The sequence below is a fragment of the Solanum pennellii genome, chromosome 11 (assembly GCF_001406875.1).
Source record: "Solanum pennellii chromosome 11, SPENNV200".
Lineage (NCBI taxonomy): Eukaryota > Viridiplantae > Streptophyta > Magnoliopsida > Solanales > Solanaceae > Solanum > Solanum pennellii.
This window is the reverse complement of record NC_028647.1, coordinates 14,071,815-14,139,017: the sequence shown is the minus strand read 5'-3', so window position 1 is coordinate 14,139,017 and position 67,203 is coordinate 14,071,815. Positions and strand designations below refer to the sequence as shown.

Below are 67,203 nucleotides of genomic sequence, written 5' to 3'. Positions count from 1 at the left end.
ACTTCCAGGTTTTGGGAATAAATAGTATTGAGTTTTTATAAGTTATTTAATCGATTTTCATTAATGAGTTTTAAGTCTTCCGCATTATATTTTGTTATTTATGGTTGAAATGTTGGGGATTAGATTGGTTGGTTCGCTCACATAGTAGGATAAGTGTGGGTGCCAGTCGCGGCCCGTTTTGGGTCGTGACACTTCTGGTGTATGTGAGTTGCTTAAGTGGCGGTAGAGAGAAGGAATGTGAAAATAATGAGAAGAAAGCGTGAAAGAATCCTTTTTATTTTTGGTAAACCAAGTAAGAATCCTAAACAAAATTGTATAATTAATTTAGAATCCAAGTTATATATAATATTCTTTTTTAACAATATGTGCACATATTAATAGGAAAAAATAAATATTTCTAAAAATGAGGTGACCGTGTAATTTTCGTGGGTGGATAATAATTAAGCTCTTATGAAATTGGAATCTTTTTTATGAACTTTAAGATCCACAAATACTTATGTGAATATTTAATGAAAAAAATCACACCAAAATAATAATTAAGAATCTATATTACATTAAATTATTTTAATTTTTATTTTTATGGAGCATAATTATATTATAGAAAAACATAACATATTTAGGTAGATTTTGGCTGAAATGTTAATCAAAAAAATGCAAAAAAATTTTTAAAAATCCACAAAAAACTAATTCATTGTAACTATCTGAACCATCGTTGTTGGAGAATAGAAAATTTGCAAAAAATCAGGTCACTGTCCCGCTACAGCGAGACATATGTCGTTGGTGCGGCGCCGCCGCACCGGGATTGGCGAGGCAGAATCCGAGTTTACGAGAAATTCTTATTTTTCCATCATTCTAAAATACCCTAATAAGTCGTAAATTATCATATAGACCCCTATAAAATTATTTCAAGTTGTGAAAATAACGAGAGGGAACTTTCTAGCATGGGGATAACTGAAGCTCGCGAAATCTTGGCCAAATTGACCGTAGCGAATCTGGAAAAGTTGGAAACGAAATCAAAACTCCGTAAAAATTGCTTGGCGCCCACGTAGGTTAGGTTTTTATGTTGAGTATTTAAAATTCATGCTTGCCATGTAATATTTTAATTTAACAGTATGAGGTATGTTTAGACCTTCGTACACCGAGCAAATTCCGTGGAAAGTTACTATAATTCAATGCTTATGGGGTTAGTGTTGTGTTGAGATAGTAATTGATCGAGGTTCTTATTTGTGTTCATGGCTATGGTATAATTGTATAAAAAGTTGTTTTCAGGGTTAAGAAAACTAGTAACGGAACCATGTGATGAAGAATTAGTATTTGGACTTGTGTAATTCCATAAGGAGAAATCGAGAGAACCCATATATATGTAATTAAGTATGTGACTAGGTGATGTCTTTGATTCTGTGATGGTGTTATATACAAGTTCTTACTTTGTTGTGATACTTGTATATGTATGCATGTTGCAACAATGGTCTTAAAGGTTAAAAAGAGATATGTGGATGTCGATATGGTGAAATCATGACTTAATTGTGTGATCTTGATGTGCTATTGTGATGTGTGATTCGGATTGCCTGCCATGTTCTGGCACTCTAACTTGAATTGGATTGCCACATTCCATCATATTAATTTGGATCAGTTGCCACGTTCCGACACTCTAACTTTGATCGATTGCCACATTCCGTCTTGAAAATTAGATCAGACTGCCACGTTTCGGCATGCTAACAGTTTGACTTTGGGTCCCATGAAAGAGCAAACTACTTCTGATAAAATATTTATGGTTAAATATGTTATGCTCAATTTTGTGATGTGTGTATATGTAGTGTAAATGTGGTTAGTTTATTTAAGATATGATCTATGTGGAACCTTAAGTGTGGTAGTGTTACTTGTAGTATACTGTCACGATCTCAATCTAGACCCCAGACAAGACCGCCGTCGTTGACCTCTTAGAGGTCACAAACAAGCCTACATGCATCATACTTACTTCATCTAGGTTAATTTTAGCGGATAATTTGAAACTTTTTGTTTCATAACATACATTTATACATACTACTTAACATCATAGGCGTTGACAAATCAACCATCTAATAAAGAGATAATCAAATGAAAGAATCAGATCATAAATTTATTAAACGTATTTTTGCCAAAACGGCATCAATACAAAGTTTGAACAAAAGTGGAAGAAACACTAGTGGAAGATGCTCCACTAGCTATTGCCTACATCTAAGCTAGATAATAATGGTAGACATCCTCGAAAGCATGAAGGCCTACCAAATCCGGATGAAAGCTCCACGTCCGGATAGCTGCAACGTCAACCTGTAAGCTCTAGCGCCCACCTGTGCCTGCACCTAAAATTGTAGAATTGTATGGGATTAATAAACACTTGTACTAAGTGTGGGTATATTCAAGCACACACCAAGGACATGCATGAGTAAGAAAAACTCTTTCCTAACAACATGATTATGGAAAGTCAAGTTAATGGACTTGCCAAAATGGGATCAGGAAAGTTAGTGAGCTTTCCAAATTTGGATTATGAAAGTCATGCCATGAGAGTAACATGCATCATCATACTTATCATACTACACACAGCACATAACATCTTACACATAGCACATATCGTTTTGCATATAACACATAACATCTTTCACTTCATTCATTCATATGCCATGAGACCTTGGAATCATGGATTTGACATTAAGACTTACGAAAGTAAGGGCTTTACATATGGCACCTGAACTAGGGAGCCTTCTTTAGAAAATAATTGAGTCTGCTTCGTTCATTCATACATACTTCACTTCATTTCGTTCATAGGCTAGTGTGAACACCAACTATACCTAGGGTGTAGTTTAAGTCTTTCATCATGTTCGCTGTGCAATGATCAAAAATGACCTAGTGTCATTACTTAGGTCTAGATCACCTCTTGATTATCCTATTCTAACAGCTTAGGTATTATTCGTTTCATTATGTGCATCATTTGAGGCTGGCCTCATTCATTAATTGGGAACTTTAACTTTAACCAACATAGATCATGTGAGCATCATGAAATCTAGTGTCTCCCCCATACCTAAAAGAGGTGGAATCACCGGCCAAAGTTACCCAAAATATGCTAGCGTACATGGGAATTGAACCCCGTCATATCCATATATAAGCAGTATAGGTTAGAAGACTAGGAGATATAAGGAGACCCATACCCGGCATGCCGGAAAGTCTCATATCATAAGAGTTGCGTGAACCTTCGCCCTTCCCGAAAGAAGACATTACCGCTCATAGCTAGCCTATTGATGCTCAGTATAAAGTTCCATTTCATTCATTTCATACGCCATTGGAAGTTGGCTTCTACTATGAGGACATCATAGCTCAATATATGATTTCTCATCTCATCATTAGTATTAAGTACACATTATTATAAATACTTTCATTAGAGTGTTCATAAAGACAAGTCTCTTCATTAACTTTACATTCTCATAGGTGAGTACGCTTTGGTAACATTTACTTAGGCTCATTTGAGATTGCTCTCATCTTTCACATTAGTCTCTTATCATGTTGTCACCACATCATTAACATTAGCACGTTTGCTCTTCATAATTACTCACCCCTTTTTACGTGAATATTAATTTCATCATATGCCAATGCACTTGGCCATTTGTGTGTTTCACACTCTTACTTAACCCTTCTAGGGTTTAATCATTTCATTACATAATATTCATTTCATCGTATGCCAATTCACTTGGCCATTAAGTGTGTTTTACACTCGTACTTAATCCTTCTAGGGTTACATCATTTCATTATATACATCTTAGGTCACTTATTTTTAAACGTATGCTAGACTTATGGGTCTATACATACAAACCATGAGGCTTCATTCATAGTTCGTTTAAGTGATTCATATCTTCCTAAGATTATATGGTACAAGACTTATGCATCTTGTATGTATGCCAAGATCTCAATTTCAATCTAAGTAGGCAGCATTGTTATTGAACATTTAATTCTCATATGACTTATGTATCAATACCAAATTTGGGCAAGGACACCTGGTTTCGAATCCCTTGGACAACACATTCATTTTTCATTTATTTCATTTTGGTCCACACGGCTTGGGGACCCAAGATCAAGCCCCAACGCCTTCATTTCCTTTTAATTTCTAAATTTTCTCTTTCTTGGCCGAGGGGTTGTGGGATCGAACCCCCACAACCCCTTTTATTTTAATATCTTTTTCCTTGACTTTTATGATTTTACCATGAGGGTGTTGGTTCGAATCTCCGCAGTCTCACTTTATTTTTCTCTTTAATCCCTAAATCAGCCTAGAAGTCGTGGATTCGATTCCCACACGCCTCAACATATATTTTCTTTTAATTTCCTTAGGTCTGTCTGAGAGATTGTGGGTTTGAATCTTAGTCCTCTCATTTCTTATTTTCATGATTTCATTTTCCAGCGTAGACCACTGTTCGATAGCCCTCACCATAATTTTTTTAACTCACTTATTTTCATGATCTTTAACATGGTGAGGTCATGGATTCGACCCTCAATAACCTCACTTATTTTTCTTCATTTTTCATAACATTTTAAAACATTTTAAATTACCGAAATTCATCAACTTATGGCTTAAAATTTTGTAATTTTTCAGCATCTTTTTCATCAAGTTACACATTAGTTCTTAGGGAAATTTCATGGTTCATTTATAACGTTTTAGGTTCATTTTAAAGGATTCGCTTAGACAAGAGTTTCTCACTCAATTCATCCACGTTACACTTCATATGAACATCACAATTTACATAAACATTTGTACATAAAACACAAAGAACTAACATGTCATTTCAAGTCCTAATCTGTGACCAATAGTCACGACAATACACCCAAACGCACGTAAGTCATATATTCAAAAAACATAAATTGTAATTCATACGAATCCAAACACACATTAACGAACGTATTCATCACAAAAACACATTACATGCCTAATATATACCAATACACATACCGAACCTACGAATTAACGGGAGCTAGTGACATGGACATGCAACGGGGAACAATCCTAGTTTCCGAATAGAATATACTGAACCTTAAGGGGTCTGTTGGGAAAGGGACCAAGAGAGAAGAGAAACCATACCTTTTATGACTTTCAAACCTTGAAGTTGCTTCCCAAACCTTCTCCAACACTCACATCCAAAACCAAGTTTCAACACCAAACTTTCGACGGAAAACCCTCTCTTTGCCTAACGTACTTTGCTTAGCGTTTAATTTTATTTTTCGTTGTGAGTTCTTCAAGTGTAAAGAACTTTAGTAAATTTTCTGTTCTTGTATGTTATTTTGGTAGAGAGAACGTGAAAGAGAATGATAGAGACGTGAGAGAGAGATTAGCGTGAGAGATGAGGGTTTTCTTAGGCTTTAAAATCTTGTTTGGGACTTAGTCAAATAAGTTTTTATTAAATGGTAAAAATATGATTTCCCTTTTATTTTAAATCAGCCAATAATTAATAAATATTAATTAATTACATTAATTTACCAACTAAAATAAAAAAATTATTTACATCATTGCTTCCACCTAGGTTCAAACCCGGGTGGAGTAAGACTTCACTCTAAGAGCCAATTTTTGTCTCTCTCCCCCCAAAATACCCCTCCACCTTATTAATTAAATAATTAATTACATATTTAGGGTAATTACGATACTACCCTTAGCCTGAAAAAAAGACCATTTTACCCCTAGACCCTCCAAACTTAAGATTTCCCCTTTTTAAATCAAGTAAAGACTCATTCGGGTAAATCTTCATATTCGGGATCCCTACATGGCTGTACCAACCTTTCCTAGCTCAACTAACTCCCCAAGTTAGTTAGCTGGCTATCACAAAGGTTGAGAGGTCTGAATCTACGCGCATCAATTCGTGTGGACCCGGTCTAATCGTAGGCATTCTAGACAGATTAAGCTTTATTTAGCATAGCCGTTTTTAGGGTTGTTACATTATCCCCCCCCCCTTAGGAACATTCGTCCCAAAATGACACTACTACCTATCTAGTGTAATGCCAGTCATATCATAACATAATTACTATTTACAAACAAGCAATAGCAACAAAGAGTGGAGAGATCAGGAAACTTAGACTTAAGAGTATGAAGTCTAACCTCAAGAGCTAAAAAGATGAGGGTAGCGGGATCACATATCGTCCTCGGCCTCCCACGTAGCACCCTCAACAAGGTGATTCCTCCACAATACCTTCACTATGCTAATCTCCTTGTTCCTCGGCCACTTGACCTGTCTGTCTAAAATCTCAACAGGTACCTCCTCATATGACAAATTTTCATCAACCCACAAACCTTCAATAGGTAAAATCGATGCTAGATTACCTAGGCACTTCTTTAACATAGAGACATGAAAGACTGGATTAACAGAAGCTAGCTCCGCAGGAAGTGACAACTTATAGGCCACCTCATCCACACGCTGTAGGATCTCATATGGCCTAACATGCCTCGGACTCAACTTCCCTTTCCTGCCAAACCTCATCACCCCCTTCATAGGTGATATCTTCAAATAGACCTCGTCACCAACATCAAACTCTAAGGGCCATTTTCTGTTGTCTGTATAAGAATTATGCGGACTGTAAGCAGTAGCCAACCTTTCCCTAATAACCTTGACCTTCTCTAAGGCCTCATGAATAATCTCTGGATCCACGATGGATGACTCTCCAACCACGAACCACCCAATTGGAGACCTAGAGGTTCTACCATACAGCGCCTCAAACGGTACCATGTCAATGATGGAGTCATAGCTATTATAATACGAGAACTCTATAAAAGTAGATGGTCATCCTAACTACACCTGAAGTCAATCACACACGCCCTCAACATATCCTCCAATGTCTGAATGGTGTGCTCTGCCTGCCCATCAGTCTGAGGATGAAAGGTAGTACTAAGCTTCACCTGTGTACCTAAGCACTTCTGGAAGGATCTCCACAAATGTGAAAGGAACTGAGCTCCTCTATCTGAAATGATAGACAAAGGAATCCCATGCCATCTCACAATCTTTTCAATGTTGAGTCTCGCATAATCCTCGGCTCTGTAAATAGACTTCATAGGGATAAACTGGGCAGACTTAGTCATCCTGTCCACAATAACCCATATAGAGTCATGCTGTCTCCTAGTCTTCGGAAGACGAACCACGAAGTCCATATCACTAGTCTCCCACTTCCACGTCGGAACCTCAATCATCTGAGTAAGACCGTCAGGCTTAAGATATTCTGCCTTAACCTTTAGACAATTAGGACATTTGGCAACGTATTCTTCAATGTCCTTCTTCATGCCTTCCCACCAATAGATCTTCTTAAGATCGTGATACATCTTTGTGAAACCTGGATGTATGAAATGTCTGGAACCATGGGCCTCTGTAAGGATCCTTAGTCCGCAAATCATCCACATCTGGTACACATACCCTATCCTGGTACCTAAGTATGTCGTCATCTCCCAAAGTAAAAGACTCATTCATCTTAACCAACACTAAGTCCTTCATCTACATTAACACAGGATCGAGATGCTGACCCTCCTTGACTTCAACTACTAAGGATGATTCAGAATTAGGATGAATTGAAACACCCCCACTAGTAGAGTCAACTAACCATACACCTAGTCTGGCCAGTCTATGTATATCTTTCACCAACTTTTCCTTCTCACTCTTAACATGGGTTGTACTTCCCATGATCATCCTACTCAAAGCATCAGCTACAACATTAGCCTTACCTGGATGGTAGTGGACATTCATGTCATAGTCCTTCAACAGCTCCAACCATCTCCACTGACGTAGATTCAACTCTCTCTATGTGAACATGTACTGGAGACTCTTTTTGTCTATGAACACATCCACATGCACCCCATACAAGTAGTGTCTCCACAGCTTCAGTGCAAACACCACGGCTTCCAACTCTAGGTCATAAGTGGGATAATTCTTTTCATGGACCTTGAGTTGTCTAGACGCATAAGCTATCACCTTACCACCCTGCATAAGAACACAACCCAACCAACCCTAGATGCATCACACTACACAGTGTAATTCTTTCCACACTTAGGCAAAGTAAGCACCGAGGCTGAAGTGAGTCTATTTTTGAGAACCTGGAAACTCTTCTCATAAGCTTTCATCCATTCAAGCTTGGCCTTCTTCTTAGTCAAAGCTGTCAGTGAGGAAGCAATGGAAGAAAACCCTTCATGAGCCTACGATAATAACCAGCCAATCCCAAAAAACTACGAATATCTGTGGGAGTAAGAGGTTTTGGCCAGTTCTTAACAGCTTCAGTCTTCCTGCGATCTACCTCTACACCTTTGTCGGACACAACATGATATAAGCCAGAATTCACACTTGCTGAATTTTGGATACAACAGGTGTTGTCTAAGTACCTGCAGGGTTAGTCTCAAATGTTGTTCATGCTCTTCCTTGGTCTTAGAGTAGATGAGAATGTCATCAATGAATACTATGACGAAGGAGTCAAGGTATTCATGGATGACCCTATTCAAGAGATCCATAAATGTAGCAGGTGCATTCGTGAGACCAAATGACACAACTAGGAACTCATAATTACCATAACGGGTAAGAAAAGTTGTCTTTGGGATATCTCCATCCCTAACCCTGAGTTGATTGTACCCCGAACGAACATCAATCTTCGAGAAGAAACTAGACCCTTGGAGTTGATCGAACAAGTCATCTATTCTGGGAAGTGGATACTTATTCTTGATAGTGACTTTGTGAGATGCCAATAATTGATACACATTCTAAGGGTCCCATCTTTCTTCTTAACAAACAACATTGGAGCGCCCCAAGGGGATATGCTCGGCTGAATGAAACCCTTATCAGTGAAATCTTTTAACTGTAGTGTCACGACTGGAATCTAGACCCCAGATGAGACCGGGATCGTTGACCTGTCAGAGATTGCAGACAAGCCTACATACGTCATTCTTACTTTATCTAGGTTAATTTTTGCAGAAAATTTGAAACTTCTTGTTTCCTAATATGGTTACTAAACATTCTATTATATATATAATTGTTCACCATCAACCATCTCACATTAAAATTATCAAATGAAAGGAGCAGTTTATTATAACGATAAGGATATACTTGCCAAAATGACACCAAATACAATGTCTGAACAAAAATGGGAAAGAAACGCTAGTGGAACATACTCCACTAGCTCAATCCTACAACTAAGATAGAATGTAAATGGGCAAGCATTTTAGAAAGCATGAGGTCCTACCAAGTCCGGATGAATGCTCGACGTCCGGATAGCTGCAGCGTTGATCCTGTAGCTCTAGCATCCACCTGTGCCTGCACCTAAATGTTTAGAGTTGTATAGGATTAGTACACACTTGTAATAAGTATGTGTTTATGTAAGCACAAAACAAGGACATGCATGAGTAAGAATAGCTCTTTCCAAGCTACATGATTATAGCAGGTCAAGTCAGTGGGCTTGCCAAACTTAGATTAGGAAAGTGAGTGAACTTTCCAATTTTGGATTAGGAAAGTTTATGAGCTTTCAAAATTTGGATTTGGAAAGTTATGCCATGAGAGTAACATGCATCATCATACTTAATATTTTGCACACAGCACACAACAGCGTAAACATAGCACATATCATAATTCATAAAACACATAACGTTGTTCATATCATTCATTCGTATGCCATGATACATTAGAATCATGGACTTGACATTAAGACTTCACAAAAATGAGTTCTCCACATATGGGACCTCAACTAGGGATTCTGCTTCAGCAAACACAAAGTCTGCTTCTTTCATTCATACGTACTTCATTTCATTTAATTCATGGGCCAGTATAAACACTAACTACACCTAGTATGTAGTTTAAGACTTTCATCGGGTTCTTTGTGCAATGACCAAGAATGACCTAATGTCATTACTTGAGTCTAACTCACGTCTTGATTATCCTATCCTAACACCTATTGTATCATTCGTTTCATTATGTGCATCATTTGAGACTGGCCTCATTCATTCATTGGGAACTTTAACTTTATCCAACATAGATCATGTGAGCATCATGAAATCCAGTGTCATAAAACCCCACACCAAAAAGAGGTGGAATCACCTACCAAAGTGACCCAAAACATGCTAGCGTACATGGGAATTGAACCCCGCCAAATCCCTATATTGGCAGTATAGGTTTGAAGATTAGGAGATATAAGGAGACCCATACCCGGTATGCCGGACAGTCTCATCTCATGAGAGTTACGTGAACCTCCTCCCTTCCTGAAAGAAGGCATCATCGTTCATAGCTAGTCTATCAGTGCTCAGCATAAAGTTCCATTACATTCAACTCATACGTCATGGAAGCTGCCTTCTAGTATGAGGACATCATAGCTCAATAGATAATTTCTCATCTCATCATTAGTATTAAGTGTGTTAATCTCAATACTTTCATTCGAGTGTTCATAGAAACTGGTCTCTTCATTAACTTTACACTCTCATAAAGTACATTTTTGTAACATTTCCTTAGGGTCATTTGAGATTGCTCTCATTTTTTATATTAGTCTCATATCATGTTGTCACCACATTCATCAACATTAGCACATTTGCACTTCATATTTACTCACCCCTTTTTACGTGAATGTTCATTTCATCATATGCCAATGCACTTGGCCATTTGTGTGTTTCACACTCTTACTTAACCCTTCTAGGGTTTCATCATTTCATTACATAATAATCATTTCATCGTATGCCAATTCGCTAGGATATTTAATGTGTTTTACACTCGTACTTTACCCTTCTAGGGTAATATTATTTCATCACATACACCTTAGGTTCACTTATTTTTTAAATGTATGCTAGACTTATGCATCTATAAATATAAGCCGTGAGACTTCATTCATAGTTCCTTAGTGATTCATATCTTCTTAAGATTATGTATTACAAGACTTATGCGTCTTGTTTGTATGCCGCGATCTCGATTTCGATCTAAGTAGGTGGCACTATTCTTGAACATTTAATTCACGTATGACTTATGTATCAATACGGAATTTGGGCAAGGGAACCCCATTTTGAATTCCTTGAACAACACTTAAATTCTTTTATTCATTTTGGTTTGGTCCATACGGCTTGGGGACCCATGTTCGAGCCCCAATGCCTTCATTTTATTTTTCCCTTAATTTCTCTCTTCATTTTTTGCTTAATGAAACTAAAAGGATATGGGATTGAACCCCCACAACCTCATTTACCTTTTATTTTCATTGCCTTCAAATTTCTCTCCTTTGGCCAAGGGGTTGTGGGTTCGAACCCCCACAGCCCCTCTTAAATTTCTTTTAATTTTTATCTTTAAACCTGCCTAGGAGGTCGTGGGATCGATTCCCACGCCTCACATCTCTTTTCTTTCATTTCCTTTGACTCTCCTTCACTGCCTAGAGATCGTGGGTTCGATTTCGACGCCTCACATTTCTTTTCTTTCATTTTCTTTACTCTCCTTCACTTCCTAGAGGTCGTGGGTTCGATTCCCACACCTCACAGTTTATTTTTTTAATCTTCCTTAAATATGATTGAGAGGTGGTGGGTTCAAATCTCACTCCTCTCATTTCTTATTTTTTCTTTTAAATTACATTTTCCAGCCAATACCATCGTTCGAATCGCCTTCACCACATTTCTTTTTACTTCTTTATTTTTATAGATTTTAACATGGTGAGGTCACGGGTTAAATACTACATGACCTCACTTGTTTTAATTCATTTTTTCAACATTTTGAACCCTCTTTGCTGAACGAAATTCATCACGAGAAGGTGTAAATTTTCTTTTAATTTTTCAGCATCCTTTCATCAAGTTACACCTTAGTTTTTAGAGGAATTTCCTAGCGCATTTAGAACATTTTAGGTGCGTTTTCATGGATTCGTTTAGACAAGATATTATACCTTAAATCAGCCACATTTAAACTCATATGAATATCACAATACATCAACATGTGTACATGAAATATAAAGAACTATCATGCTATTTCAAGTCCTAAAGCATGAACAATAGCCACTGCAAGACACACATACACACGTAGTTACATTTTCGGAAACATCAACATAAGTCACATAATACCAAACATACATATAAACACATAATCATCACGAAAACACATTTCATCCCTAGTTTTCTACCAGCAAACATAACCAACCTATGATTCAATGGGAGCTAGTGACATAGACATGCAACGGGGAACAATCCTAGTTTTTGGAATGAATATTCTGAACCTTAAGGGGTCTCTTGGGAAAGGGACCAAGAGAGAAGATAACCCATACCTTTTTGACGTTCAAACTTCGACTTGCTTCCCAAATAAACTCTCCAAACACACGTCCAAATCCAAGAGCTTCAACACCAACTTAACGGAAAACCCACTCTTTGCCTAGCGTGTTTGATTAGTTGTTTATTTATAATTTTCGTTGTGAGTTCTTCAAGTGTGAAGATCTTTTGTTTACCTACTGTTTTTGTACGTTATTGGCAGAGAAAAATGTGAGTGAGAGTGATATTTACGTGACAAAAGAGAGATGAGTGTGGGAGAGAAGAGTTTTCTTAGGCTTAGGAGTCTAGTTTAGGACTTAGTCAAATAAGGTTTTATTTAATTATTAAAAATCTGATTTATTTTTTATTTTAAATCAGATAATAAATAATAAATATAAATTAATTACATTAAATTACAAACTTAAATTAAAAACTATTTAATTCATTGCTTCCACCTAGGTTAGAACCCGGATGGAGCAACACTTCACTTCAAGAGCCTAATTTCGGCCCTCTCTCCCCAAAATTCCCCTCCACCTTCTTAATTAAATAATTAATTATATATTTAGGATAATTACGATACTACCCTTATCCTTGAAAAAGACCATTTCACCCCTAAACCCACCAAACCTAAGATTTTCTCTTTTTAAGTCCGGTAAAGACTCATACGAGTAAATCTTCGTATTCGAGAGCCCTACATGGTTGGGCCCAACCTTTCCTAGCTCAATTAACTCCCCAAGTTAGTTGGCTTTGATATAGAAAGGGCTTCGAGGTCGTGTTCTACGTGCATTAATCCGTGTGAACCCAGTCTAATCGTTGGCATTCTAGACACATTAAGCATTACTTAGCATATCCGTTTTTAGGGTTGTTACATGTAGCTTCAACTCTTTGAGTTCAGCTGGATCCATTCTTTAAGAAGGGATTGAAATTGGTTTAGTATCGGGTTCTAAATAGATACCAAAGTCAATCTCTCAAGGGGGATTGAACTCCAGGCAAATCATCAGGAAATACATCTTGGAACTCATTCACTACAGGTAGTGAGTCTATGGAAGGAATGTCATTATCTAAATCATTAACACTCAAAGATGACACACTAACCCCTTGGACATCATTTTATTGGCCTTAAGGTTCAAAACCAAGGGATTAGGACGACTCGAGTTGTACCCCTCCCAGACTAGATCTTCTTCACTAGGGATACAAATCTCACAACCCTACTACGACAACCCATGCAAGCATAAAAACTATGAAACCAATCAATACCAAGAATAACATCAAAATCATGCATGGGTAACTCAACCAAGTCTGCACACATAGTCTTACCACATATAACTATTGGACAATTCTTGTATACTCTATCAGTTCTTACATTCTCTCCTAAAGGCGTACTAACCACTATACAATCATGCAGAACTTCAGGCAATATCTCAAAAGTGAGAGCTAGCAAAGGAGTTACAAAGTAAAGCGTAGACCATGGATCAAGTAAAGCATAAACAAAAGTTGAGAATACTTGAAGCATACTTGTGACTACATCAGCGGATTTCTTCTGCCCCGCCCTGCCCTTCAGGGCGTGATAACATGTTTCTCTTAGGAGGCTCGGCTGCTGCTGCATCCTGTGGATTAGGCCTAGGCTGAGCATTACCGCCAGCCTGACCTCTTTTCTGTGGGCAGTCCTTAACCATGTGCCCGCTCTTACCACAACCGAAGCAGGCATTAGTGCCCTGTCTACACTCTCCACTGTGAGCACAGCCACACTTAGCACAATCCTTTCTTGGACGCTGCATCTCACCTCCATTTCCCTTCTTGGGCTCGAATCTGCCTCCTGTAGGTGTTGTACTCTTTTGAAAGTTAGAGTTCCCTGAACTGTGTTGCCCCTTTTAAATCTGGGCTGCTCACGGACGCCAAAGTTAATCCTATTGCCCCCATTGCTAAGACCTTCCTGATCATGAGGCTTAGGCCTCCTAGCATCATGAACGCCTCTCTTCTTCCGATTATCATGTATCTATTGTACATGCACCATCAACTTAGAGAGTTCTATGTTATCGTGGAGCATCGCAGACCGACACTCCTTCTTCAAATCTCTGTTGATTCCTGTGAGGAACCTCCTCATTTCATCCCTACTGTTAGATATAAAGGAAGTAGCATATCTGGACAGTTTATCAAACTTCAGGGAATAATCCCTGACTGTGATGGTTCCCTTCTTAAGGTTGATAAACTCCTCAACCTTGGCCTCTCTCATCTCTCTAGGAAAGAATATCTCCAAGAAGGCTGTCTTAAACAGCTCCCAAGTGACCGAACTCCGCCCAAAACTCAGCTATGTTGACACATCTTGCACCAAGTCTGTTCAACATCCTTGAGTTGATAGGAATCCAACTCTACTTCCTCAGTATCTGTGCTCCCATAGCCACCAAAATATTATGCACCTCATCCACAAACTTCTGAGGATCCACCGAAGTCTTAGACCCTGTGAAAATAGGAGGATTAATCCTCGTAAAGTCTCTCAGCCTGTCAGCCATACTGCGAACCGGTGGGTTCTCCCTCTGAACATTCTGTCGGTTGACTTGGTCAGTCATGGCCTGGGTCTGCATGGTGATGACCTATGCTATCTGGGCCAGAGATGCCCGCACCGCAGCATCAGTCAACCCACCAGGGTTAACCAGCATAACCACTCCTTCAGCTGGAGCCTGGGGTGGAACCTGATTGCCCCCAGTCGCTGCTCCTCCTCTCCTTTGACCAATTGTTCTCCTAGTATTCATTCTTTGAACACAACAAGAATTGATGTTAGACACGCTCATAACACCAAGAAAATTATACATTAGGAAAGGCATGATAATATCAGAAGAAGGGAATTTTCCTACTTATCATGCAGTCTCTAATTCAGGATAGTGGGGCACTTCACTACCATGACTTAGAAACAACTCAATGCGGTTGATGTGAACTTATTATTTTCGAAATTTAACCTAGTGCTCTGATACTAACTTTGTCAAGATCGGAATCTATACCTCAGATGAGACCAGCGTCGTTGACCTCTCATAGGTTGCAGACAAGCCTAGACACGTCATACTTACTTCATCTAGGTAAATTTTAGCAAAAATTTGAAACTTTTTGTTTCTTAACATACATTTATACATACTACTTAACATCATAGTCCTTCACAAATCAACCATCTAATAAAGAGATAATCAAATGAAAGAATCAGATTATAATTTTATTAAACATATTTTTGCCAAAATAGCACCAATACAAAGTCTAAACAAAAGTGGAAAGAATCACTAGTGGAACATGATCCATAAGCTATTGCCTACATCTAAGCTAGATAATAACGGTAGACATCCTCGAAAGCATGAGGGCCTACCAAGTCAGGATGAAAACTCCACCTCCGAATACCTGCAACGTCAACCTGTAAGCTCTAGCGTCCACATGTTCCTACACCTAAAATTGTAGAATTGAATGGGATTAGTACATACTTGTACTAATTATGGGTATATTCAAGCACACGTCAAGGACATGCATGAGTAAGAACAACTCTTTCCTAACAATATGATTATGCAAAAATGGGATTAGGAAAGTTAGTGAGCTTTCCAAATTTGGATTATTAAAGTCATGCCATGAGAGTAACATGCATCATCATACTTATCATACTACACACAGCACATAACATCTTACACATAACACATATCGTTTTGCATATAGGTTACAACATCTTACACATAGCACATATCATTTTGCATATAAACACATAACATCTTTCACTTAATTCATATTCCATGACACCTTGGAATCGTGGATTTGACATTAAGACTTCCCAAAATAAGGACTTTACATATGGCACCTCAACTAGGGATCCATCTTTAGAAAAAACTGAGTCTGCTTCGTTCATTCATACATACTTCACTTCATTTCGTTCATAGGCTAGTGTGAACACCAGCTATACCTAGGGTGTAGTTTAAGTCTTTCATCGGGTTCGCAGTGCAATGATCAAGAATGACCTAGTGTCATAACTTAGGTCTAGATCACCTCTTTATTATCCTATCCTAACAGCTCTGGTATTATTCGTTTCATTATGTGCATCATTTGAGGTTGTCCTCATTCATTCATTGGGAACTTTAACTTTAACCAACATAGATCATGTGAGCATCATGAAATCCAGTGTCACCCCCAAACCTAAAAGAGGTGGAATCACCGGCCAAAGTGACCCAAAATATGCTAGCGTACATGGGAATTGAACCCCTCCATATCCCTATATAAGCAGTATAGGTTAGAAGACTAGGAGATATAAGGAGACCCATACCCGGCATGCCGGACAGTCTCATATCATAAGATTTGCGTGAACCTCCGCCCTTCCCTAAAGAAGACATCACCGCTCATAGCTAGCCTATTGGTGCTCAGTATAAAGTTCCGTTTCATTCATTTCATACGCCATTGGAAGTTAGCTTCTACTATGAGGACATCATAGCTCAATAGATGATTTCTCATCTCATCATTAGTATTAAGTATACATTATTTTCAATACTTTCATTAGAGTGTTCATTGAGACAAGTCTCTTCATTAACTTTACACTCTCATAGGTGAGTACGTTTTGGTAACATTTACTTAGGCTCATTTGAGATTGCTCTCATCATTCACATTAGCCTCTTATCATGTTGTCACCACATCATTAACATTAGCACATTTGCTCTTCATAATTACTCACCCCTTTTTACGTGAATATTCATTTCATCATATCCCAATGCACTTGGCCATTTGTGTGTTTCACACTCTTACTTAACCCTTCTAGGGTTTAATCATTTCATTACATAATATTCATTTCATCGTATGCCAATTCACTTGGCCATTTAGTGTGTTTTACACTCGTACATAACCCTTCTAGGGTTACATCATTTCTTTATATACATCTTAGGTTCACTTATTTTTAAACGTATGCGAAACTCATGGCACAAGACTTATGAATATTGTATGTATGTCAAGATCTCGATTTCGATCTAAGTAGGCAGCATTATTTTTGAACATTTAATTCACGTATGACTTATGTATCAATACGGATTTGGGCAAGGGAACCCGATTTCGAATCCCTTGGAGAACACTTACATTTTTCATTTATTTTATTTCGGTCCACACGGCTTGGGGCCCCAAGATCAAGCCCCAACGCCTTCATTTCCTTTTAATTTCTTTTCTTTAAATTTTCTCTTTCTTGGTCGAGTGATTGTGGGATTGAATCCCCACAGCCCCTTTTATTTTAATATCTTTTTCCTTGACTTTTTTGAGTTGACCATGAGGGTGTGGGTTCGAATCCCCACAGCCTCACTTTATTTTCTCTTTTATCCCTAAATCAGCCTAGAGGTCGTGGGTTCGATTCCCGCACGCCTCAATATTTATTTTCTTTTAATTTCCTCAAGTATGTCTGAGAGGTTGTGGGTTCGAATCCCACTGCTCTCAATTCTTATTTTCATGATTTCATTTTCCTTCCAAGACCACGTTTCGAATCCCCCTCACCACAATCTTTTTAACTCACTTATTTTCATGGTATTTAACATGGTGAGGTCACGGTTTCGACCATCAGTGACCTCACTTATTTTTCTTCTTTTTTCCATAACATTTTAACTTGACCGAAATTCATCGACATATGGATGAAAATTTTGTAATTTTTTAGCATCTGTTTCATCTGGTTACACATTAGTTCTTAGGGAAATTTCATGGTTCATTTACAACGTTTTAGGTGCATTTTCATGGATTCGTTTATCAAAGAGTTTCTCACTCAATTCAGCCACATTACACCTCATATGAACATCACGATTTACATAAACATTTTTACATAAAATACAGAAATAACATGCCAATTCAAGTCCTGATCCGTGACCAATAGTCACGGCAATACACCTAAACGCACGTAAGTCATATATTCAGAAAACATAGATTGTCTACCATCAGACATACCCAACCTACGAATCAACGGGAGCTAGTGACAGGGACATGCAATGGGGAACAAACCTAGTTTTCATATTAGAATATACTGAACCTTAAGGGGTCTCTTGGGAAAGGGACCAGAACCCATACCTTTTATGACGTTAAAACCTTGAAGTTGCTGCCCAAACCTTCTCCAACAATCACGTCAAAAACCAAGTTTCAACACCAAACTTTCGACAAAAAAACCCTCCCTTTGCCTAACGTACTTTGCTTAGCATTTGATTTTAGTTTTTGTTGTGAGTTCTTCAAGTGTGAAGAACTTCGGTAAATTTTCTATTCTTGTACGTTATTTTGGGAGATATAATGGGAAAGAGAATTATAGAGATGTGAGAGAGAGATGAGCGTGAGATATGAGAGTTTTCTTAGGCTTAGGAGTCTAGTTTAGGACTTAGTCAAATAAGGTTTTATTAAATTGTAAAAATCCGATTTCCCTTTTATATTAAATCAGAAATTAATTAATGAATATTAATTAATTATATTAGTTTAACAACTTAAATAAAAAAAACAATTTAAATCATCACTTCCACCTAGGTTTGAACCAGGGTGGAGCAAGACTTCACTCTCACTAAGTTGCCACCTACGGACCGTCACAAGCTCCCTAGGTGTCTTTTCTGCATTTCTTGCTCAAAAACTTCCGGGTTCATCTTTGGACAAATTTCCTGCAAATAAAGAGAAACTTACATAAAAATCAATACAAAAAGGCTTTTGGACACACTCTAAACTTACGGAAAAAGCATTAAAAATACCGTGAAACCACGGTATATCAACGCCCTCAACTTAAATTCGTTGTTTGTCCTCAAGCGACGCACTATGACTCACTACAAAATTTTTGTACAATAGTATCCATATTTTAGCTTTCGCAATCATTTGGCTATCAATCCCGATCAGTCTCATCATATTTATGCATGTTATCACTATTAGGCTTGAATTATGTGGAATCACACCATGACACAGACTCACCACGCACTGACACCTATCCTCTTCAATTTCTCACCGAGGTGCTAATATTTCCAGTATTGCAGCTAGTGTCCTCACTTCAAAAAACTTCCTCATTTTTCACACAATGATTTCAGTTTGAGTATAAGGATTACTTTTCAACACTCACTCTCATAAAAAATTCACAACTCATTCATAGATATTGCCATAAGATTGCCCTTATTTTCACTGCTTTAAATTCGTCATACAACTCTTAGGATCACGATAGGACTTTCTTAGCTTGTAACATAGGCTCAGGGTCAGGTAGGGTATATTTTGGTATACTTTAGTGACTTTTTGCCCTCCTTGACTTATCGGCTAAACATACCACTTTTTATCATTTTATTTCGCCCAATTTCTCATATTCTTTCACCTTGCTATTTTCCCTTCTTTCTTCATTTGTGTAAGTGACTCTTTTCTTTTCTTGCTTTGTATTTATTATATATATATATATATATATTATATTTCACTTTTATTTCAACTGGTTCTTGAGTCACGTTACTTTTGTTCTTTCTTTCTCTTTGTTCTTTCAACCGCACTTTCCAGAGCATTCCTCATAATAGCCACCCTCAACTCATAGCTTTGCCATGAGTCAAAGTAAACAATACCCAAAGTTGGGTCAGGGCCACGAAAAGGTTGTTTACTGCATTAGCCACCCTCAACTTATGCTTTTGGCATAAGCTGAGGTGCACATGTCCTAGGAGGGATTAGGGCCAACACATTATTCCAAGAAAAGATCAGTTGGGGTGAAAAAGAAAGTTTAGTTTGAGCTCAAATCATTTGGATCAAAGAGGGATTAATTTTATTCATTTTTTTTATTTAGGCTAAAAATTGGCTATATTGAACAAGGGCCTATGATCCTTTCCTAATTGTCTATTACAGCTTACTTTTAGTAGGACTAACCAGGCAAGTTCTACCTCAGTACAAATAGTGGACTATTCAAATTTTCCTCACACTCACTTGACATCTCATTACTCTACTAGATTATCAGACACCTAGTTCGAATTTTAGGCTTAGGGTCATGCAGTGGTGTATCTCATCAATTACTATGCCTAGTCATGCATCATTTTCATTACATCAGGATATCATTTTGTTTTAGCCATCATGCTTCAGAGTTATACTATGTACACAATATATAGACATGCTAATTCAACAATAAAAATAATTAGTCTCTTGGGGGAAAAGAACACAGGCAAGAAAACTCCAAAAGAGGATCGTGAATTGGGCTACTCAGACTTCACCCTAGCACTCACTTTCCATTTACCCCACCCTAAATAAAAAGATATGCAGTTGTGCCCAATGCATAAAAAAACTGAAATACGAGAGTGGTAGGTGAAGCAAACCTGGGGTGCAAAGTGCTGGCGATCAGCAAGTTGGTGGGTCCGGTTCCCTGGAACCCACTACATATGTAGTATGGACACCCTCAGTAGTGTCCTCATCAACAACAGCACTATCAGTAGTTCCTCCCGATGTCTCCACATCTCTGGAGCTAGATGCCCCAGCAGCTGGCTTTACAGCCCTGATCCGACGCGTCTCCTCATCAGCAAGTGAGGCTCTCCTCGCAGCCTCCATCTCACGGCGCTCCTTCTTCCGTACTCTAGCCTCATCCTACTCTCGACCCTTGCGCCTCTTAGTATGCTCCTAAGGGGGAGGTGGTGGAATCTCAGAAGTGGCGAATAAGTCAACCATCATAGTATCCTCAGCAGGCTCTGCAGAATGGGCCTCAGACTCAGTCACCCTAACCTCTTGGATCATATCAATATCCGCTCGCAGACTCTCAACCGCAGCCTGAAGAGTTGACACGTTCACCTAAGGGGCTGGCCAGGCTAGCACCCGCAACTCAAAAGCGTCCAAGCGCTGATGAACCTCAAATCTTCCACTCTGTGTGCTGGGTCATTTTACGCTCCAAGCGGCTCTCCGCCTCAGCAATAGACCTCTGCATCCAAGGTTATATGTGATGCATAAATGTGGCCATCTGAGCTTCTACTTTCTGGACCCTAGCAAGCGGGACCAGAGCGGGGAACGGGGCTGAGCGAGAGGAGCTAGGGGCAGTGCTACTACCCGGGATAGACTCGACCGGGGTAGTTTCAGTGGTTTCAGAAGCAGCCTGCGTAGCCGTTCAAGCATGTGTAACCGTATCAGCCAGATTTTCACCAAGTAGAGGCAACTCTGGACGGGGCCCTCTGCGTAGAGCCAACTAATTGGCCTCATCATTGATGAGAACGATATCAATAGTGCCCAGCGGAGTCTTGAGCTGATTAATGTGCCATCTCACCTGCGGACCTGCATAAGGAAAATATCATGCACGGAAAAGGGTAAGTAGTTGTGACCTTGAAAGTCCTCTCGTGCATGACCGCCTGTATAAGCCAAGCGAAGTCCACCTCAAACCCGGCTATCATCGCCGTCATCAGAACTGCACGATCCCATGTGACTATATTATCAGAAGCCGTGGGGGAAAGGCTGTGGCGGACAATCAACCATAAGAACTTAGACGTGAAGGTCAAGTTAGCCTTCTTGATGGGTCCCTTTGTCTCCGTCACCCAGTCGGCACCCTCTCCATCAACAAACAAGTACAGGGCCATCCACCTCTTGGTGGTCTCTCTCAGTGATGGCTCACGCAAGAATTGGCCATCTTTTACAATTTTCCATCGGTAGTCAAACTCGGCGGTGAGAGAGGTCCTGTTGGCATTAACATCCTCGCCGTACAGATACCGGCGAATGGCAGATAGGGAGATGTCGACTTGTATGCCGCTACTCGAACATTCTCAATTGGGGCCTGTTTGGCGGGGGCAGCTTGCCTATATATCTGTGATCGGAGAGTAGCCACGTAAGAGGCGTAAAACTCTCAGACCAACTCCCCACTATAGCAGCCTAAAGAATGAGCTGTCCACTCCAGCCGGTGTCCGGTGAAGAGATTGTGAATCTTTCGCATGCTGGGAGACTTCCCATAAGAACCCGCCTCTCCAGTGTAAGGGTACGTGTCATGACGCCTTTATCATTTAGAAACTTGGCGTCTTAATAAACTTGGTATTGCCCATCGACACACCACGGGTCGGGATAGTCGGCAACCAGGGTGGGAGCACCAGTCGGTGAGCCTGGAGTGGAATCAGGACTGTTAGCCTCATCAAACGAGGCAGACTGTGCAGCTGTGGCGAGTGCAGGGACTTCTGCGGACACAGAGGCTTCCTCTGACCACGAAACTCCTAAGGAACCAGACGTTCCTTCTTCATGTGTAGATGACCTAGAAGGTCTGCCGGTCAGTGTGCACTCCTCATCAGACAGGGAGGCAGTGACTACGCCGGACGCCACCTTTTGGGGCGTATCTATGGTTATACGTGCAGCTCATGATGGAGTGGCAGTGCCTGGGGGCACGTACTCGGGGTCATGCTGATCATCAGAGCTTATATCCAGTCAGGCAGACGGGGCGATAGACTTTGAACGCCCACGTGTGTAAACTCGATCTTGTTTTGGTTCCATTAGAGATAGTACCTGTAAGGAATCAATATTAGTACTAGAAGGAGAAAACAAGACAAGCAAAAACGACACAAAATATATATAAGACCAAAGTTGTATTGACATCTCTGTAGTAACAGTGAAACACGACGGACCAGATGACAGATCGTCGTGAGTACGACAGACCGTCATGGGGTCTGTCATGTCTTACTTCAACTATGTTTATGTGGTGACCCCTGAAGGAAAGTCTATGACAGTTATGATGGATAAGTAGGATGGACCATCGTCAATGTCCGTCGTGGGGCACTTAGAAAAAGTATGGATACCCTTATGAGAGGAGTCTCTGACTGTCATGACTGTTATGCAGGATGAACCGTCGAGGATATGACGGTCCGTCGTAGATGTCTGTCAGAGGACACTTGGAAAAAAATGGAGACCGTTAGGACAAGGGTCTCTGCCAGTCGTGACGGTTGTGCAAGACTGACTGTCGAGGGTAAGACGGTCCATCGTAGATTTCCGTCAGAGAACACTTAGAACAAGTTGGAGACCCTTAGGAGTAGGGTCTATGACAACCAGAAAGGTTGTGCAGGATGGGCCGTCGCGGGTATGACGGTCCATTGTAGATGTCCGTTAGAGGACACTTAGAAAAGTTGGAGACCATTAGGAATAGGGTCTCTGACAACCAGAACGGCTGTGCAGGACGGACCGTCGCGGGTATGACGGTCCATCATAGATGTCCGTCAGAGGACACTTGAAAAAAAAATGGTGACCCTTAGGAATAGGGTCTCTGACAACCAGAACGGTTATGCCGGACGGACCCGTCGTGGCAATGACGGTCCGTCGCATGTGTCTGTTAGTGGACACTTAGAGAAAATGAACAGTGGTGTGTTGGAACAGACTCTATGATGATCCGTCATGGGTACGACGGTCCATCATCGGGGTCTCGTTCTGTCATTCAGTGATAGAACTGAGGATGACACAATCATCCCCTGTGACTCAAATGTAATACTTAGTGTTAACCTACATGTTTCGAACCTAAATACCTAGAAAACTAGCAATGATAAAGCACCTATTTCTCGAGTTTTAACAAGGAAATTCGAGGATTCTCAACCTAGGTCAGACAAAATTGGATCAAAGACTGAAGATCCACCAAAAAGAAATAGGCTAATACTAATTAAAAAACAAAAATGCAATGTAAATGGGTAGAGATCAGCGACACATACCTGACAAGAGGAGAAAAACAGGCAAATGAGGAACTTGGGTATCAAGAACAGAACCATAACATCAGACTCCGACCAGTAGAAAGGAGATTTCCGGAATTGGGGACTTAGGGAAGTGATCAGTTGATAGAGAAGAAAGGGACGAAGTTGGAAGTTTGAAATGGAGGTAAATGGGAGAAAGAGGGAAGGAAATGGTTGAAATGAAGGGGTGGGGGGTTTTAAATGTTGACAATTTTTAAAATACCCCAGTCGGGTTGGGTCGGGTATGCTGGTTAATGACACGACGAGTCCCCAACGACGGTCCGTCGCAAATGCGACGGTCCGTCATGGGTTCCGTGACGTGTGCCCTAGTTTTAAAAGTAAATGAAAGACATACCTGGCACGACGAATTTGTGCGACGGTCCGTCGCATGCGTGACGGTCCGTCGCATGCGTGACGGTCCGTTGATGTATTCGTCAGTGACTATTGCAGAGTGATTTTTTGCAGAATTTCCTAATGGTGTGCCTGCAAATTTAAAAGCCATTAGTAGAAAGTGCTACCATTACTAGAAAGAAAACCATAAGTATTGGGTTGCCTCCCAACCAGCGCCTGATTTAACGTCGCGGCACGACTGAAGACACTTGATTACTCAGACTTCATCAAGATGGTATGCCTCGATCACTTCATTCGCTGATTCAGCATGCCCGAAATAGATTTTAATTCGTTGTCCATTCACCTTAAACCGCACACCCTCCTTTTTTTCCAACTCAACTGCTCCATGAGGGAATAGTTGGGCAACTAAGTAAGGGCCATTCCATTTGGACTTGAGCTTGCCCGGAAACAAGCGCAACCTAGAATTGAATAAAAGCACCAAATCCCCAACCATAAAATCTCATTTTTCAATTTTTAGGTCATGGTACGTCTTCATCTTTTCTTTGTAAGATATAGCAGATACCGATTGGAGCTCACCACTCTGCCACATGGACCTACAAATGTTGAACGTCGCTTCTTCATTGTTCAACAAAAATTTCATCTGCCCCTTTTCCATATCAACTAAGACTCTACTCGTAGCAAGGAATGGCCTCCCAAGAATAATAGGCACTTCGAAATCGACTTCACAATCAACAATAACAAAATCTGCCAGAAATATGAATGACTCCACTTTTACAAGCACATCGTGGAGTATCACTATAGGACTTTTTATTGTTCGATCGGCCATCAGTAGACGCATCACAGTGGGCTTTGGATCACCCAAACCCAACTTCATATAAATAGAGAGGGGCATGAGATTTATGCTTGCCCCCAGATCACATAATGCTTTTGCAAAATGTAATGACCCGACTGTACAAGGAATAGTGAACGCACCCGGATCTTCTTTCTTTTGTACTAGAGATTTTGTAGCAATAGCACTACAATGTTGCATTCTATCATCATCCTAAAAAATTACCAATCTTTTCTTTGTAACTAGATCTTTCATAAACTTGGCATAACCGGGAATTTGTTCTAGAGCTTCTACCAAAGGGACATTGATAGAAAGCTGCTTCAACATTGTTATAAAACGCCGATATTTACCATCCTCGGTCTTTTTCACTAATCTTTGAGGAAAGGGGGGGTCTAGGAATAGGAGTTACCTTGTAGGCACTTCAGCATCTTGTCTAGTGTAATCTTCTACTTCACCACTAACCTCTACCAGTTTATCATTATTTTTTCTCACCTTTTCCTCATTAGATGGTATAGGTGGGTCAATGGTTTGCTTACCACCCGAGTAGTGATTTCCATACAGTGTCCATCATTTTTTGGATTCTGGACAGTGTTTCTAGGAAGAGTGCCCGGTTGCCGTGTGTTCATAGTCGGAGATAATTGGGCCAGTTGCAACTCAAGCTGCTTAATCGATATTGCATGTGTATCGACTTTCTGCCCAATACCCACTAAATCACTCCTTAACTCTTTAATATGCTCATCACTAGTATCGAACCTCCTCATCATTTTGTGCAACATATCATCAACTCGCGCCATACTATCTCCACCATCCCTAGGAGTAACTTCACGATTTTGAGGAGGGACATACGGCCCATTCCTATCATTTTTGTTACCATAGTTACCCTTATTGAAGTTGTTGTCGCGGTTGTAGTTTCCATCTCGGACATAATGACCCTCACGGTTATAGTTACCATAGATCTGATCTTGGCGCCAATTCTCCTGAATTGAGCCTTGGGCACTCAGTCGGAAACCTCCCGTCTGCTCATTAACAGCATAGGAATCCTTCTCATAATAGCATTCATTATTTGGTGGTGGTGGTTTAGACAAGTAGTTAAATGCATTTATCTTTTCTGCTCCCCAGTGACATGTTTTAATACCAACCCAAGCTCAGTTCTCATCTGAGCCATCTCTTCATGAATCTCATATGTGGCTGGGTTGTGAGTGGATTGCACTGCGAAGGTATTTCTCCCAGTATCTGACTTCCTAGTACTCCAAGCTTTATTTTTCTGGGAGATATTCTCTAACTTTTTCGGCAATCTCGGCATAAGGAAACTCCCCATAAGAACCACCTGCTATAGTATCCAATACCGCTTTATTATTATAATCCTGTCCCTGATAGAAGTATTCCTTCAGTGACTCATAATCTATGCGGTGATTGGGGACACTTCTCAAAAATGAAGTGAATTTATCCGAAGAACTACTAACTAACTCTCCAAGTGAAAATTGAGTTATAAGGGAGCTTAGTGAACCAACTGGCTGCCTCTCCAGTCAGTGAGAGAGGAAATACTCTTAGCCCTATTACATCCAAATCCAAATCAGGCCTCCCTACACAACTTTTACACACTGCCTTACCTTAGCTATATGGGCATGCGGGTCCTCAGAAGGTAGCCCTGAAAACAAACCTCTAGCAGTGAGCATTTGCATCAGACTACTAATTACCACAAAGGTATGGCCTTGTGGTAGAGGGGGCAAGAGAAGTGGCCCAGCAGAGTCTGCAATATTATGATAACCTCTGTAGTATTCTTGAGGGCGTGGAGCTGGATTTTGTCCCCTTTGTTGATTTTCACCAAGATCACCGGGTAATAACTGACCATGAACATCAACTAGAGCTGGGATGTTCTGGTTTGGATCATCATCGTTAATACCAAAGTTTCGATTCATATTGCGTGGTGTACGCTCTAATTCGTGATCGTATAGAAACAAGGGTTCTCTTCCTCTCCATGTATTTGGCATACTAGGAAGATAGTTCTACAAGAATCAAAAACAATAAAAAAATAAAATTAAGAAAATATTGACTAAACTTTAGTAATAAGTTTAAGTTAATCTAAAAGCTACTTTCCCCGGCAGCGGCGCCAAAATTTGATACGCTCAAACTCTCAAATAAGAAGTAAAGCAGTCGTATCAAGTAAAGAACCCAACTAATAAGGTTGGGATTGTTGCCACGAGGAAATTAGTTTAGACTTAACTTTAATCTATTATTACTATTATTTAGTCAATTATTTCCTTAGAAAACAAAAGACAATAAAGGGGGGTTTTTATTTCTAATTGAATGAAAATAACTAACTAAATTAAAGTAAACAACTAACAGATTCAAATATTGGAGTTTAATAAATAAATAAAAGTAACTAGGGTTGAAGTACTCCCCGCAGGTTCCTAACTTGATAATTTAACTATAACAACTCTTTCCTAGTATCTTGCATCCAAAGTGATAAGTTATGTATTTCTAAATCCTTGGTCCGGCATCTAGAAAATTCCACTCCACACCTTGGTCCAGCTACGTGTGTTGCTATACTAACCCTTACCTTTACATCATATTAAGCATTGTATTCGATATTTGACTAAGTTATTACCTCGTACCAATCAACACTAGCCTGTTAGATAGTATACACTAAATCTATGTTGATAATTCTTTTCCTATTATCTACCTCCTTGGTCCGGCAAGTAGCATTAAGGCGAGTTCTAATGTTGGTCATCCGTTAAAAAGACTTCTAAACGAAAGAATTATTAATACATGCAAGACACTATTCTGGAATTGTTATTTTAGTTAAATTTTACCTCATTATTCACCAATGGTTTCCACAACCCTAGTTATGGAGTTTAGTTACCCATAGTCATAATCACAATATTCATATATGTAATATAAGAATTCATGCCCTTACTTTGATGAGAAAGAATAAAATCCAGAAATTCACTTGATTAATCAACTAAATCACCATTAATCAATTCCAGAAAAAGTGTAACAATCAAAAAGTGTAATATCAGAGAGTCTAACACCAAAAAGTCAAACATCCAAAAGTCTAACCCCAAAAATGAGGTTTTCGAAATATTTATAAAAAAACAAAAACCTAATAAAAGAAGGACTTTAATTACTAAAATCTGTCAAAACGCGGCTGGGTCGATAGACGGTGGTGGTTATGACGGGCCGTTATGGCCTCCGTCGACCCATACTTTACAAATTCTTCTGTTGCTCTCTTCATTACCCTCGACGGCAGGTATGACAGACCATTCCAAGCACGATGGTCCGTCAAGGTTCTCCGTTCCATAACACTTAAACTTCTTGGAAATTGGGTACTGGGACCGTCACAAGCTCACTTCCTTCAGCAGCTTCACTATGTTGCTACCTACGGACCGTCACAAGCTCCATAGGTGGTAACTTTTCTGCATTTCTTGCTCAAAAACTTCCGCGTTCATCTTTGGGCAGATTTCCTGCAAATAAAGAGAAACTTACATAAAAATCAATACAAAAAAGCTTTTGGACACACATTAAACTTAAGGAAAAAGCATTAAAAATACCGTGAAACCACGGTATATCATCGATCAACACCCCATTTACCCACACTCTAACATGAACCACGAGTGACTAGCACGGACCGTCGTTCGATCTACGGTCCGTAGGTCTGACCGTAGGTGGAAATTTAGCAGACAGTTGGGGGGAAATGCAGTTGGGTCAACTTCAACTAATCATAACTCTTTGCAAAAAATGAATTAGGTGTCCATGACATGCCAAAAGATAGATAATTGAATTAGCTTTCCACATCCACCGACCTTGCTAAAATCAGACCTTCGAGTAAAAAGTTATGCCCGTTTAAGTAATGTCCTGTCGAACAGACCCAATCTACAGACCTAAATGACGGACCATCGATTTGAACAACGGACCGTCCAAGTCGTCGTTTGGTCCGACAGAAATTAACTTAGGGGTCTTTTTGTGTTTTCCCACTTTGTTTAAACCCTAAGATACATCGTTTTGACCCTAAATCATCAGATTTTAGTAAGTTTAAGGCTAGAAACATCACTAAAACTTACCTAAACTAAATAATTAATAAAAACTTAGAATTATTAGAAGCAAGAAAGGAGAAAAAATGTGAAGAAACCCTAGTTCAAGAACGCAGCAAGGTTCCAGCAGTTACAGCCCCAAAATCTAAGTATTTCTCCGTGAATTTCTTCACCAGGTATGTGGGATTTCACTAGTGGGTTCCTTTCACCCATTGGGTCCCTACTTTTCAGTCAGATTCTTGATTCGCATATCATGATTAGACTTAGAGTTTCTAGAACTTTAACAGAACTTCATGAATTAATTAGTTATGTGTTCCAAATAAGATTACAATGTTATTACTCAGATTATTGCATGAATTTTAGATTCCTAGCTATGTATTTTTTTTAGTTCTTGAATTACACATCAAGGTCAGACATTTGAGTCACTTCAGATATACATGCCTCAGTTATAAATACATAAACCAGATTAATTGTTGCATTCTAAGTTTGCTTGTTCAGTTTTGAGCTATCAAGTATTTACAGAAACTCAGTAATAATCGGTTAGTATAATTCATTGGGAGTAGTATAATACCTAGTTGGACTAGGGTTCTACATACCCAATAGTCCCAGAACTACTAGCCAAGTAGGTTGTAAGTCCCCTCTGTGGCAATCAGTGTAGTGATCACGCCAGCATGCCTTTATACCTCTGGCAGGGTATATTGGGTCCTCTTGATAGGGCGTATACATCGGACTTCACATTTAGCTCATGTGGTTTTATTAACGGTTATTAGTAGCTCCCATAGTTCAGTCAGATTCTCTTGCATTGACTATTCATCAGTATATTCAGTATTCAGTTTCAGCATGTTATAAAATGGTCATTGGATTCAGTTAGGTCAGAATTCACTATATCATATTCAGATTTTTATACTTGCTTTTGTTCTTGTTCAGTTATTTTTTGTTTCAGCTTTACGCTGTCCTATATGTTCAGTTTCTTCCAAGTACTAACGCATACATGCGCTACATCTTCTCTTGATGTAGGTTCAGGTTCTCAGCATTCTGATTGAGTTTCGATCTCCAGTTCTGCAGATTTAGTGGTGATTCATCATTCTTCGAGGACAATAGTCATGAGTTTCTTTTCAGTATTAGTCCTTTAGTTTCAGTTTTTGCTAGACTCAGTTGGGGCCTGACCCAGCATCTCTAGTCAGTTTAGAGGCTGATATCAGACATAGTTAGTTTCGGCTTAGTATTGAGTTATTATTTTCTTTGTATTAAACTCATCATTATCTCAGTTATAGAATATGGGTATTCCTCATATTTTCAGTTTAAATTATGATTTAGCTTCTGCATTTAGTTTATTATCTTTACTATGCTCATTATCATGCCAACAGGGTTAGCTTGGGATCACTTGTGGTCCTAGGTTTTGTGTCCGCGTCTCAGGGGTAGCTCGGGACGTGACAAGAGATAATGTGAAGAAGATTTTCAAAATATCACTGTCTATAAATTAAATGTGACAAAAGATAGTATGTTTTTCTGTGTGTTTTTATTGTTAACTGACTAAAAGTCAAAAGTGCAACTGGACCATAGAAAATGTCTTTTGATTCAGTAATCAAAGATTAAGGATGAAAAGATACAAGTTAGAAACATTGGTGTTTACACATATGAGAAAAAGAAGAATCCAATCATTAATAATATTATTTGATTCTTGAAAAATGTCATTTTTACTGAATAATTTAAGCATAAAATAGCAAACTATAAAATAATAAATATGAAAAACACCTGAAATATTGTAATACTATTTTCTGGAAGAGTTCTTATAGTAATCGAGCTAACTTAATCACATTATTCCCACCAGTCAAAATATCCCAGTGAAAAAAAAATCAAACGATGAATAATATCATAAAATAATTGTTAAAACTAAGTTTGTGAGATGAGAATTGTTTATAATAATATGTACAATTAATGCCAAGGCGAGCAAACATGTAAGATAATATAACATGGGAACACAATGTTTGCATATTAATCAAATTTAAGACTTCAACATGTGGTTTAAAAAAATTCTTAACGTTGAATTCATTCTATTTTTATTTTAATATTATGGTTTTTGTTAAAATATTTGAGATTTTTACATAAAAACGTATTCAGGGATTCAAAAAAGTCAAATTTTGAGTATTTTTAGGGGTCCTTTGGTTAACAGGTTATACAGGGATTAAAAGTGTAATTTTATTAATTTTTTCAGATGTTTGGCTCATTGCATTAAAAAATCGAATACCCAATGCAAAGATATATACAATCATACCTATTCTTTATTATTATTATTATAACAATTACTCCTTATAACGATATTTAACCTATAATATACTATAAAAATAACATATCATGTGTAATCCAACAATGTGAGGTCTAGAGAGAGGGCTTATCTTTACCTCTTGGAGATAAGTAGGTTGTTTTTAAAATAGCTTCGGCCAATTGAATGTATAACATCCAAGTTTTATTTGGAAATGATATCAATATCATGCAATATTTTTATATTCTCAATAATAATATTTCGTTGTAACAACTAAAAAAATTATCTGAACAATTGTCATTATTATAAAGAGGTTTGAATACATACCTGACTTCTTGTCTTGTCATCTTTAAAAAAATTGAAGACATCTTGGAATGAAAGAGGAAGCCACAAAGAAGTAGCAACAGTGGCAATAAAGCCTTTTTGTTGGATAATTCATCATTTTTTCAAATTAAAATTCTATCTCGGAGGTTGAGCCGTGATAAAGTTGGAAAATCTAAGTTGTCTGTCATGCTTACGATTTCAAAAAGGTTCTTCACCATCCTTTGAAATATTTGTATTGTATTTTTCAGCCCTTCTAGATAATTAAACATTGAAAATAAAAACAAAAATAAAATATAAGTATTACAACAACATATATATCATGTGCAATTCCACAAGTGGGGTCTGGGAAGGCTATCCCTTCCCTGAGAAGATAGAAATGTTGTTTTTGATATATCCTCAATTAAACAAAGTACATCAAAATTCATATATGTAAAACAAATAGTATGTATAATTGGAGCCAAGGAGACAACATGTAATACTAAAATTGAAAGATAAAATATTTGGAAAGCAAAATTCACAATACTAACAAGGAAAAAAAGGTAGGGGTGTGTTTTTTATTTTTTGAAAAATAATCTATTTTAGGAATTCTATTTTTATTTTCAATATTTGGTTGGAGAGTGAATACTTTTTCTAAAAAAAAAAACTTCTATTGAAGATTAATAAAAAAATATTAACGAACAAGAAAGTATGATGAGATATTTACATGTTAAAGGTGAAAGTGATGCCTGAGTTTCGTTAAAGTGTCAATATAATGTTCAAAGTTGAGATGATTGTTAAGGTAAATGATTATTCTTAAACAATGAGAAATACCACCATTTTTCTTGCTCCTTCGATTGGAAAACATTTTCCCTAAAAGTCAATAAACATCCAAATAAGACTTTTTTTTTAAAAAAAAAAAAATTCAAATCATACCAAACACACCCCCTAAAGGAAAAAAACATAACTTTGAAAATGACATGTTTCAATTAAAAATTGAGAAAAATGTAAAGAAAATGACTTCCACTAAAAATAATATAATGGGTCATGTTACAGGCCATTTCAAAAAGGTAGTAAGTAAATAAAAAGGAATATAAAATCAAACCTCCTTTAAAATCATGCCTAGTAGGGCATATTGCACCCATGACAAAATTATATCTCTCAAACATCCTTTGCAGTGTAACAATCCATCTTTTAGCTCTGTATGTTTGACGATCACACAACAAGTCTCTAAAGATATGATGTACTTGATTTTTTTTCATATACTTGAACATGTTCCACCCAAGTAACCTGCAAGAGTCAAGAAAACAGAATCAAAATAATTAGCTCTTTTGAAAATATTTAGGAAGGTATATAGAAAATTTGTGTTTACTCGTTAAGATTCAAACATATGGGACATGAACACCATAGCATGGGTTGTGTGAGCGCTCCTGCACTATACAGACGACTTTTTGGTGGTAGCGTTGGGGTGATTGAGCCATACTCAAAAAAAAGTGGTTGATTACTCTACGTTTAATGATAAATACTAAAATATGAACTCAAGCTAGCAAAAAACAACACTGGGGTCGATAGGGGGGCATCTTGGCATTGCTTAAGTGGAGTTCCACATTGTTGCATGACGAATCGTGATAGATCTGACGACTCCTAACATGTTAAAAATGGCTATTAAATCTAACTCAATCCTAAAATATAACTTATAAGTTTGTTGGAGACTTTCTAAGGCTATAAACGGACAAAAAACTCATTTTATAAACTAATATGTGGAGACTCGAAAAAAACCATGATGCACGTCTCACTGCTGATCATTTAGAGCATGACTTATCAACATAACATGAGGGTCCAAAATTGGATTAACTGAGAATAACGATAGTTTGATTCTTATATCATATTATAAGAACAATAGACATCATAAGATAGGTATCGGTAAATATTTACCTCTTGTAGCATACTCTTCAGAAACTATGTTTAATATAAATTGTGCTATAGATGATACATGTTTGAGTTGTGGAAACAATCTCATGCACAAGTGCAAGACAAGAATACATACAATAGACCCTAGTAATTTGGACCTCGTGTGTAGAGGGAGCTTAAGGAACATAATTTTCCTTTTATATAAATAGTGATATTATTAGAGAGATGAAATGATTCATACCTTACTTTGTCCATTACCCATATCTTAAATTGCACAATCAGAAGGAAACTTCCAAGAATAAGAGTGTACACCACTTTGAATCTCATTGAATGGATCATAAGAAACATCCATCATAATCCATGTTATTGGATCAAATTGTCTACAACAACGTATGAAGAAAAAATCTCTAGCTTCCACTAGAGATGATAAAATATGCAACTTTACGCACATCTGTATTCAAGAACCAAGAAAAAATTAGATCATTGTTATGAAATAATTATAATATTTATTTAATCTCTATGGAAGAATATCTAAAAGATGTATCAGTATCTTACCAATTGTATAGAGACTTCCCAAGTCCCATAATCAAGAACTTCAACAATCCTAGCTTTTGTAACTATCGTAGGAAACAATTCCATTCATTTGACCTGTATATACAAATTAATAATTTTTATGTATATGATTAATTATAAGACAATGACAATAATAACTATTTCTCAAATAACTACTCATTTTTCCATACCCGTCACTCCATCTAAACTCATCCTAATCAATATTGTATGGGATAAAATTTAAATTAAAATTGTATCGGTCTATTGAAAAATAGTCAATTTATTGAATTCATTACAATGTGTTAGATTTCAAATAAAAAATGAATATATATTTGATATTTCACATGCTCAAGTTCGAAAATCATGATTCTAACATGGTATGATTCCATATCAAAAGTAGTAAGTTTTCAACGACTTCTCAAACACTAGCTACTTTTCAAAAATAAATCCAAAATTAAGTGACTAGCGCAAAAATATTTATATAAACCAAAGTCTTAAATCCTAGTACTGATACGTTCTGAAGACATACATCATTCTAGGGCCAAAACATGGAATGACACATGTGAGCTGAACAATTATGACATGAAAGAGTTCAAGAAACTTACTAGATCAAGAAAATTATGGATCAACTCACTTGCAGTCATTGACAAAACTTCACAATCCTTTGTTGATTCAATTCGAGTAGATGATGATTGGTAATAAGGTCGATTTGGATTTGAAAATGTTCTTTCATAACTCTCACGATAAATAGAACACCTCCCTTCACTTGATGAATCTACCCAAATTGGATCATTTCTTTTCCACAATTCAACCATTTCATTCATAGAAGCCACAACAACCTCAAACATTTTTATTTTTTTCCTATCAAGAAGTTCGTAATGGAGACATTATTGTAATTTTATTAATATTTATTGGATGTGCTTGAACATTATTATTAGTATTATTTTCCTGACCAAAGGGAGGAGGACATCCAATAGTTGATTTTGATGGTGCCAAATTTGAAACCATCACAGAAGGTCTTTCAGGAACACTTGAGATGAGTTTCAATACTCTTTCATACTGGAAAAAAAATTGTTAAGTTAATTTACTTATAATAACATGTATATATTATTTATAATAAACATGATTTGAAAACGTAAAAGGATAAGAGTAAATAATTAACTTTTATAAATATCTATAAATTAAATTATTTTCATTCAACTTGATCTCTCTTGTCAAGGGCGGGTGCAACTCGCAACTCATAAGCACGGGGCATAAATGAATTCAAGATCTAAACCTAATTGGTTAAGACTTTTTAGGTATTTAACATTTTTTTGGTGGGGTGTGGGTGGGGGGATTTTCACCTAGTTTTTAGTACCCACATTAGGACATCCACAAATTCGGATTAACATCATGTAAGGGGTAGATGTTATAACCCTTTTCAGTTGGCATCTAAAGCTTTCGTTGTATTTATAAAATTATGGATCCAAATATAACATTTTTAAAAAAAATAAAAATCTAGTGATTTTTTTCATGTATCTATGCTTTGTGTAAAACTTATGGGGTTCAACTAAACTCGGTGCCTATAATCAGTATCCACCTCAATAGATATTTTAAACGTGGAATATATACATATATGTATAAAAATTGACTAAAACTTCAAAAAAAAACGTAGGACACCCAAGAGCTTTTTAAGCAAGCTCAGTTCTCTTATCCATCGGTCCAATGCACTGGTCCTAAATCTAACCTCCTTCATTTCGACATTCAAAGTACAACGTTGAGATAGGTGCTAAAGCTTTGAATCCCGGATTAATCAATCAGGTTAAAACCACGAATTTGAATCAACTTTTGTTATATATAAGTAATTCTTTTTAAGATAAATAAATAAATTAATAGCAAAAATAAATAAACTAAAATAAATAGCATAAGTTTAAGGATTACTTGTTCCCTCAACCTTTGATTTTCCATTTTCAAATATACGGGTCCCTTCTTCTTCTCCAATGGGTGGTCTATCACACTTTGGACACATTGTTTTCTTCATTGTCTCTTTCATTGTGTTATTCTCACAAAGAAATCTTTCATTTTCTTTTCTAAGAGCATTGTTAATGGATCTCTCATTTTGAGTCTGATGAAATATATATAACAAAAAAGAATCACATAAAAATAAGATAGTATGAGTTGATAAAATGTAGAAAGAGAAAGAATTATAGGTAGTTTTTGGACAAATAGCATTTTCCACCTCTAAAATATAGGTATATTATGATTTTGATCCTTGTAATATTTGACGAATCAAATTTAACTTTTCAGTAATCAAAATTTTTGTTTCTAGTACTTTTATGTATGGCGTATGTTGTTTAAACTACTTTTGAAATTATATTATAATCAAACATTGAGCAACGATACAAATTTAACATAACACATAGATAATTATGTAATTGTACAACTAATCATTATCTTAAATTTGTGAACATTCACAAACAAAAGGAATTTAGGTACTGAGCAAGGCATTACTATTATCACAATGAGAATTTTATAATGATTGAAGGACCAAATAAAGCCTTTTATAAAAAAAAATCCGTGAACATTATTTTCACCCTCCACTTTTGCTTAAAATTTTAAATTCCTGCTCTGATTTTGAACAGCATACACTTTCTTCCTCATATGAAGTATATATTTCGAAGAATGTCTACATAGGTGAAAAAATTAGTCCATGAAACTTTAATTTACCCAATTTGAACGTGTTTTGCTAGGCATATTTCATGCGGGTAAATTTGGACAGAAATCAAGGAATAACATGATTAAAATTTTGGTTGATATTAAACTAAATATTTAGCTCAAAATAATTCATAAATGACCTTGTTAAACATATATAGTGATCAATAACATACCTAGTGTAAATCAACGAAAGTGGGGCCTGAGAGGATAAAAGTATACACATATCCTACAACTACCACGGAGGTATAAAAGTCGTTTCCGATAGACCCCCGTCTCAAGAAAATTATAGACCAACACATTATAAAGAAAGAAATACAAAAAAGAAAAAGTCTTGTCAATTCTGTAGATAACCTATCAAATCATCCTAACAATAGCCATAATAAGACAAAACAATAATAGAAGCGTAGAATTCCATAACTAATAACAAAACTAATAGTACGACTACTAGTGTAGAATAATAAGTGAGACAACTCAACAATCTAACAAACCTCTTACCCTAAATGTGTCCTTTATAAACTTCTATCAAAGGCCTCAACTTTATTACACATATAACACCCAAAATTTCAATGCTCTATGAGTGCTCCAACTTCCCCAGTACAATGTCCTTGTCCCTCTCTTTGTTCAAGAGTTTGTGGAAGTAAGATTGCACCTCCATATGATGAGTGTCTACTCAATGAATATATCTTCAACTCGACACTTATTGTCACATTCGTATCTCAAGTTAAGGCCTAGATCCAAAATTTACAAACCTTAAAATAACCGAAATTGTTGATTTTTCTAAGTGATTTCATGATCAGTGCAGATTGAACCGCAAGGAGTTGATACAACTGCAATAAACCCATAAAACTACCAAGTAAGATCCTCATTTTTTATCTAATCATCCTTGTGATTTTTTGTTCCTGGTTGTTTCTTTTTGTTAGGTAAGACATCACAAATGTTGATCTATAGTGATTGCTCCTTTTTCTGCTTCTAATTTGTGATTTGAACATACTAAGATGCCTACTTATTCCTATTCCTCACACCTTCCAAGTACTACAACTTATACCCATCCACATACTATGGCTTAGATCCTACCCATCTGGTCTCCTAAATAAAAGTTATCCTCCTCTTCTTGAGAATCCTCAATAACTATGGAATTCCTAATCAAATACCATACTCTTAGCCTGTACATGATAAATTTAGTTGTACAAAATTACTACTTTGTATCGCAATTTCACAAATAACGAGAAAAAACTATAATAAAAATTAAAATTGGTTAGAGTTGGAAAATTCGGTTGTGGTCTATTTTAAGCCCAACACAAATAACTTATTAATTGGTTCATTTGTTGGTACAAATTATTTTGACTAGCTTCGACTTAGTTCAATCCATCCATTTAATATCGCAACATTTCCTTCATTCATCAAATAATATAGAAAACAAAAATCATTAGTTCTTAGTTGCAACACCAAATTTTCTTTGACTTTAAATTCTCAAAAATCCTTGGCAAGTTATGGAACTTGCTTGATAGTTTATGTAATTTGAATAATTTAACATGATTCTATCATTTATTTTATTGAGCAACAACTCAATCAACTTGGAGGCTGGATGATAAAAATACTTTAATGAAAAGAAGCTTCTTTAGTGAAATTCATATATTAGTGAGGCAAAGAACATACATCCAAATATATTGATCAATTCAACGAGGCAAAAACAAATGACTGATTTAAGAAAATTGTATTGAAATTGAAAAGTTCAATCGCGAATAATTGAATTGATTGTACAAAGAGAAAAAAATAAAAATGAAAGTGGATATAAATAACATAATTAATAAGACGAAGAATTTGTTATATTTATTAACACATTCTAACAACTTAACCCGTTTTAGAGAAATAATTTAACAAGAGATTCACTGTCTTGTCATACACCGATCTTACCTTTATAGTCACTTTTACTAGATTTTTGAAAAAAATAATTCAAGAAATACTAATTGGTTGTTTTGCGTGAATAATAATAATAATAACAACGACAATAACAACAATAAACCATTAATTAAGTATAATTGAATTGATAGAAAAGAACTAAAGATTTAGAATTACCTTTATTTGTGTCCTTTGGTTTTGAAAACAAATCCTGACATGCTTAGGTTCAAGCTCTGCTTCTCTAGCCAATTGATTTTGTTGATTTTCATTTGAAAGCAGACAGTTCTCGAAGAATCTTCATTGAAAATTCATGAAAAAAACTTTATTGATCATTTAAAAAAAAATAAACCTAAAATGAAAAAGTAGAAGAAAAAATGTGTCATAAAAAGCATGGTGGATTGGTACTATTTCTTCATCATAAATCAGGGTCTCACTATTTCTTCATCATAAATCAGGGTCTCACGTTTGAGCATTGGAACTAAAGCCTCCTTGTTAAGAAACGTTTTACCCTAAAATAAGACTTAATTCCCCACTTGAATTTTGATTAGTCGAGCCTAGATCAAGTACCAGATACTCCTCAAAGATTGAGGAGCAGTAAGTACTCCTTAATACTTAACTAGAGGCCTCGATTTGAGTCTTGGGACAAAAGTTGTCACATTCCGCTAGGAATAGTTTATACCTCAAAGTGAGGCATTCTAATGTGAATCTGAACTAACCTTCCTAAAGTGGGACTTTTGAATGCAAATATATCTAGTCCAACTATAGTGAATTTTTTCAAGCGATCTTGATTAGTTAGGCCCTTAAAAGAGTTTTTAGATGCAGATCTATATCTATTAAGCCTCAAAAGGGGTATCGGACGTCATGAGAAAGAGATTGTTTTTTTGGTGCAAAAATGAGAAAGAAATTGAAATTAAATAAACTCATCTACTTGTACTAATTAATAACGAATAATCAAGAAAAAATCGATCATTGATAAAGTTTTATATAAACAGTAGATTAATCATCCGAATAAACTATTTCAAAACCATTTAGCAACTCAATAAAAAAAATTAAAAGTGAAATCAAAAGAACATATCTTCTATTAAATTTGAATGGCCATATGGAGAGCAAGAGAAAAAAGCAACACCAGAAAAACAATAAAAATTGAATATAAATTAATACACAAAAAACACATACAAAAAATAAATTATTCTATTGCTAATGAATTTGAATTTATCACTCATGCATTTTAAGAAAATAAGATCATCTCTTTAAACAAAAAAATTAAATTTTTTTCGAATATATATGAAGGATAAAGTTCTTTAAAATAAATTTACCTTATGCTTCAAGTCATTGGATTTGTTCGATACTGCGTCTGAATGCTTTTTTGATCCTCTATGGGAATTTGATGATTCTTCATTAGGCTCTTCCCCAGAATCTATTTTTTTTTTTTTGCTAATTTCTGTTTGATAAAATAAATTTACAAAAAAAACACAAAAAATCAAGTGTTAATCTATTTGATTTATTGTGTAGACAGTGAATTTCTATAAGAATAGCTAAAACAGAACAAAGAGAAAAGAAATATATAAGAGAAAATTTTTTACAAAACTTTTGATTGATGAGTAAAAATAGAGAAAAAGAAATATAAGTGGTCTATTTATATAGTAGAAAATAATTGATTGTACATGTGAAGACCTATAGAATTTGATATCACAAAAAAAATAAGGGAAAATTTTAAAGAATATAAAGTGTGAAGACAAGATAAAATTTGTGTTGTGTTTTATTTTTCTCTCACAAAAGATTTGGTTTGAGATTAGTACATATGTTTTGTTATTTATAAATGTGAAAAGGAAAAATATACCCCCGAACTAACGTAAATGGTATGCAGATACCCTCTGTCATACTTTTGGACATTGGTGCCCGCTCCTGCCGTCCAAAGCCAGAGCATATATACCATTTATACTAACGGGCATACATGTGTCATAATCTTATCCGTCGACTAGATATTTATTAAATATCATATTGACGGATAAGATTGTATCACGTGTTTCAATTTAGTCTTCCGTTAGAGTGAAGGGTATATATGCTATAGTTTTAGAACGATAGGGGCACAAATGACCCAAAAATATGAAGTAGGATATCTAGATACCCTTTAAGTCAGTTTAGGGGTATATTTATCTTTTTTCCTTTATATATTGTCTATTTAAATTGCATCATTATTTAGATTTCATAAAAGGACATATATTAATAATTTTCTTTCCGTCAAGAGTTTATAAGTGTTTTTTTAAATAGTAAAATCACAATTTTTGTAAACCATATTTTAATATTTAATCTATCTAAGTACCAAACTCGATTAAAAGAGGATAAACTTGACTGGACCTCAAAATATAAGGGTAAAAGGGCATGATACACCTATCAATTTTGCAATTTATAGTAAAATTATACCGTTCATTACAAAAGGGGCTCACATATACTCATATTATTACAAAAATGACTCAAATATACCATATTCGTCGAATAGAAGTGAAAAACTTAATTTGTTTTATTTTATTTTTAAAATTTATATCAAAAAAAATCTATGTAGGTACATTTGATTATTTTTGCAAAATTAAGTGGTATATTAGATTTTTCTCACGCATGAGTTCTTTTTTTTCCGTCTTCAATGGCATGACTAAAAATTAAACGATATGATACTCATCTATTTCCACCAAAAATAGTCAGCCTCAAACCCAACAAAGCGAATAAAAGAGGAAAGTACAACAAGAATAACATAAGAGCGGAAAACTTAGTCATTCTAATATAAATCAAAACTTGGTTGTCACGTTTACAAGCCACTAATATTAATACACAATTGAAATATAAGTGCAAGTATCAATGTATTTGTCTACGGAATAGAGCAAAACATAAAATAAGAAACAAGAGGCCCATAGTGATGAAAGACGATTACCTCTCAAAGTCCTTCAGAAGCCCTAAAAATAGATCAAAGCAATCACACAGACCGGAGCTTAGAACCTACCAGTGTAGAAGTAAGGGGTGAGTATTAAACAACACAATACACAATAAGAAACCTATTAAACAAAGAAAAATGATGCTAGAATATGAGTACTCATTTCATCCCATCTGAAGTGTCTATACTACAAACTGCATTAAATCAGCTCAATCTAACAATTTCACAATACACAGTTCATAAGGCTAGGCAATCACAGGCCTACAGTCATAGTTCAACAACTAACATTTATCAAGTATACCCAAGTTTTATTAAACTAATTTTATATTATATGTTTTCAATAAAACATTTCATTGTTTACTTTCTTACTTCATTAAGTTTGTGTATATCCAACCTTCTCGAGTCTTTACTCATAGCAATACCACCACATGAAAAGTAACTTTTGTTGATAATAAATATGCACATCAACAACGGACGCTAAACTTTTTGCGACGATCTTGGGCGGAGTTAATCGAGCTCGCCAAATGGACATGAGTTGAAGAGCCAATGGTCTTTTTGACTTTTTAAATTAATCCCTCTAAATTCTTGCATTTATTCTTTTTCCTTTAGTTCATCCACATTTCTTTCTTAGTTTCATACTTTATTTGAAATAATTCAATCAAGTTTATCCTAATTGCATCTCATTTCCATCATTCCTAGTCGCCCCTATGTATCATCATTATTGGTTCTTCATCCACTCTTTGTTATTTTACATTACTCTATAAGTTTCTTGAATCCGTGTTCTTAGAGTTCTAGTTATCGTTCATGATTGGGTTGTTGTAATTGCATGATTGCTTCAATTCTCTATTAAATGTTTCTCTTAGATTCGACTCAATCCACTCGCGGAAGCACAATCCTCTAAACAAAAGAGGAGTGAGATTCTTTTGTAAGGCCATCCACTATTTTATTACTGCCACGGAGGTTGTTCCAGCTTCTATTCTAGCCCCTATGATACCTAGTCCCTAGGCTTCTAAATCATCTCAAAGTTGTAGGAATGCATACTATTCTTGAGGAGACACGGTTGTTCATGGATGGTATGATAAGTAGATATCCTGAGATTTGGCGAGATCTTATAAGGTTTCATAAATTTGTGAAGTTCACAAAGCCCCATCACCCGTATGTTCTCACTTCGGTGAGGGAATCCTGTGATGTGTACACACAATTGTTACCAAGAGGTAAGAAGAAAAAGGTTTAGCCTGACCCTATTGAAGTTGTTGAAGTTCGAGGTTGTAAAGTGAAGTGTAGCAAAACTAACATTAATAATGCATTGGGTGCAAATTTGTCACAAGTTGGCCAATAAGCTTTAAAAGACATTAGATGGGCTGAGGGGTTAGCTTGCCCCATTGTTAAGTGAGATTGCAACTCCTCACATTAAGGAGGGACTGGTAATTGAAAAGAAGTGCATACAAATTACTATGTGATATTGGTTTTGGTTTATATGTATCTCTTTGATGCCATCTCAGAACAATTCCATCCTCCGCCATCCAATAGATGATCTGTTAGGGTTAATCATCGCTAAAGAGAGGCTGAATTTGGGTTCAATCATTGCTTTGGAGAAAGCCATGAGGGCTAAGAAATACATACACATCACTGCGCCAAAAGACAGGTGCTTCTTTTGTGGACAAGAAGGGTATAGAGATCACCCCAACCTCAGCCTGTGATGTTTGTTGGATTGAAGTTGAGTATCTTTATGATAAGGTCAAGCAGAATAAGACAACACTGGTGGATAACTCCCTGGTTGTTTATGTAGGATCTTTGGAGGGTGAGTTTATACCTCCCACTTTTTGTCTATGCCTCAGGTACTCCTACTATTGCTACTCTTTCTCACTCTCCATTGATTCAAGAGGCTGTGTTTTGGATGGTTATTGGGTAACCTTGCATATTTTACAGATGAGCGAGCCTCTCGGCTTAAAGCACAGGTTCCCACCATGATTGACCGGACTATAGAGACTGCCTTGTACCCCTTTGTAAGGAGATATGAGGGTGGGGCATAGGGAAATATTACGGATGTATGAGAAACGTATTCATGGATTATCTGCCCGGATAAAAGAGTTGATAAAATGATGTGGATGAATCAAAATCCATTTTCATGTTAGTGGACTGTTCTGGTGTCCCTGAGGACACGCTCATAAAGGTTCTTGTGATCAGTACTACAAGGCCTCAAGTTACTGATGATTCAGAGACCTTCAAGGTTGAGCAGGAGGGCTTAGGTTTCGAGGAGGAGACGAGACTATAGCCCAGACGGTTCATCCAAATGCAGAGTTGTAGTACTTTGAGAAGTCCATTCTGCAGATTACTACTGAGGTGTCCCTGTATGACACTTCTATGATTGGCTCTAGTGGGTCGAAGACCACTAAAGAGCCCATTACACCTACCTTGGGGATGAGATGGGTATTGATACCCTAAATGAGGCTGCACCAGTTGGCCACACCTCTCCACTTCCCTAGATGATAGGGCAACCCTCTTACTCTCTCTATGATTTTCTACTTAATTCTGTGGCTTAGAGGACAATGTCTATTATTTTGTGGAATAGAGGGAGTTTATTTGATTGGGTTGTAATTTTGATATATACTCTGATTTTTCATACATCTTGGATTATAATTATAACTTGATGGTGGTTAACTTCTTATTTTGTTTGATAGTATCATTGCTTTTGTTTTGNTATATATATATATATATATATATACATATATATATATATATATTCACGTAATTTTATAATGATCCTTGCATGCCATTTAGGGCTGTAGTGTCATTATCCAGGTTAAGAATGTGACCGTCACTAAGGGGGATGTAATGACCCTCTTAGTCATTTTTAGGAATTTTAACCGTTAATTTTTTATTAACCTTTTTAGTAGATTCTATAAATAATTTATATAACTTATAAGAATGAGTGACATGATTTTTAGATTTAATAAAGGATTATTTTGTTGCTAATAATAATGGGAAAAAATAAATAGAAAAGAAAATTAAACATATAAATGAAATAATAATAATAATAATAATAAATAAAAGAAAGGGAAAAGTGCCCTAAACTGCAATAGTATCATGCAGCTGCTGAGTTGAAAAAGAACGAACTAGACACAAAAAGAATATGCAGAAGAAGAAAAGAAAAGGAAGGGAAAAAAAAGGAAAAAGGAGGAGAAAAGTTGATATGTTCATCTTAAGGCGTCAAGGTAATTATCTCATCCTTTCTATAAAAAAGTTTATGTAACTAGGAGTAGATTTTTAGGTTAAAACGTGTATAAGTTATATTAATATGCGAACTTATGATTAGAGGTAATTGTATACTAAATTTTTATTATTACTATTATTATCTTTTTAAATATGTATAGTAATGGTTGTCAACTTAAACATGAATCATAAAATTAAGGCCAATTATTGAGAAATAATAATAAAATAATGATGGATATTTAATAATTGGCAACAAATTATGGGAATAAAGTTACTGTTTCTTGGCGGAGGTTGCAGATGGTGTAACTTGACTAGATTTTGGAATTTACCTTGTTGTTGTCACTTCATAATTGAAGTTTTAACATATAGATATAGGTAATCAAAGTGATTATATTGTATTACATGAATATTATTAGATTTATGAAATTGGAGAAGTTAGAACTTAACTCTAGGCTTGAAAGTTGAAAAATATGAAAGTTGACATATTAGTTGGGAATCAAGACTTAAGAACTTGATTATATTGAGTGAGTTTTTGGGTCTAAACTAAACCGATAGTAATATGGATGTTGTTCGATTCGAAATCTTATCGTGATTATATATTTGGATAGATTGCATCAGTTTGAAAGCTCAACTAAAAGGGAAGGCTCAAGTTATGGAGTCATTGTTTGACTATTTGAGGCAAGTGAATTTCTAAACTCTTGTGAAGTTTATGAAATGTGTGTATTTCCTTGTGGTGTATGCTTGGGAGTAATGGGACTTGGTGATAGGTTGATTTTTCCACATTGATTAATTCTAATGATGAAAACAAAGGGTAATAAAAGGTAATGTGAATAATTGCTTCTGCGCGATGTATTGATAATTGAGAGTGATTTGAAAAGCTTTTTGAATCATTGCTGATTTTCTCGTGAATTGTGCAATGTTATCAAAATGGTTATATCCTCTTTATTTGTGTGAACATGTCATTTGCATTTTTTAAGACATGGTTGTGACAAGTGTCATGGGGATTGAGAAAGAATGAGAATTTAAAGAGGTTGTACCATGTCGAGGGACGTATTGCGCGCCGCGATGGATACTATATTTTGAGGGACGTATCGTGCGCCACGATGGTTACTATTATCGAGGGTCGTGTCGTGCGCCACAACAGATGCATGGACAGATATGTCCCCCACAGGTCCCGGACTGAGAGACAGCGGGTGTGTATCAGTAGGTCAGACATGCATCATTATACTTGACATTGCATTCCATTGCATTGCACATACTTATCATTAGTGAACTTGATATTGTGCTTCGTTGATCTTGTGATTGTCTTTCTGCGGAACTTGTGATTGTTGAACACTGAGCTTGTTATTGAGGATATTTAATTTGTTGAAGTGTTGTTATTGAGGATATATTATTTATTGAAGTGTTGTTGTTGAGGATATGTAATTTGTTGAAGTGTTGTTGCTAAGGATATATAATTTGGTAAATTATTGTTGTGGAGAATATGTAATTTGTCTAAGTGTTGTTGTTGAGTACATGCTATGTAAACTCTGAGTTGTTAAATTGGACTGATTTTTATGTAGGTTGTAGTTGTGGAGGTTCGGTTGGATGGAAGAAGTACCCATATTTCATCCCTTTAGCTTGTGTTTAGGGATTTACTTACTGAGTATCGTGTGGTTTGGTAATACAAATTTTTGTAGGTCATGATCCTGAATTTTTATGGTACTTGTCATTTTCATCTTTTCCGAGGCTTCTTGGAGATTTGTGAAGTAGTTGTTTGTCGTCTCAGCAGGCTTTCTTTCTCCTTAATTATGATCTTCTTCTATTCTAGAAACAAGTTCATTTAAGACTAATGTTTCTTTTATATCAGTTGTAATACTTTAGAGGCTTGTACACGTGACAACTAGATTTTGGGGGTATTTTTATGCTGATTATAAAATTTACGCACTTTATTGTAACAATTGAATTTTAGGCTGACTTGTCTTGGTGGGATAAGACGAGTGTCATCACGTTTAATTTTGGGTCGTGACAAAATGGTATCAGAGCCCAGGTTCATAGGTTTCACGTGTGTACAAGTTGAGTCTAATTAGAGTCTTGAGGATCTGTATGGAGATGTCTATACTTATCTTCGAGAGGCTATAGTGACTTTTAGAAAATATCTTCACTTTTTGAATCTCTATCGTGCATCCTTTGTCCATTTTGATTCTTACCCCTTAATTCCATTCTTTCTCTCATTTATGTGATGACTCGTGCGTAGTTTCTTATGTAAATAGTTGGTGTATCGTGTATTGGTTTGATGCTAGATCTGGTATTAAGGTGGAAATAATATACTTACGAAAAGAATGTGTAGTCATATTTAAAGGGGTCAAGTAAGGTTAGCTACCATACAAAAAAATAAAAATAAAATAAATTAAAAGTAGTACTTATGTGGTATAAGCAATATCTGGAGTGATTTGACAATAAGAAGTTAAATGTTTATAGAGTTGGGTAGATAATGAATAGCGTAACCTTGAAAAAATTACAGTTGATAAGTTTTCATAACATTAATGGGTTGCTTAGCGAATGATGTTGGACCAATTGAGGTCAGAATCTCTTTTGTGGTTTCATAAATTGAGTGTATACCAAATAAAGTCATGATACGACTATTACAATGGTATTGATAGGTACTTGGTTAGAAGTATGGAGTGTATTACTTTTGTTATCGACCTGCCCTATGAAAGAACACATATAGGTTGGGCTAGATATGGAGCGAATTTGATAATATTTTAAAGCTATTCGATAGGTAGAAATGTGTGAGCTATTTGGATACGGTATTCTATGTAGGTATGATGTGTTCTAGTGGTGGATCTAACAGTCTTCACAATGTGGTACTAGTGTTATATGAAAATAGATACGTTGATTGTCAAGTGTTAATACTAACTATTTAAGCAGTTATCAATTGTATCACTTGCTCATATAGTAAGATTTGATGTTGCATTGAAATTTGAGAAACCAACTAGCTTGTTAGTATGAATGAATGGGTTAAGCGTGTGTCTAAGGAAGATTTAATGGTGGATCGTTGATGTGGTATCAATGTGTTAAGTTGAGAACTGTATTCCGAATGTTCTAAATAAGGACCGATAATTTCATTTTAACGTCTAAGGAAATGGATATATATTTGTGGGAAGGTAATTGAAGATGTTAGTAAGAAAGTGCATATAAGATTGGTTTAGTCCTTTGATTTTGGTTCGTATAACTGGATTTATTGTGTCATATTGATGAAAACTTTGAATTCGTGGGAATGACAAGAGCTAACTGAGCATGATACTAATAAGAGTTCGTGATGAATTATGATTAGAATACAACTATATGATAAGTTTTGTTAGTGAAAACACTTTTGTACGGTAATGATGAATTTAGAATGCCTAAGGTATGGTTCACTGCTATTTTCTAAGTAGTGTGGTTGTATGATAAGTTTATGAGGAGTTGGGATACCACTCGAATGGAATTGAAAGGAGCTAAAGTCATAATTAAAAATAGTGGGATGTAGTTTAGCATTCAGAAAGAGAAGAGAGCAAGGATATTTACTTTGATTGCAAGAGCAAAGGAGGTATCTTTAGAGGGGTTGAGATTTAGGTTCAGAGACACATGATTTCATCCGTTTTACGTTGGTCATAGTAATAGTGTCAAGGATTTATCAGATTGGTTAAAAAAACAATCGAATAAGATTTGAGAAATGAGCGTATAGACGTTCAACTTGAGTGTGATGATAAGTTTATTCGTAGTTTTGAGTTTGGTAATGAGTATGATTGAATTTTAAGCGAAAGATATGATAAGATCGATGGAGAGGCGATCAATGATAAGCTAAGATACGTGAATTCATAAAAATCTTCAAGGTATTAGCTAATAGTGATGGATAAAAGGATTGAGTTACATAACTGGATTCAAAATTCAAGTTTTTCATGGTGAGTTTATGTTTTTGGTAGTGTGTTTTGTCAAGGTTTGAATTGGTAAGGTGAGAAATGATCAATTGCATTCAGTATGAAGCATTTGGAAGGACTTAAAATTTTCAAGTTGTAAATTTTGTTACATTTGATTGTTATAACCAAGGGATTTTCACATAATGTTATGGTTTAGAGGATAAGATAAAAAATGTCATGGGTTGTTGGACAAAGAATAAGACTTGTAAGTGAATTAGCAAAAAAAAAATGGTGTATTGAAGAGTTCAAGGTATTTAAAATTTATGTCATGAGAAGAACGTAAGAAAGTGAAGGAATAAAGACCTCTCGTATAAGCCCTTGATTTTTAGTTGAAGAATTTAATACTATGATTGTGAGATATGAACTAGTACAGACTTACTAAAAATTATCAACTTTTTTAAAGATTGAGTTTTGTTTGGGTGACAAGTAATGATGTAGGAAGATTATATGTGGTTATGTCGAGCTAGATTGTTCAAATTATGATAGGTAACTTATTGATGTTCAACGGTGTGGACCTAGAATTTTACACGATTAATGAAAATATTGAGGAAATTGAGACTACTTTGTTGATGGGATGATAGAAATTGTTATGATGTGTTATATAGGCATTTGATGGTGAGTAGAGGTTATGAGCTTATAGTATACCAAATTATTGGAGTGGCCAAGAATTTCTTAAGTGTTGGTATGAGGTATATGATGGTCTTGAATATTAGTTGAAATTTGGTATCTGAAAAATTATGTGGAGTTGACATTGACTGTGATTCAGTTTTTTTATCTCGATGGTAAAATGATTTTAGATCTGGAATTAGTGCTATCAGTCTTGGGTATGACCTGTATTTGTCATGAAATGCTGAAATGAAAAGAGAGGGAGCCATAGTTCAAGAATTTTTTAAGATGATAATGTGTTCGCTAAGAAGACTTTGATACTAGTGACTATTTGAGAGTAAGGTAAATGATTGGTGTGGTTATGATATTTGTTTGTATCAAGAGTGTTAGCTTTAGTGGAGTATTTTTAGAATTATGTGGGGTTCAATAAACAATTATGTGAGCAATTATCATAGGGGATGAGACTAGTTAATTGTGATTAGCTAAAAACCAAAAAGATGAAGACATATGATTGGAAATGTTTGATATGGGCGCTATGGTGGAAGTATATTATGTTATTTGATTTTGGTTTCGTATATTCTTATGTGACCACCTACTTCATGTTGGATATGATTTGGAGTGTGATTAGTTGTCTACGCCTATACATATTTCCACATCTATGGATGATATCCTAGTGGTGGATCGGATGTACCGATCCTCTTATATCCTCTTTATACGATAGGATTCTTGGGCAGAATTGGTCATTTCAATTATGATAGATTTGTTGTTGTTTGGGATTGTTGAAGTAGATTAGTAGTTATGGACGCACAACGTTGTTTATGAAAACTTACTTAAGAGTTATGATGAGTTACAATTGTCTAAGAATGTTATTAGAGATTTTACATTTTGAAATGTATCGCTTGTTGGGTGCTTACTTAATCATTTTGTTCTTTGGGTCAACTAAGTTCGCTTCTCCCTGGATGAGTACTCTTTGTCAACAAATATAATTTGTATAACTTAAGTTCATGGGAAGATTATGTTGTGAGAAGGGAATTTGATAAAATCTATGATGGTTTGTGCACTATGAGTGTGTGATGATTGGTTCAGGTTCAATTTCGGTTTTAGTAAGTATTGATTCTGAATTTACCGTGGTTATGTGAGAAAGAAATCATCCTGGTTATTGTGTTATGGTCTAGAAGGTTTCAATTTAGACTGGGTTCATGGATTAGTTGTGGCTTGACAATCACTTTTGATTTGTAGATTTGTCGAATTCTGATTCTAAAGTTCAGTTCTTGGTAGTTGGTCTTGATAGAATGGTGTTAAGGAGAAGCTTTCGTAGAGTGATCAATATCGACTCCGGAAGATCATACATTAGATTTTGGTAACGTGAATAATTCTTCCTTCTCCTACCTTATAATCGAGGACGATCATGATTTTTAATGGTGGATAATTTAACGACCCTCTTACTCGTTTTAGGAATTTAAACCATTATTTTTTATATTAACCTTTTTAGTAGATTTTATAAATAATTTATATAACTTATAAGAATGAGTGACATGATTTTCAGATATAATAAAGGATTATTTTGTAGCTAATAATAATGGAAAAAATAAATAGAAAAGAAAATTAAATAAATAAATCAAATAATAATAATAATAATAATAATAATAATAATAATAATAATAATAATAGTAATCATAATAAAAAAAAAAGGAAGATAAAAGTGCCCTAAACTACAACAGTATCATGCGGCTGCTGAGTTTGAAGAAGAACGAACAGAACAAAAAAAAACGCAACTAGGAGTATGTTTTTGGGTTAAAACGTGTATAATTTATATTAATATGCGAACTTGTGATTATGCATAGAGGTCATTGTATACTAAATTTTTATTATTATTATTATCTTTTTATATACGTATAGTAATGGCTGTCAATTTAAACTAGAATCGGAAAATTAAGGCCAATTATTGAGAATTAATAATGAAATAATTATGGATTAATCATTGGCTACAAATTATGGGAATAGGGTTAATGTTTCTTGGCGGAGGGTTTCAGGTGGTGTAACTTGACTTAAATTTTGAAATTTACCTTGTTGTTGTAACTTTATAATTGAAGTTTTAACATATAGATATAGGTAATCAAAGTGATTATATTGAATTACATGAATATTATTAGATTTATTAAATTGAAGAAGTTAGAACTTAACTCTAGGCTTGAAATTTGGAAAATATAAGAGTTGACATCTTAGTTGGGATCAAGACTTAAGAACTTGATTATATTGAGTGAGTTTTTGGGTCTAGACTAAACCTATAGTAATATGTGTGTTGTTAGATTCGAAATCTTATCGTGATTATATATTTGGATAGATTGCATCGGTTTGAAAGCTAAACGAAAAGGGAAGGCTCAAGTTATGGAGTCATTGTTCGACTATTTGAGGCAAGTGAATTTCTAAACTTTTGTTATGTGTATGAAATGTGTGTTATTCCTTATGGTATATGCTTGGGAGTAATTGGACTTGGTAATGGATTGATTTTTCCACATTGATTAATTCTAATTATGAAAACAAAGGGTAATAAAAGGTAATGTGAATAATTGCTTGTGCGTGATGTATTGATAATGGAGAGTGATTTGAAAGGCTTCTTGAATCATTGTTGATGTTGTTGTGAATTGTGCAATGTTGTGAAAAAATGGTTATATCCTCTTTATTTGTGTGAACATGTCATTTGCATTTTTTAAGACATGGTTGTGACAAGTGTTATGTGGATTGAGAAAGAATGACAACTTAAAGAGGATGTACCATTTTGAGGGACATATCGTGCGCCGCATGGATACTATATTTCGAGGGACGTATCGCTCGCCATGATGGTTACTATTATCGAGGCTCATGTCGTGCATCGCGATAGATGCATGAACAAATATGTCCCCCATAGATCCCGGACTGAGAGACAACGGGTGTGTATCAGTAGGTCAGACATGCATCATTATCTTGACATTGCATTCCATTGCATTGCACATACTTATCATTAGTGAACTTAATATTGTGTTTTGTTGATCTTGTGATTGCCTTTCTATGGAAATTGTGATTGTTGAATGCTTAGCTTGTTATTGAGGATATATAATTTGTTGAAGTGTTAGTTATTGAAAATATGTAATTTGTTGAAGTGTTGTTGTTGAGGATATGTAAGTTGTTGAAGTGTTGTTGTTGAGGATATGTAATTTGGTAAATTGTTTATGTGGAGAATATATAATTTGTCTAAGTGTTGTTGTTGAGTTACGTGCGATGTAAACTCTGAGTTGTTAGGTTGGACTGATTTTCATGCAGGTTGTAGTTGTGGAGGTTCGGTTGGGGCAGAAGAAGTACCCGTATTTCATCCCCTTAGCTTGTGTTTAGGGATTCACTTGCTGAGTACCGTGTGGTTTGGTACTCACCCCTTGCTTCTACAAATTTTTGTAGGTTATGAGCCTGAATTTTTATGGTACTTGTCATTCTCATATATTTCGAGCTTCTTGGAGATTTGTGAGGTAGTTGTTTATCGTCTCAGCAGGCTTTCTTTCTCCTTAATTATAATCTTGTTCTATTCTAGAAACTAGTTCATTTAAGACTAATGTTTCGTTTGAATCAATTGTAATACATTAGAGGCTTATACACGTGACAACTAGATTTTGGGGGTATTTTGAGTTGATTGTAAAATTTTCGCACTTTATTGTAACAATTGAATTTTAGGCTGACTTGTCTTGGTGGGATAAGATGAGTTCCATCACGTCAATTTTGGGTCGTGACAGGGGAGAATTCTAAAGCAAGGCTTACCAGAATTCTACAGATTAACGAGCAGAGTTTCTTTTATATTTAGGCCTATCCTGAATTTACTTGTCTCAAAAATTCACAACACAACTAATAGGAACTATAAACCACAACATAATATCCATCAATGATCTAATTGCCATGCAATTAAACCAATTCATCTCTAATTACAGAAAAAGATCCAAACTAGTCACTTGACTACAATTCGAAGGACTAATCTTGACTCAAATCAAAGGAATGACAAATGGAGTGACTCTAAGAATTTTTAAAAGAAACTAAACATAGCAAATCAATAGTTCTCTTGCCACACAAAGCAATGTGGGGCTCAACATATGCTACCAATTCACACACTAGTTAAAGAAATCCTCTTCAATACCACATGAGTTCTTTTTCAAAACAGTTAGCGAGGAGTGAAACGCTAGCTCAGTGAGTAAAAATACTTAACCACAACCATTTTTAATGAGGTGCAAGTGATAAAACTTGCTAGTATGATAGTCAAAATGATAAAAGCACTTCCTTTTCAGAAACCTTAACAATATTCAATCTTATGTGCCTTATATAAGTCAAATCAATGTAAATAATTAATAGTAAACTCAGAAACATATTTACAAATCCAAACATATTTTTGAGAGGTTTCTGAGGATGAATTATGTAATCAGTGTGACCTTCTCTTTAAGAAATACCAATAAAAGTGAACTTTTCATAAAAGATTTAAATATTTATATAAGTAGATCCCTACTCGAGGGATATCAGTAACAATACACGTGTTCTACCTTCCCACTAGCAAAGGTTTTATCAGTAATGAGTAACTACAAGCTACACTAAGCCTAACGAACCCGCAGTTAGCCACGAGATTCATCAAGGACTACTTCATTTATATTTTTATTGTAATTAGTAGAAGCATTTCAAAATCGAACGGAGCATTTAAATATAATCCAATCTTATCATTTCAAAGTTTTAACAATCACCTGTCAAAATATTATTTATAAAATAAGTGAACTTTTTCAATAACAATAATCTTATCTTGTAAGAATGAGATTCATCTCAAATAATCTTTTCAGTATCATATCAGTAAAAGACTTGTCCCATATATTAGAGAATAAAGAAAGAAGAAACAACGTTTAAGAAGATAAAAGAAGAGTTGCAAAACTTTCACATTATATTATGATATTTGTAAAGAAAATACATATGACACTTTAAATAGGAATTAAGACTCAACCACCTAAGAGAAACATGACCGACTAACTTAACCACAATAAATATTAGCAACTAACATGAGATATGATTTCACTCAACTAGGACTGCTAACAAAAGTGTTACTCTAACAACTAAATAGGGACCTCTAATTACATTCGAATCAAGGAGAAAGTGATAATTGCGAACAAAAAATGGCTACCACTAGAGCATCTACCACATCTCAACAACTAATTCCCATCTTTGATGGGAATAAATATGAATTTTGGAACATAAAGATGAAGACTTTGTTCAACTCTTAAGAATAGTGGGATTTGGTGTAGAGGAAGATGAAGCACAAAGGTTGCGCGAGAACAAAAAGAAGGACTCCAAGGCTCTATGTTACATCCAGCAAGTGATGCATGACTCAATTTTTCCAGAATTGATGTTGCAAAAACCTCAAAATAGGCATTGGATATTTTGGAAAAAAATGAATTCCACGGCTCGACAAAAGTAATGAATGTTAAACTCCAATCACTATGACTTGAATTCGAAAATTCATCCTTGAAAAGTAGTGAATTAGTGCACGGTTACTATCTAGGGTGAGTGCAATTGTTAATCATATGAAGGTATACGGTGAAAAAATTACTGATGGAACTATAGTTTCTAAAGTTTTGAAAAGTCTTGATAAAAGATTTGATCATGTCGTAATTTCTATTGAGGAGTCCCGTGTTTTATCTTATTATGATTTTGATGAATTGATGAATTCGTTCCAAACTCATGAGAATAGAGTGAATGTTTCTCAAGAAAAGGGTGAAGAGAAGGCATTTCAGATCAAGGAGGAGTCTTCTTTCAAAGGAAAATTTCAAATGGCAGAGGATATGGAGGCAGAGGTAGTTTCCGTGGACAAGATCGTGGTAAAGGACGAGCTCAGTTTTGTGGTAAGAACCGGTAATTCAAGAGCAATATCCAGTGCCGCTATTGCAGAAAAATTGGGCACAAGGAAGGTGATTGCTGAACTAGACAGAAGGATGAACAACAACATGCCAATTTCACTTAGCAACAACTAGATGAGGGTAATATGTTCATGGCTCATTGCTCAATAGAGATTGGTCCAGATGACGTATAGATCATTGATAGTGGTTGTTCCGACCACATGTTGGCAGAAGGTCACTGTTCAAGGAACTTGATAAATCAAAGAAGTCAGAAGTTCGTCTTGGAAATAACAAGCCATGACAGTCGACGGGAAAGGAACAATGACTCTGAAAGCTTCTCATGTTAATGTCAAACTTCTCCTTGATGTGCAATATGTTCCTTGTTTGGCCCATATCCTGTTGAGTGTTGTGCAACTAATAAATTATGGATATTCTATTTTGTTTGACGACAATTCATGTAGCATTCAAGATAAAAATTCAGGACACAAAATTGTTGACATTCAGATGACTCAAAATATAATGTTTCCTCTTGAAGTTTCTTATGTTAAAAGTTTTGCGTTAATCAAAGGCAATACGGAAGCTAATTTATGGCATTTGCAGAATGGTCGCTTGAATGTAAGGGGTTATAATTATTAGGTTGTGAAAATATGGTTCTTGGTTTGCCTAGAATTGATGCTCTTGAATTTTGTGAAGGATGTGTGTATGGGAAACAAAATAGAAATTCATTTCCTGTATCTAAGTTTTGGAGAGCATCTGTTTGTCTTGAATTGGTGCATGATGATCTATGTGGTCCTATGATTGTTGAGTCCTTAGGTGATATTTTTTTCTTTTTACGGATGATATAGTCGAATGAGTTGGGTATATTTCTTGAAACTCAAATCAGAAACATTTGAGAATTTCAAGAAATGTAAGTCTTTTGTTGAGAGACAAAGTGGTTGTAGAATTAAGACTCTTCGAACAGATAGAGGTGGTGAATTTATATCAAATAAATTCAACACCTATTGTGAGAAAAATGGTACTCATAGAGAGCTCGCAACACCATATACTCCAGAGCAGAACGGTGTTGTCGAACACAAGAATTGGATGGTCGTTGAAATGGGTAGAAGCATGATTCAAGCTAGAGGTGTACCAAAATATTTATGGGCTGAAGCCGTTGCTACTGCTATCTACATGCTGAACATTTCACACACCAAGGTTGTTCTTAATAAAATACCATATGAAGCATGGAGAGGTAACAAGCCCAAGGTAAACCACTTACCTGTCTTTGGATGTATAGCTTATTCTTTAATGAATTCCCAAGCTAGATATAAGCTTGACGAAAAAATAATGAAATGTATCTTTGTTGGATATAGCACACAATCCAAAGCTTATACGTTATATAATCCACCGAGTGGAAAGTTGTGATCAGTCTGAGAATGTTAGTTCAAATATTAACTTGTCGCCTACTAATGAAGCTTTTCAACAAGAACCTGCAGCAGTTTCAGCAAGAACCTGCAGTAGTTTCTGTACTAGGGAACGCATCCAGCTCTTCTCCAACAAGTAGCAGTCGTGATACTCATCAATAAAGAACCTCTTCTCCAACAAGTAGCAGTCGTGATACTCATCAATAAAGAACCTCTTCTCCAACAAGTGATCACATCTTAACCCACCAAGGAAGTGGAAGCAGTTCTTCTTCAAGTGATTCTTCCAGTGAGACTCCACCAGCGAAATTCAGATCATTAAGGGAGATTTATGAAAATTGGTATTTTGCTTTGTATGTTACTGAACCTAGTTGTTTCAAGGAAGCTGTAGAAAGTCAAGCATGGAAAAATGCAATGTTAAAATAGATGCAAGCAATTAAGCAGAATCAAACTAGGGAATTGGTGAATCTATCGAAAGGAAAGGAACCCATTGGACTCAAATGGGTGTTCAAAATCAAGCGGCATCCAAATGGGAGCATACAATGATATAAAGAAAGCTTGTAGCTAAAGGATATGCACAACTGCAGAGAATAGCAGAAGAAAAGTATAATTCGGAAAACTTTCTGCTAGCCCAAGATTGTTAACTAAGATCTGAAGATTCAACTAAAGAAGAGGAAGCTAGGAAAGAGAACTTGATTATGAAAGAATACTCTTTTATTAGGAGGTTCTTGGTTTTCTTTGGTTCATTACAAATGACTATGGCCACCCCTATTTATACTAGTATAGGGATGCTTCTAAAAATCATTCTAGAAAGTTCTACAAGAAAAATCTAGAAAACATAATATTCTAACTATCTAACAAGAATCTACATTTTTCTATAATTCAGAATAAATATCTATTTCTCTAGAACATCTACACAATTCCTAGATACATCAAGTACTTAAGGTGCTACTCTACATAATTGTCAAAAGTTGTACTAAATATCTAGGATTATTTATACCTCCAAAAAATCATCTTTATTTTCACACTCCCCCTTAAAGTGATTTTTTGGAGACACATGTCGTGGAGGATCTCAAACGAAGCATTAAGCCACATCGTGGTTAAACTTTCAGCATTTTCTTCCGCACTCCTTGTGTTGATTCAAATAATAAAGATTTTCCCTTATCAAACGGTCCATGTAAATTATCTCCAAACTGAGTTTCTGAACTCCCTCTTTTCTAAACTTCTCGACAACACTTTCCTGTGAAGTCTCAACACCAGCATAGGACCACTTCCATATTCTCTTATCATCCCATTGATAGATATTTTGGCAGCTTCAAAACTTTCAAAAATCATATTGTTTGTCTTTAGGACTTCAATATCATCTTCTTCCTCTGTTTGATCTCTATTTTCTCCATCTGCTTCCAGAATTTTCACTGAGTCATTAGTTGACCTTGATATTGTAGATGATTGACCATATACTTCTGATTTCAATACATTTTCCTCCATGCTTTCTTTATAAAGGTCGCCATTGACACGTGTATTTTCAGATACTGCTTGTTCAAGATCTTTTTCTTTGATTTCTTCAATAGAAACTACCATATCACCACTTGGAACATCCTCAAAAATGTCTTGCTTGATGTCAACAACGTTAGTTTCTTGCTTCTCCAAGTGATCGGCTATATTATATTCTAAATCCTCAATCCAATCTCTTTCAAGATTGATGGAAATCATGGTATCTATTGTTCGAGCCTCAACTACAAAACATTGTTCCCATTCTTCTTCTTCTTCATGAACTTTTTGAGTCATATTGCTCTCCTTGACTCGGAAATATCTTTTTATATGCCCTATTTCGCCACAACGATAATATCTGAGAGCTTCTTACCATAATAGTTAAAAGACTCTTTCTCTCTCTAGGTGAGAATGAACCACCTGAGGATCGAGAGTGTGGCATATCTATTTTTTTTCCTTTGAAGTTTCTTTTATCGGCAACAAGAGCATCTTTTTCTCCGTCTTTGACAAACGCACTAGCCAATTGTTTGGCTAGTAATTCCTATGACGACAACAGATTTTCAAATTCCTTCAAGGATGGCTATTGTGCTCATCCTTGAATCGACTTCTCAAATGGATATATTCATGTTTTAACCCTCGAATGATTAATCTTCTCATTCATGCTTCACAAATAGCCTCTTCCGGATTCAACAAAGATGTCTCAGAACATAAGTTCTTGATCTTCAAAAAGTACTCGGAGATAGAAAGGTTACTTGAGTGGTGTTAACCAATTTAATCTCCAATATCTGCAGCCGAGCTTCATTCTTCTTGTTGAACAAGAGATCGAGGTCCTCCATATTTCATGAGCTGATTTACACTTTAGAATGTGATCAAATAAACCGGAGGATATTGTCCTCTTCATAATGAACTCCGCCTTCGCATTAACCTGCTTCCACTTCTTGAATGCACTAGTATTTTCCGGTCCGTTAGCAGGAGGACTTGTTTCATTCCCATTAACAACATCCCACAAATTCTCTCCACAAGGTATGATTCCATACATGTCTTCCATACCTTATAATTGGACGGATTTAATAACTTCATCTCCAGTCCACTAACACGACCGCTAAAATTCATCTACACAAACTAGTTGAATTTACCACCAACTCGATCTTAAAATAACACTCGCAAGACAATCTACTGCTTCGGCTCTGATACCATGTAGAGAATAGTAAAAGAAAAGTATAATTCGAGAAATCTTCTGCTAGCCCAAGATTGTTAACTAAGATCGGAAGATTCAACTAGAGAGGAAGCTTGAAAGGAGAACTTGATTATGAAATAATACTCTTTTATTGGGAGGTTCTTGTTTTCTTGGGTTCATTAAATCCCAAAAAAAGAAGAAATTCAAAGCTGAATAAGGGTCGTGAAACAGCACCAAATATAGAATGCGGATTCTAAAATGGGATAAGGAGGAGTGAGAGATGTTATCTTTTTCCATACAGCGTACTGAGTCGGCAAGCTGAAGAACGGTGACTTCACCACAAACGGAGCTTCACCAAATTCTGACAAGCTCCGAAAAATTCGAATGAGAAAATCACCAAGACTGTGAGCTCTTGATGTATTTTTTTCAGTAACTACTTTTGGAGATGTTTGACCTCTTAGTCTGTTTTTATGAATATTCTCTTCTACTCTAGATAGTAAATTTGTGTCGAAAAAATCTTCCACCTCATAATTTTAAAGAAGAGGGCTATATATAGGAAGGGAAAAAGGACAGATTTAGGGGGAGGGGGAAAAAGGAGGGATTCAAATGAATTCGAAATACGAATTCTCTTTCTGAAGGGATAAGGTTGAGAGACTGTTAATAGTATCAATCACCAACGGAAAAGTGGAGAGAACTGTCCGATCTTGAACAAGGACGAGCTAGGCATCAAGATGGCAACACGTAATGATTCTCCAACGAGGATGGTATGAACGGATAAGGAGAGGGGGGGAGGAAGACGCGTGATTGGACTCACGATTTGGGTCAAATTTGTCTCGCATGGGTTGCTGCTCGGTTCTTGGTTTTACGCGATGAAGAAGAACAAACAGGGGTCGGGTCGGTCGGGTACTTACTGCTGTTAACGTTGTATTGTATCGTCTAATGGGTTTCTTTTTTGGAATTGGCATTTCAGCAAAAATGGGCCTATTTTGTTGGAAAATGAGAGAATCGAATAGGGCTGACCGAAAATTATGAAGTTGGGCTGGCTGGACTAAAGAATAAGCCCAAAACTTGATCTCTAATGCCTTTAAAGGATATGGATAATACTAAAATAAAATGGATTAATGAAAATTAATTAACGAGCTTCTTGATCAATACAATATAAATTAGTTAACTTAATTATAAATTAATTAAAAAAATATATAAACTATTATATAAGTTGAGTAAGTAACAAAATTTTAACTAAAACTAAAAAAAAATTAGACGATTTTCAATATTCATAAAATATACTAATTAAATACATGATTATTTAAAACATATATATTATTTAAAAGTTATATAAAAAGTGACAAAATTATTTAAAATAACTGCAAACTTTATATGTTTTCTTAAAATTTTAGGAAAGTAGTTATTTTAAATCATTTGAAATCGAAGAAGTTTGAATTAATTAATTTATATTGTGGAGGGCCAATTGTAATATTTAATTGATGTGAGTTAACATAACAAAATAAATGATAAAATAAAATAAGCTGACCAAATAATAATGACTAACATAATTGTTAACAAATAATAGAGAAATAATAAAAAAACAAAACACTGCCTAAACATTTTGATATTCAAAAGACGTTAACAACATAATAAATAATAAAATTTAAGACTACAAAAAAAGAGCAAACTATAAAAATTAATAAAAGAGATGTAGACAAAAACAATAAAAATCAAACTACAGTAAGTAATTATAACCAACATATTGTAAAATCAAGCTCATAAGACTATAATCATAAAGAGAAGAAGACAAGAGAAGTAGATAGAAGAAGAGAAATTTTCTTCTTATTCAAGTGTATGTAAGTCAGATACAATAGTGAATGAACAATCCTATTTATAGAGTGAGAAATCACTCCAAAAGTCACCATATTAAGTATCATAATAAATAGATTCATTCTTATCCAAAAAAGTTCATGAACCTAGTGAATAGGAATGGTTGTTCATGTACCAACTTTATGGACTATCCACTCATTCAATGGATTTATAACACTCCCCCTTTGATGTCCATAGATAATGTGCCTCGTTAAAACCTTACTACAAAAAATCCTGTGCGAAAAAATTCTAGTGAAGGAAAAAGAGTACACATATCTTTTGATACGCATTATTTGTTGCCTCATTAAAAACCTTGCCAGGAAAACTCACTGGGAAAAAACCTCGGTCAAGGGAAAAAGAGTGCAACAGGTATTATACCCTCCTGATTAAAACATCACTTAATTTCTTGTGATGATGTCTCCAATCTTCGTACATTGTGGTTGATATATTCTTTTTCAAAGAAAAACCACACATTTCCTGAATATGGTATGTCACTTATCTCAACCAGACGCACTTTCGACTTGCTTCATGGAGGGCTTTTATTTCTGCGTAGCAACATTTGCTTTATTGATCACCAGGATATTATTGTGCCTCCACATGAAAACAAATAGCGTGTTTGAGATTGTGCTTTATGCGGATCAGATAAATATTCTGCATCTGCATAAACAATCAATTTTGTCTTGGATTCCTCTGAATAAAATAGATCCATAATTATGGTCCTTCAAGGATATTCAATCATGTGCTCAACACCATTTTAATGTCCTTTTATCGGGGAAAACTGAATCTTGCAAATAAATTTACTACAAAACAAATATCTAGTCAAATATTGTTAGTAAGATGCACTAGTGCCCTGATTGCACCAAGATATAGAGTTTCATCACCAAGAAACTCTTCATTCTTCTTTTGAGATCAAACTGAATCATCATATATGTCAAGTGATCTCATAATCATTGGGGTACTCAATGAATGTGATTTATCCATATAAAAATGCATCAAAACATATCTGTGTATGTGCACTGATAGACAAATATTTCATTTGTCAAATTATCAATCTGTAGGTTAAGACAAATTCTGTCTTACCAAAACCTTTTCATAAAAATACAAGGACAATTAGGGTCATTCTTTTGTACCCTTTTTCTTCCTTGACTATTTCAATCCATATAAGGATTCTTGAAGCTTTATTGAAAAAGTTTCTTTCAAACTCTTATATACTTCAGACACCTCAATTGTTTCAAGGATTTTCATATAACCTTCATTGTCTAGCTAGACATGACAATTATTTATTACATACATACAAGTTTTTCATATGTTGCCAGATCAAAACAAACCTTATTGCATTCCACCAAAGGAGAAAACATCTCCAATAATGTCAGGATTGATAAACTTTTATGCCCAAGGCACAAACCGTATTTGATATCTTACGATTGTACTATCGCATAATAAATTATTTGTACCCCACTGACATTATACCTTGATTTATGGACTACCAGTCCAAAATGTCACTTTTCTAAGTGAAACAAAATATACTTGAATTGTGCATTTTACTTGGCCAACCATTTATCTGTCCACACTATATGACAGATTTGAATTCAAGATCCTCGTCACAATTTATATCATTGAGCGCTACCTCATATCAAAGATACCGTCGACGGTTATTTGATATCGATTCCAACAAGACATAACTTATCGAGATCTCTTCATTTTTCATTATTTCAGGTACCTGAACCTTTTTCAAGATTTTATGAAGTGTTATGTCAATGTGCTCTTTTATAGCACTTGCCTCATTATCATGACCATATTGATCATTTGCTCCTTCCTTCTTCAAGGAATTTTATATTTGGAATCGATTGGTCTATTACGCTTCCGGCGTATCATAGACTCTGTCCTTCAAGGACTTCACATTGGAGCATTTGCAGCTGAATTATATCATAGGGTCAGTGCATTCATCTGGCTACTGATTTGCAACATTATGCAACTGAATTATCCCTAGAACTTTAAGTTCACATATTTATTTAACGAGGATCTAGATAATTCATAATTAACCTCACACATAATTTTCAGCTGTCAATTCAATCATCTCTCCCCCTAATGTTAGGAAATCTAACATTCATTTCAACCTTATTTGGAAGTTCATCTTTGTGCGTGGTGGAGCAATTAAAATCATAACCGCACATTCAACATTTTAGATGAAAATTATATGGTTCCTGACCCTGAACATATTTTAATGGGGAAACCTTGTTGGTTTGATGCATACATGTGTTGCTACATGTTAAATAAAATTATCTCATACCAAATCTTATTTGGTAGTTTTGTTCTCATAACCATGATTTAGTTGTAATTGGAGGCATACAATTTCTAGTAAATCAACCAGTATTATTAATATAACTTCATAGTTTGAAACTGTGCTCTCAATTTTAACAATTCGAGCAAAAAACCTTACAAAACCAATTGTAAGTTGACAACAAAAAAAAACATGTGACCATCGCATAGATGCATCGATCATATAGTTGAAAATGATCCACATGGCAGGTGAACGGGCCCATATTCACCCTCTTATATGTTCCAAAAATTTTTAGGGGATTACAATCCCAACCTTAGCTGGTACGATGATCATTTTATCAAGAGAACAAGCAACACAAGAGAATTCTTGAAGAATCTTTATTTCTTCATCATATAAATCACCTGAATTCTCAATTACGTTTGCATCAGTTTTAATTGGAATGGTCAACCAGTCATGCCAACTAATTTTTATTTTAGTACACTTATAATTTATTTTTACATGTGATTTCATCAGCATGTACATGTTTGTATGGAACAAGCAAGAGGAAAAGTGGGGTAATCTTTTAAAAAAATATTTATAACGCTCTTCGATTGTAGTGATTTATAGTCTCAATATTTATATTCAATTCATCCGAAACTTAAAAAGTTTCTTTTGAGACTTACTACAACCCCAATATTATTTATCTGATAATAGCACGACTCGTTAGAGCTTGCAATTAATTTTGTGTGCTATCACATATTGCATGACATCATCCCTATGGTGAGAATCTCCTTCGAGGAGGAAATTATATTATTATTGTCATGGTCAAAATCATTATGAGAAAGACGTCTTTCTTGCTTTACTTTTGTTGTACCATAGGTACACAAGCAATGGCAAATTTGTATTGCCACACAATAATGACCTCAACCCTTATCGGCAGGAACTATTTCTTTCTTTTTCTCTTTCGGTAATTAATAATAAACATACCATAGTGAAGTATAAACGTACAATACGATTAGCCATTTCTGTCAAATAAAATTTATTTCCTCTCAAACCTCCCGTAGAGGTGAGTTTTGACATATATCATTTTTTTTTCAAACCTCTCAATAGAGGTGTGTTGTTGCATATATTCAATCCATAATGATTTTATCACATCTTGACCCATTCTCTTATAGAATGGTCGAGCATTCACGATACTCATCAAAAGTCACATTCTCTTCAAAGAATGGACTAATCATTTATATGTACTTCATAAATTTGCATTATAAGTACATTGTCATATTTTAAAATTCATCATATTTCCATGACACACCTCAACATCACTTTGAAAGATCAAGTGTACCATCACTTTATCTTCTTGTCTCATGATAGAGGATTTATAAAATTGTCAAATTATTGGGTTGACAACATTCACAAGTCTAATGATCTTTCATACCTTATGATAATAAAAATTACCTTCACGTTTTGAAGGATTATTTGAAGAACTCATAGTGTTCTTCCTTTTATCATTACCACAATGATGACTATTATAATTTTGTCCCTCCACGCCCTTATTCATATCATTAATTATTTGTCATCTTTCAGACTAATTATTCACTGCTATCACATTCATATGATTGAATGGAGCAAGTCAACAGGCAGATTTCAGAGTTATCACATATTGCTACCATATTCTTTTCAAGGAATGGAGCAAATTCAATATGATGAATTTCAAGATATTTCATCAAAAATATATTATTTTTGCCTTAATCATCATTTTATCACCATTATGGTGCATTGAGACTCAAACTCAATGTCTTATCGATACATTATTATCACGGTGCATCAAAGTTGATGTCTTACCCTCTTGGTGCGATAGAATTTGAATCTATCGTCTTATCCTCAAATATTTTTCATTATGTGCATCTGGACTTAACCTGATGTCTTACCCTTTTTGGTGCGATGAGACTTGAACCCATCGTCTTACCCTTAACCAACGGTATAATAGACCGAAGTACAACATGATTCACCCTTTGAGTTTTTCAAAACAATCAAAATAATATTCAAACTCATGCTATTAAAATTTTATACCTTCTTGTATTTAACAAATTTTGTATAGCCTGTCATACTTAACCAATAGTAGTATATGTCTTCGGTTCCTGATAATTGTTAGTGACTGAATACTATTTTATTCTAAATCATAAAAATATTTTAGAAAATACATACCTAATTTATGCAAATAATACCTTGATTCTCATAACGAGATCAACCAAAACATGAGTTAAAGAAAAACTAAAACTCACTCTCAATTGGTTAGAGACTCGTGCTGATTACGTGTTATAAAAATCAAGCTCATAAGATTATAATCATAAAGAGAAGAAGACAAGAGAAGTAGATAGAAGAAGAGAAATTTTCTTATTATTCAAGTGTATGTAAGTCACATACAATAGTGAATGAACAATCCTATTTATAGAGTGAGAAATCACTCCAAAAGTCATCACATTAAGTATCATAATAAATAGATACTTCTTATCCAAAAAAGTTCATGAACCCAGTGAATATGAATGGTTGTTCATGTACCAACTTTATGGACTATCCACTCATTCAATGGATTTACAACACAACAAATATTAAAATCAATATAATTAATGATGGATGCCATAAACACACCAAGTAACATAAATCAACAAGAAAACATTCATTAAAAGTCAAATCAGTCATAGAATTAAATAAATAAAAGGAATATATTGGTCTTAATAACCAACGACATTGACATGAGAAATAGAGAAATAACAGCGAAAGCAACTATTTTAGAGAATCAAACCCAAAATGTAAAAGTAATAACCACAAGATAATCAATAATAAAGAAAGGACCTTGCCGGAAATTGAATTTTTGGTGACCTCTATCGATTGTCACAACTCACAAGCTTGTTCACCGGAGATGGAGCTCGCGGACAACCTACAAAACAAACAAAAACTTGAAAGGAAAAAAAAGGGAAGGGGTCGTTTCGACTTTGAGACAACCGGGAAACGGAAAAGTAGAAGGGGTTGTTTAAGGTTCATTTCTAGCTGTTTGGAGGCGGTTGTGGTCTGATTTGCTGACTGGAAAGAGGAGGATAAGAAAGGGATTAACACTTGTTGGCCGGAATTACAAAAGAACAGGGAGATGGTGTTCTTCTGGTTGTTCGCTTGCTAGAAAAATAAGCAAAATAAAGAGAGGTTTTTGGTTGTGGTTTAGTGGGGAAATGGTGGTTCAAGTGAAGAGGAACAGAGATGGGTTATTAGAGGTGTGTAAAAGGGATGGGGTCTTGGTAACGGGAAGAATAGGGACTGGTTTTGTTGCAAAAGGGAAAAGGAAAAGGGGTTTTTGGGTGGTGGACTCCCGCGGAACTCCGATGAACTACAAAATCTAAAAAACAGTATCCCCTAAAATGTTTCACCACCTTAACCTTATGAGCCAAGTATTATATAAATAGAAAATTTTTAAAAATAGGCCTAACTTATGAACTTGAGATTATGGCCAAAAAATTATTGGTTGATAAAATATTTGTGTCACGACCCAAAATCGAGCCGCGACTGGCACCCACATTTACCCTCCTATGTGAGCGAACCAACCAATCTAAACCTTAACATTTCAATTTAATATCAACATAAAGCAATGCGGAAGACTTAAACTCATTAATAAAAGACAATTCAATAACTTCTAAAATTCAACATCTATTATTTCCCCAAAATCTGGAAGTCATCACCACAAGAACATCTATGATCAAATTACTAAACTAAGA

General features: G+C 35.6%; 1 pseudogene; it reads right to left on the bottom strand.

Annotated features, from left to right (window-relative positions):
• Window positions 1–20,527: 20,527 nt before the first annotated feature.
• Window positions 20,528–42,995, bottom strand: LOC107003685 (annotated as a pseudogene).
• Window positions 42,996–67,203: the final 24,208 nt, after the last annotated feature.